Below are 72,089 nucleotides of genomic sequence, written 5' to 3'. Positions count from 1 at the left end.
AGAAATGGGGGTATCCATTTTGGGGTGTAAATTCTCATTTTCATGGGCTCTATAGGAAAAAAAATATGTCTTTAAAATGACATATTTGCAAAAATATGAAATTTTATTTTTTCTCCCCTAAATTGAACTAATTCCTGAAAAAACTGGTGGGGTCAAAATACTCATGACACCCCTCAGTGAATACATTAAAGGGTGTAGTTTTTAAAATGGGGTCATTTGTGGGAGTATCTATTATTTTGACACTTATGAGCCTTTGCAAACTTGGCTTGGTGCAGGAAAACAAAGTGCTCCTCAAAATGCTGAAAAGTAATGTTAAATTTGTACGTCCTCTAAATGGTTAAAAAAAACAAAAGTTTTTCAAGTGTGCATTCAGAATAAAGTAAACAGATGGAAATACATATCTTATCAAAAATTTGTACAGTATGTTTGGACATATTTGAGATATTACGGTTGAAAATGTGAAAAATGACAATTTTTTCAAAATTTTTCCAATATTGGTACTTTTAATAAGTATACACAAATTATATCGGTCTCTTTTTACAACCTAAATGAAGTACAACATGTGGCGAAAAAACAATGTCAGAATCACTAGGATATGTAAAGCCTTTACGGAGTTATACTACGTTGAACGACACATGTCAGATTTCCAAAATTTGGCTCCGTCACTAAGGCGCAAACAGGCTTCGTCACTAAGGGGTTAAAGCTGTGGGCGTTTGGAATTAACCTGGTTGTCTGGGGTGGCACATTCCACAGAACTGGTTCGGCTTAGGAAAAATCTTGGAGGCGGGAGTGGGAGTTCCGGATTCAAAAGGAATGTAGTCTGAGGTCATTAGCAGAACGTAAAGTAAGGGTAGACAGAGATAATGGAGGAGATCAGTGATTGGAGTCCTAGGAAGATAATTTACATACTCCCGATGCATTCTGGGAAGAGTGTAGAGTCACTCTGAGTAGGAGGATTGCTGGGTTAAGCCGGGCTAGCTGTTCAGAGGACATCAACTGATCAGGGATTGGAGTCGCAGGAAGATGATTCACATATTCCCAGGCAATTCTGCAAACAGTGAAGAATTGCTGTGAGTGGCATGATTGCTGTGTTAAGCTGGATTTAGCTGCGTGGAGGACATTGTCAGACTGTGCACCACTAATTTTAACACTTGGGCCTCATGTCCACGGGGAAAATCATTCTCCATGGAGAATCCGGAGCGGGTCCCTCCTGCCCCGCGGACATGAGGGCTGAAAATAAGAATTAACTCATCTCTCGCCCGCTCCGGATTGTCCCTTCGCCGCGGCTTCATCTTCTCTCCGTCGCGGCCGGATCTTCTTTCTTCGGCCCGGCGGATGCGCAGGGCACGTCGGTTGCGTGCCCCGCGCATGCGCCAGCCCGAAGAAAGAAGATCCGGCCGCGACGGAGGGAAAATGAAGCCGCAGCGAAGGGAAGATCCAGAGCAGGTGAGTAAATTCCGATTTTGGTCTCCCGCGGATCCGGACGGCTTCCATAGGCTTCAATAGAAGCCCGTGGGAGCCCCGCACGAAAATGGAGCATGGTGCAGATTTTTTCATGCTCCATTTTTAAAAAAAATCACTTTTATTGACCATCCGCGGGTATTTATCTACCCGCGGGTGGTCAATGCATCCCTATGGGATGCGGATCCGCGGGCGGGAGAAGAGTTAAAATCCGCTGCGGATTTTAATTCTTTTTTTACCCGTGGACATGAGGCCTTAGTAATGTGTTACAGGTTAAATATAATAATGAGAATTTGTAACTATTAAAAGTTTGAAAATGGACATTAACTGACTATGTGCAACACAGAAGGGAAGAGTAGCCATATGGTGATCTACAACGTATGCTAGATGTTTACAGACCTACCAGAGGAAAAGCCAGACTTCAGCTGCCAGAAATGCTGGTTTGTGTCTGTCTATTGGAGGAAAAAGTGCAGAGTCTTCAGGAGAGAATAGCTACATTGAAACTCATTAAGGAAAATGAGGATTTGCTTGACAGAGCACAAAAAGCTCTTCAGAATGTTGAAGAAAAATACATTTTCAGAATACTTGCAGAAATGAAGATATGGAAGTATGTGATCCAAAAAAGGACCTTGCAACTATCTCCAGAGACTTTGAAGACCTAGGTAGGAAAGTGAAGGAACTGCAAGCACAGGTGGTCTTCTCATCCAGCGGATGGCCATGGAATAAGGGGATGGAACAGGATTCAAGAGGCTAACACAAACTTACTTTTTTAACCATCCTGTAGCTCGGCACCTGAAACGTGCAGATCGTGTTTGAAAGAGGATTCTGGTTGCGCTTCCAGCCTAGAGCAGGAATCCGAGCCCGATTCGCGTCTAACACAAACTTACTTTTTTAACCATCCTGTAGCTCGGCACCTGAAACGTGCTCATATTCACTTTGGGTTGACGAGTGGCATGGTCATGGTGTAGGTCGAGCCTTTTTTGCCACTTCATCCGCCTCCGATCAAGCATAAAGCCTTGCCTATAAGCATTCCCCACCCTGGAATAACTGAACCTACCCATTCCCCTATGTGGAATAACTGTACCTACCTCAAAAGAAGTGATAAGCAGTGATCAATTTGACTGTTGTAGGCTGCCGTCTCCCGCTTAAGGGCGAATTTCAAACGTTGTCCATCACAGAGACAAATGATCTGGCTCCAGCAGCGTCTAAAGGAATACCTGTTTGCTCACTTCTAGCTCCAGTGGAGACTGACGGAAAAATGGCCGCTAACAACCTGTGGTCCTTGTTCCGGGAGCGCGTGTCACCATCGAGCCTTAATGACATCATAAAGCCGCTTCAAGTGCAAGACTTGCAGGCTTATATACAGTCTATCTATCTATCCATGTAATGTATCTTACTGCATAGATATATATCTAGCTCTATAAATAGATAGTTATATATCAATATAGATATTTCTACAAATATCTAGCTTTACGTATAAATTTAAACTTCTATAGTTATGGTTTTGTAAGGCTGAAAACAGACATCCAGAATTTGTATTATTATCAGCATTATTCTTATAATTGCCGTTGATGTTATTCCAGGGTCAGGTAATACACTGCATGAGGCTTTGACCAATTTTTACCATTTTAGGTAAAAAGCTGCATTGACTGCACTTCTGCATTTTCTGCGATATGGTAGGACTGCAAGCAAAGCCCGAGACAAGATATGTCAAATACACTCCATACAGTATGCTAGTTCATTTTCCAAGATAGAAACATTGGTCACACTGAACATTGTTGAACGTTTTCGCTGCAATGCATCCTGGGACGCTTGGATCCGGGTTCTATCATTCATGCTGCGCCATTTTAACCAACCTGTGTGGCTCATATTCACTTTGGGTTGACGAGTGGCATGGTCATGGTGTAGGCCGAGCCTTTTTTGCCACTTCATCCGCCTCTGATCAAGCATAAAGACTTGCCCATAAGCATTCCCCACCCTGGAATAACTTAACCTACCCATTCCCCTATCTGGAATAACTGTACCTACCTCAAAAGAAGTGATAAGCAGCGATCAATTTGACTGTTGTAGGCTGCCGTCTCCCGCTTAAGGGCGAATTTCAAACGTTGTCCATCACAGAGACAAATGATCTGGCTCCAGCAGCTTCTAAAGGAGTACCTGTTTGCTCACATCTAGCTCCAGTGGAGACTGATGGAAAAATGGCCGCTAACAACCTGTGGTCCTTGTTCCGGGTGCGCGTGTCACCATCGAGCCTTAATGACATCATAAAGCCGCTTCAAGTGCAAGACTTGCAGGTTTATATACAGTCTATCTATCTATCTATCTATCTATCTATCTATCTATGTAATTATCTTACTGCATAGATATATATCTAGCTATAAAAATAGATAGTTATATATCAATATAGATATTTCTACAAATATCTAGCTTTACGTATAAATTTAAACTTCTATAGTTATGGTTTTGTAAGGCTGAAAACAGACATCCATAATTTGTATTATTATCAGCATTATTCTTATAATTGCCGTTGATGTTATTCCAGGGTCAGGTAATACACTGCATGAGGCTTTGACCAATTTTTACCAATTTAGGTAAAAAGCTGCATTGACTGCACTTCTGCATTTGGTGCGATATGGTAGGACTGCAAGCAAAGCCTGAGACAAGATATGTCAAATACACTCAATACAGCATGCGATTTCATTTTCCATGATAGAAACATTGGTCACGCTGAACATTGTTGAACGTTTTTGCTGCAATGCATCCTGGGCCGCTTGGATCCGGGTTCTATCATTCATGCTGCACCATTTCAACCAACCTGTGTGGCTCATATTCACTTTGGGTTGAGGAGTGGCATGGTCATGGTGTAGGCCGAGCCTTTTTTGCCACTTCATCCGCCTCCGATCAAGCATAAAGCCTTGCCCATAAGCATTCCCCACCCTGGAATAACTGAACCTACCCATTCCCCTGTGAGGGAATATGTATATATTGCCATATGTTTTTTATGCTTTTATACCTGTATGCAAGTTCTCTTCAAAGTTAAAATGAGAAAAACTTATATGTCACCTTACATCAGATATTCCAAAGGTTTGCAAGGCCGAGAGAGATGTGTCCAGAAATTCAGAGATGATACAGAACCGAACATGAAGGCCATGTACTTGGCTGTTTTCCCAGAAGCGCCATATCTAGATAACGACTGTTCAACTACGTACATAACTTTCACTGTCTCAGCCGGAAATCCGGACTTCCCATATATGGTTATGCGGTGAATTTGAGCCAATGAGCCCATCACCCATTCCTAGTGATGAGACCAAAGGGTATAAGATCCCATGTAATCTGTAATAAAGTGCGCAGTCATGTCCCCGTGTGAGGAACTATACCAGACCTCCGTGTGTGGTGTCTCTTCTTTACCGCCGGCAGCGGGGCATTGGGGTGGGCCTGATTGGTGCTGTACGCAGAAATTACCCTGACAAATGGCGCCCAAAGGTGGGGCGGTAAAACCGGAGCCGTGCAGCGCAATCCACCCGGATCCACGCCACGGGGAAGCCGTCCTGCTGCAAACCGAGCCTGATCAACTCACAGAACTCCAGGTAAGACCGGCATATATTTATGTTGTGTTTTACGCTGAGAGTCTTGCAGCAGGAGGGACTATCTGTGTTTTGTGACCGGACGGGTTGGGTTAAGAGTTCTACACGGTAGCACGTGTGGGCTTCGGGTTTGCCGTCACGGACCACTGACCGTGATGTGCGCACCAATCGCTCACCCAGGGACTAGTCATTAGTCTATTTGTACTTTGAAGTCCGTAGCGTTTTAACGATAGTGGAGATTGTTTGTTGTATCTGCAGAATTTTTTTTTCTCTTTCTTTTCATTTAGTCTCATAAGAGAAGGGACCCTCAGTTTTAGTTTAGTTAGTTGTTAATGGTTTAGCAGAGAGGGATGCATTTTGTGAGACAGGCTTCATAGGAGAAGGGACGCTCGGTTGTTTTGCCTTATATATGGGGCTAACGATTTGATTTCAGAGAGATGCATTCTGTGAGGCTGGTTCCATAGGAGAAGGGGCCCTCGGTTGTTTTGCCAGTATATAAGGGGCTGACAATTTGGTTTAAGAGGGATGCATTCTATGGAGCGTGTTATTATTATTATTGTTGTTGATGTTCTAATATGCATAAGACCTTATTAAAGAAGATGGAGCCCCTCAAGGGCCGCCGCTGTGCGGATCAATTGATGGCGGAGAGACAGTAGGAGAGACAAGGGTCCCAATTTGTAAACTGTAAGAAAACTCTTATGAAAATGTGTGACATCGACCCGCACGGTAGATTACAATATAGGGACTGGGAGGAGGTCTTTAGGACCAAGAAGGGCGCCTTGAAAGACCAAGGGTTGCTAGAAAGTGCTGAAGTGAGGAAGAGAGACGGTCAGAGAAAGTTAAGTATGTACACATTATTTGTTTAAGAAAGTATCCGTAAGTGAAATGTTGGAAAGTACAGTAAGTGATCAAGAGGGTGTCGGGAGAGCGTCTATTGAAGGTTACATTGGCAGTTAGGTAGGGAGAGAAATATGGGGAACAAGCAAAGTCGAGAAGAAGGTTACAATGCATGTGATTTGTTGGCAAAGAGAGAGGAAAAGGTGTATAATATGTATAATCCATACTAGGTGGATATATATGTGTGTATATATGTATATATATGTGTGCAAATGGTTAACTGAGTTTGCTTTAAGTGGGAGAAGGATTGTTTACCTGAAGCTGCAGTCTGTGTAGCTTCTCAAGGCAGAGAGATAACAGTTATTTTGCAAAGGTGGGGGCTTTCAGACTTCACTTTTTGTTCAGGGTCACAGACAGAGAAGGAAAGAGAAGGAAAGACAAGGGGGGCTGAAAGATACCCACGCATTCTAAAATATATCAGCGTTTCATATAACATATAATAGCTTCAGTAGATAAGAAAGAGAGAATGTCTCAGCAAACTTTTTCACATAATTTGTCAAAAATAGCGCTCATTTACAATCTTATCTCAATAGAATCATGTACTTTATAACATTATAGCACTCACCTCAATGTTTTTCAACTGATGTATGTTTGTTTGTCAAACTTTTTTTGTCTGTGCATCTGTATGTACTGGTACACCTTCAATGGGGGGTGACGGGGCAAACTTGAGCACATGGATGGATGAGAGTTAGTGACCCATGTTCAGGCTGTGGTGAATGTAAAATGTGTGATGCAGGTATAGACTGGGGATAAAAGCCCCTCCATGCATAAGACTTTACTTGGTTGTGATGTGGATGCTTAGACTGTGGAGCGTAAATGAAGGTGTGAAAAAAGACGCAAGCGACCAGTATCGAAGGGGTAGAGCTAGATGACGTAATGTTTCATCCCTCTTGTCCACAAGGGAGGGGGTGAGGATCTTGAGCAGCTAGTAAAAGTTTTTGTTTTTTTTCCTCTCTCAAATTTGATAAGACATTGCAGGCAGGAACAGATTAATAATGAATTTGCTTAAAGGATATCACATTTCCAATATTAATAGGTGTTTGTAGATTATTCTGCCCTGATGTAACTTATGTCTCTGTTATTGGTGCTAACATTTTACAGGCCTTATCTGCATCCATCAAATCTTTTTACAATGTTGTACTACCTTAAACCCGGTTACTCTTCTTCCAATTGAGTACCATGGTTCAAAGGGGGGGAGGAGAAGGCATAGGTGATCTAGGTATTGCAAATCAGCCATTTTTAAAAATTTTTGCAACAAGATTCTGATCTTTTTGAAATAGAATATCAGCCGGATTGTCTAGCATTGATGCAACAAGAAAATTTAAGTTTTAAAAAGTTACTGAAAGCCCTTGTTAACAATGCATATTTTGAGTTGTTTTTTATAGATGGTCCCAGGGTGATTGACGACTCCACACTGGATATGCAGTGGTCACACAACAAGATGTCCTAAAAGCAGAATGCCTCCGCATGTCGCAGCACAAGAAGCGGAACTGAAGGCCCTCACTGAGGCGTGTAGAGTGGCAGAAGGTAAGACGGCAACCATTTACACTGACTCCCGGTATGCATTTGGCATAGCTCATGATTACGGCCCAACATGGAAGGCCAGACAGTTTTTTACCTCAGCAGGACAACCAATTAAGAATGGTGCAGCGGTGCAGAGTCTCACGGAGGCCCTATTTCTACCTGACAAAGTGGAGAGCTCACACCAATTCCCACACCAGAGAAACAAGAGGCAACGCCATCACAGACCGCACAGCAAAGGCAGCGGCCCTCAAGCCGTGGAAGAAAGAAAAAAAGAAGAATTTGATAAAAACTTTGGACTTTGATAAAAACTTTGGACTTTGATATGCTAAAGACTTTACAGTTACAAGCCAGCAAGGAAGAAAAATACAAATGGACTAAAAAGGGACGGCGTATGGCGAACAGTCAACAGAACTTGCCTACCATGATCCCTGTGCCCCATGATGGCCCAGCTGACGCACGGAAAGACGCACCTCTCAAAGCAGCAATGATGTCGACGCTTGAACAAGGACGGGTGGCTCCTGGGTTTTCTGTAGCTGCTGCATCATTTGTCCAATTTTGCATGATCTTTGCCGTAAGCAACAGGGCAGAAGTAAAATTTGCCACATAACACTTGCCTAGACCACTCTACCTATTTCAGGGATTGCAAATTGGCTACACTCAGCTCCCACTTGTTGGGAAGCATGAATATGTGCTTGTTGTTGTTGATGTTTTTCAGGTTGGAGACCTACTCTGTTACCAAAGTAAATAAGCAGGTAACCGCACAGAAGCTCATGAATGAGGTAATCTGCAGATACAGGGTACCGGAAGTGATTGAGTCAAACAAAGGTACACACTTCACAGGTGAAATAATGCAATACATCATGTCTGCTTTGGGTATATTCCAGGCTTTTCACACACCCTACCATCCGCGCAGTAGTGGGAAAGTAGATACAAAAGGCAATGAAGAAAGCGGGCAAATCTTGAATTGAGTGTCTTCCATTAGCTCTTTTTCTCCGGAGGGTACATGCCACAGTAGCTGAGTCTGGGGAATGATTTTCTTGTTAATTTTGCCATAGGCCTCTCCAAGAAATTGTCAATAATGCATTCTGCAGTCTCTGCTTTTCTCCCAGGTCCTACAGATGAGTGTCACAATCTGAAACCAGGTGACAGGGTCTATGTGAAAAAGTTTGAGAGAGAAACCCGGTTTGAATGTCCCTACCAGATGTTGCTCACCACCCCAACTGCAGTCAAGCTCGAAGGAAAGCCCACTTGGATCCACACTTCGCACTGAAAAAACTCATGATCCTGCATATCCTTTACATGCTATAATGTGGTACAATTCACTAGCTACTGTAAACTAGCCCTCTGTTTCAGGGATCAGAACAAATTAATACAATCAATATGTGCAATATGAAGACTACACTGAGGGTGAGAATCTAACACCGCATCGTGCTAAAAGAGAAGTTGATGCTCCAGGTGGTAACTTTTATCCACATGTATACATAGATGCAATAGGAGTGCCAAGGGGGGTGCCAGATGAATTTAATTCTAGAGATGAGGTTAAAGCAGGTTTTGAGTCCTTATTTGCTATTGTCACTGTTAATAATAATGTAGATTGGATGAATTATATCTATTACAATCAGCAGAGGTTTGTAAACTACACCAGAGATGCTTTACAAGGGTTAGCTGACCAGTAAGGGCCCACTGCATCCATGGCGTTCCAAAATAGAGTGGCCCTGGATATGATTTTAGCAGAAAGAGGTGGGGTATGTAACTTCCTGTATGTGTACTATCCCTTTGATCAAAAAGAGTATGAGTAAGGGACTGGATAATGTGACCAAAATTTCCCCTGTTTGAAAAAGATGAAGAGCCAGTTCCAATAGTGCCAACCACGTACGTTACCAGAAGAATGGAGAGATGGACTAGTACTGTGCCGCCTCAGTCTCATAAGATGGATTGTCAGTGGAATTCCTATTTGCCTAGGGATAGTCCAGAAGACCTTAGGTTCGAGCGAGGGCACAGCCTGTGGGGTGTTAACTTGTACAGATAGAGGGTATGGATGCCCGGAAATGAGCCCAGGGAATCCATGGCCTCCTTCTGAGGTGAGGTAGGGATCCCCCTTCCTAGGAGTAGGGACTTACGGGCAGTGGGGAAACCCTGACGCAAGGGAGAGGCGACCGAGGGCGAGCGCAAGGCCTGGTGCTTGATCTCCATATAAGTTTTTAGGGGGGTTTGTGAGGGAATATGTATATATTGCCATATGTTTTTTATGCTTTTATACCTGTATGCAAGTTCTATTCAAAGTTAAAATGAGAAAAACTTATATGTCGCCTTACATCAGATATTCCAAAGGTTTGCAAGGCCGAGAGAGATGTGTCCAGAAATTCAGAGATGATACAGAACCGAACATGAAGGCCGTGTACTTGGCTGTTTTCCCAGAAGCGCCATATCTAGATAACGACTGTTCAACTACGTACATAACTTTCACTGTCTCAGCCGGAAATCCGGACTTCCCATATATGGTTATGCGGTGAATTTGAGCCAATGAGCCCATCACCCATTCCTAGTGATGAGACCAAAAGGTATAAGATCCCATGTAATCTGTAATAAAGTGCGCAGTCATGTCCCCGTGTGAGGAACTATACCAGACCTCCGTGTGTGGTGTCTCTTCTTTACCGCCGGCAGCGGGGCATTGGGGTGGGCCTGATTGGTGCTGTACGCAGAAATTACCCTGACACCCCTATCTGGAATAACTGTACCTACCTCAAAAAAAGTGATAAGCAGCGATCAATTTGACTGTTGTGGGCTGCCGTCTCCCGCATAAGGGCGAATTTCAAACGTTGTCCATCACAGAGACAAATGATCTGGCTCCAGCAGCGTCTAAAAGAGTACCTGTTTGCTCACATCTAGCTCCAGTGGAGACTGACGGAAAAGTGGCCGCTAACAACCTGTGGTCTTGCTTCCGGGTGCGCGTGTCACCATCGAGCCTTAATGACATCATAAAGCCGCTTCAAGTGCAAGACTTGCAGGTTTATATACAGTCTATCTATCTATCTATGTAATGTATCTTACTGCATAGATATATATCTAGCTCTATAAATAGATAGTTATATATCAATATAGATATTTCTACAAATATCTAGCTTTACGTATAAATCTAAACTTCTATAGTTATGGTTTTGTAAGGCTGAAAACAGACATACAGAATTTGTATTATTATCAGCATTATTCTTATAATTGCCATTGATGTTATTCCAGGGTCAGGTAATACACTGCATGAGGCTTTGACCAATTTTTACTATTTTAGGTAAAAAGCTGCATTGACTGCACTTCTGCATTTGGTGCGATATGGTAGGACTGCAAAAAAAGCCTGAGACAAGATATGTCAAATACACTCCATACAGCATGCGAGTTCATTTTCCATGATAGAAACATTGGTCACCCTGAACATTGTTGAACGTTTTCGCTGCAATGCATCCTGGGACTTTTGGATCCAGGTTCTATCATTCATGCTGCGCCATTTCAACCAACCTGTGTGGCTCATATTCACTTTGGGTTATCGAGTGGCATGGTCATGGTGTAGGCCGAGCCTTTTGTGCCACTTCATCCGCCTCCGATCAAGCATAAAGCCTTGCCTATAAGCATTCCCCACCCTGGAATAACTTAACCTACCCATTCCCCTATCTGGAATAACTGTACCTACCTCAAAAAAAGTGATAAGCAGCGATCAATTTGACTGTTGTGGGCTGCCGTCTCCCGCTTAAGGGCGAATTTCAAACGTTGTCCATCACAGAGACAAATGATCTGGCTCCAGCAGCGTCTAAAGGAGTACCTGTTTGCTCACATCTAGCTCCAGTGGAGACTAATGGAAAAATGGCCGCTAACAACCTGTGGTCCTTGTTACGGGTGCGCGGGTCACCATCGAGCCTTAATGACATCATAAAGCCGCTTCAAGTGCAAGACTTGCAGGCTTATATACAGTCTATCTATCTATCTATCTATCTATGTAATGTATCTTACTGCATAGATATATATCTAGCTCTATAAATAGATAGTTATATATCAATATAGATATTTCTAAAAATATCTAGCTTTACGTATAAATTTAAACTTCTATAGTTATGGTTTTGTAAGGCTGAAAACAGACATACAGAATTTGTATTATTATCAGCATTATTCTTATAATTGCCATTGATGTTATTCCAGGGTCAGGTAATACACTGCATGAGGCTTTGACCAATTTTTACCATTTTAGGTAAAAAGCTGCATTGACTGCACTTCTGCATTTTCTGTGATATGGTAGGATTGCAAGCAAAGCCCGAGACAAGATATGCCAAATACACTCCATACAGCATGCGATTTCATTTTCCATGATAGAAACATTGGTCACGCTGAACATTGTTTTTTTTTAAACTCGTTTTATTGAAAATTAACAGCATGCCAAATCTTTCGTTCTACAAAATCACATATGGATATTAGAGACTCATAAAAACAAAGAAATAAAGGAGGAGAAGGGATAGGGGGAGGGAAGAGAAAGGGGAAAGGTTCCCCTTGTCGTTATAGTGTATAGCCCTTGCAGTGTACTCCAGGGGTGTGAGAGGGGGAGGAAGGATGGAGAGAGAGATGCAGGGAGAACTTATGTAAAGAATGGACATGTCATAACAGAGGCAGTACTAGACCATCCAGGTAATTGCCCACCCATCGCTGTGGTCTGACATGACAAGGTAGGTCCCGGATCCCCTCGCCCGTCTCCAGCATCTGTGGATTACTGAGGTCCCCTTCGCAGAGTTGATATAACCGAGGAGAGCAGTCGCGGAGGGAACAGGGTGAGCGAGGAATCACACCATCGACCCCATACCTTCTGGAATTTTTCTGGGCATTTGCGAGCCTTATAGACTAAGTTGTTGAAGGGAATGGTTGTGTTAGTGATCTTTCTCCACATCGCCAGGGTAGGGCCCCTTGGGTCCATCCACCTCAGTGCAATTACTTTCCTAGCCAGGAACAGGACCTCTCGGAGAAAAATTCTATCATGGTGCTGCCAATGCTCCTCGTCCAGAATGCCGAAGAGGCAGACCTCTGGGGTGGCGGGAATCGGAATATTAAGGATCTCAGCTAGCAAATTTATGACCTCACTCCAGTACGACTGGATCGTCAGGCAGTCCCAAATCATGTGCCAAAAATCGGCAAAGGTACATGTACAACGAATACAATGTGTTGTCGGGTTTCTGCCCATCCTTTGCAGCTGCGCCGGGGTGAGGTAGCACTGATGCACTATGTACATCTGGATGATTCTATTATTTACTGAGGGGGAGACGAATAAGGGAGATTCTAATAGATCTTGGAAAGTGTCATCAGTTAGCGCCGGGATCAGAGACCTCCATTTAGATAAGGAGGGGGGAACCACCCGGGTGGCCTTTGAGTTTGTTAAATGTGAGTATATTGCCGATATAAGTCCCTGGGTTCCCTGGGACCGCAGAATTCTTATTAGGGGATAGCGGGATATGTTGCTACTTGCCGGAGGGAATTGCGTCTGCAAGGCGTGTCTAATCTGGAGGTACTTATAAAAGTGCGATCTAGGTAATTGGAACTGATCTTGCAGTTGCTCAAAAGATAGGAATATATTCGAGTCGTAAAGGTCGCCCAGACACCTTACACCACCCTGTTCCCATGTCGCGAGGTCGGCCAGTGACACTAGCTCCCGCAGTCCAGGGGTTCTCCCCAGCGGGATCTCTGCTACTATGTCAGTGAACCCGCCAGCTACCTTGGCCAGACGCCAAACCTGCGTCGCCAGACTGTGGATGGGTAGCATCTTTCTTGATATTGTTGCAGAGAACTCCAACACTGACCAGAGACTCTGAATATCAAGGACCTGTGCCAGGTGGGCCTCAGAATTAGGTAGCGGGCTGTCTCCCAACCAACATTTTAAGTGGGTCAATTGACTGGCTATATAGTACAGGCATAGGTCTGGGAGTGCCGCCCGGCGGCTGTCTTTGGTCTCTGAAGGGTGGAAATCTTGAGTTTTGGGCGGGAACTCTCCCACATAAAAGAGGACATGAGAGAGTCCATGGTCCGAAAAAACTTTATCGGGACTGGCACTGAGGTATGTTGTAGGGTGTAGAGGCATTTGGGCAGGACAATCATTTTAATTAAGTTGACTCGACCTGCCACTGATAATGGTAGCGATCCCCAAACCCGGAATTTGGACCTAAACAAATCTACCAGGGGATATACATTCAGGTCCAGAGCCCGGCCTACGGAGTTAGTGATCTGAATACCTAGATATTTAAAATCCTTAACAATTTGGAGGCCGCAGTAGAGGTTCATGGGCTGCAAGGGGCTCCGCTCCGACACTGGCATTAGGGCCGATTTGGACCAATTGATGTGTAATCCTGAGTAGGACCCAAAGTTGTTGATGATATCCATGGCCCGGGGCAGGGAGTCTATCGGGTTGGACATGAATAACATTAGGTCATCTGCATACAGCGCCACGCGGTCCTCCCTGTCCCCTATCACAATCCCCCTGTACGTTGGGCGCGTTCGGAGCATGAGAGCCAATGGCTCCACTGCTAGGGCGAAGAGGAGTGGGGAGAGGGGGCACCCCTGCCTCGTGCCTCTACGTAAAGGGAAATATGTAGAGCAGGACCCGTTCACCGATACAGCGGCCAAGGGAGTTCTGTACATTAGAGAGACCCATCGAATAAATCCATCTCCGAACCCGAATCTCTTCAGGACCTGGAGAAGAAATGGCCACTCGATAGAGTCGAAGGCTTTGGTGGCATCTAGGGATGCCAGGGCCCACTCCATCTCCCCAGCTGAGCCGATCTGAGTTACTACCTGGACCCGCCGTAGATTGTCACTTGTAGATTTACCCGGCATAAACCCGGTTTGGTCGGGATGTATTAGGTCTAGGATGACGGTGTTAAGTCGTCTGGCCAACATCTTAGTTAGAAGCTTATAATCTGAGTTTAACAGGGAGATGGGCCTGTATGAGCCACAGTCTAGAGCGTCCTTTCCTGGTTTTAGAATCAGGACTATTGTGGCCTCATAAAAGGAGGGGGGCAGGGAACCGTTATTATATGCTGCGTTGTATGCGTCTAGTAGTGTGGGAAGAAGGGTCTCTTGGTATTTTGAATATACCTCAATCGGCAGGCCATCGGGTCCTGGGGCCTTGCCGCTGGACATTTCCGCGAGAGCCTCTGCCAATTCCGTCAGTGTAAAAGGGGCATCTATCAGAGTCTGCTGGTTGGGAGTAAGCACAGGAAAATTAATACCAGAAAGGTAGTCTACAAGTTCTTGTTGGGTGGCCTGTAATTTGGTTTCATACAGCTCGCTGTAATATCGCTGAAACCGCTCCCCTATTGCTTTCTTTTCATGCAGGATCTCTCCGGTTTCGGATCTGATACGAAGTATCGATGGGGATGCAGAATTTTGGTGCACCAGGTGTGCTAGCAGACTACTGGATTGGTTGCCCAGTTCATAGAAACGCTGCTTTGCAAAAAAGGATGCTCTACGGGCTTTCTCTTGCAGAAATATTAAATATTGCCTTCCCTGCCCCAGCCATCGTTCCCTATTTTCGTCCGACGGGTCTGCCACGTAAGCTGTCTCTAGTCGCACGTACTGGGATGCTATTTCTTGTTCAAGTAGGGAAGATTCCCTCTTGATGTATGAAATGGTGGATTTTAAGGCGCCCCGTAAAAAGGCTTTCATTGTCTCCCACACCATTACTAGGTCAGCCTCTGGTTGATTGAGCTCTAGGAAACTAGTAAGCTGATCAGGGATCCTATTGTTCGAACCAATCAGGCTTAGCCAGAATGGGTGCACACGCCAGCTATGCCTATGGTCTCGTACGTCCGGAGTTGTGATTTCAACCCGTAGGGGGGAGTGATCCGATACGCCCCTAGGGAGGTATTCAATGCGGGCAATGGCTGTACAGAGTCTAGTATTTCCCAGACAATGGTCTATCAGCGAGAGGGCGTTCCTTCCGGCGGAGTGACACGAGAACTCACGCGTTGATGGGTACCGGACTCTCCAGACATCTCTCCAGCCAACCTCTTGCATAAATTGGGCCAGGGGAGACGGAGGAGCCCGAGCCAGGGGAGCGTGTAGTGTACTGAACCTATCCAGCTGGGGGTCCAGGACCATATTTAGATCGCCCATACACAGGATGGAAGCGTTGGGATACTGAGTGGCAAATTGGGCCGCCTGGTGGAGAATTGCAATATTGGCTGGTGGGGGGAGATAAATTCCTATAAGTACATAAGGAAGGGATTCTATCCACGCCTGTATGAAGATGAATCTACCTTCTGGGTCTCTGACAGTGCGCCCTGGCTCCCATTTAAGTCGCTTATGGATCAAAATTGACACCCCTCTGGAGTAGGATGTGTGTGTAGAATGTAGGGCCCATTGGACCCATGCCTTCTGCAGTAGCCTCGTTTTTTCTGGGATCAGGTGTGTCTCTTGGAGACATACGATGTGTGGGTTGTGGCCTCTAATGTACGAAAAAACCATAGATCGCTTCCCAGGGGTTCCCATCCCGCGTACGTTCCAGGAAAATACGGTTATATTAGCCATTGACGTAAAAAGTGTTATCCGTGTATAGGAGGACTCCCCGTTTCGGGGTGGGTATGCCCTGCGTATGGCACTCTGTCAGGCTCCTCTGCATTTTAGTCTGCCTCTGTATCTCTCGATTGTAACTTATGGTAACTCTGTGCGATGTTCTGTAGAGACGTGTCCATATGTTTATATTTGTAATTGTGATAGTAATGGCTTGCATAAACACTAACTTAATAACCCTTAACTTAACCATGAACTTATATGTGGTAACGGGGTTGACTGTGCACCTAAGCTACGGTGACTAATGCGGGCACAGTCAGACAGATCAAGTCCGTCTCTTGAGCTCTAGGGCCCCATTCGTTCAATTATTTATAGCTTGTCTGCCCACCTGAGTAACTATATCTTCGTTCGGGGCGACAGGAATATTATAACCAAGGTTCAACTGCTCCCGACCACCCTCCCCCCACCGACCGATAGGACAGGTATGTAGAGAGGATGGGACGTGGAGTAGGGGGGGGGGGGGATTAGAGAAAGGGAGAGGAAGCGAGCAGCGAATAGCATAAATAGTTACGCAACATGAGATTCTCTGCCGCATGGAGCCACGGCTGGCAGTCGACATTGTTCTGGCGATTTACTGCTGCATAAGTGTTCGTTGGGGGATTACTGGTGTCTAGGCGATTTTGGTATACGGCTGAGCCATTCTTCGGCCTCTTCCGGGGTGGAAAAGAAGGAGGTGCGCTCATTATGGACCACACGTAGTCGGGCTGGATATACCATTGAATACGGTATGGATGCGTCCCTCAGTCTACGCTTGACAGCCACGAAGGTCGCTCTAGTTTTCTGGAGGGCGGCAGAAAAGTCCGGAAAAATAGAAATATTTGCGTTCTGGTACTGGAGGACTTGCTTGCGTCTTGCTGCTTGGAGGGCGATGTCCCTGTCTTTACTGCTGAGGAGTCTTGCTAGCATTGGTCTTGGAGGTGCGCCGGGAGGTGGGGGGCGGGCCGGAAGCCTGTGAGCTCTTTCTATTGCAAAGGCTGTGAAGACGTTGGCATCCGGCAGGAGCTCCTTCAGCCATTATTCCATAAACGAACATGGGTCGTGGCCCTCTGCTCGTTCTGGCAGGCCCAGGATTCGGAGGTTGTTTCTGCGTAGCCTATTCTCTAGGTCGTCCGCTCGTTGCGCCCAGGCGTTTGCTGCCTTGTCTAGTTCTGCGAGTTTACCCGGCACGGGAGCAGCGGCGTCCTCTAGTTGGGATATACACGTTCCCACCTCTCCGACTCGTCCTCTGAGATTATGCATGTCCTGCCTCAGTAGACCCACATCAATTTTGACCTCCTCTATCTTTCCCGTCAAGGATGTGGTGCTGGAGTGTATGGCCTCTAGGAGTTGGGCTGTAACTTGCCGCAGTGTGGGTTCCTGCTCCTCGGTAGGGGAAGAGACAGAGCTAGGGGTTTTAGCGGATTCTCTGTCTGGACTGGGAGTTCGTCGTGAGGTGCCAACCGTTGGCTCAAGTGCATAAGTTTTTAGACGTTCCGAGATTGGTAGGGAAGTCTTGCCGCTCATCTTTGAAAGCCTGCGGTTGCCCCGCTTACGGGAGGACGACGGCGGTGGTATGTTGGCGGCCTATTTGCGTTGAGGGGACTGCGGAAGGTGCGTAGGTAGTGAGTTAAGATAATGGACTCTATACAATATTGGAGGAGGAGGGAGTCCTAGATTGCAAAGGGTCAATAGTTCAGTCCAGCGGTTTAATATTCAGGATGGTGGCCGATGCCCTATCGCCGCACCAATGCCGTCCAATTTCCGTGTGACACTACATCTGGAGCTTAGCTGTGCGGGAGGCTTTATTTGCAAAGGGTCAGTAGCTCAGTCCAGCGGTTTAGTATTCAGGATGGTGGCCAATGCCCTGTCGCTGCGACAATAACGCCCAATTTCCGTTTGATAATGTATCTGGGGTTTAACTGTGCGGGAGGCTTTACTTGCAAAGGGTCAGTAACTCAGTCCAGCGGTTTAGTATTCAGGATGGTGGTCAACGCTCTGTCGCAGTGACAATACCGCTTAATTTCCGTTTGATAATATATCTGGGGTTTAACTGTACAGGAGATTTATATTGCAAAGGGTCAATAGCTCAGTCCAGTAGTTTGCACTTCCAGGGGCTAGTTGGTGTATATATAGCGCCTACAGGTCCGGTGGGGAGGCCACCTCCAGTGTCCACCCTAGGTTGTTTTAGATCTTGGTGTAGGAAAGTGTCCCTGGATGTAAAGGGTTAACCCTTCGGGCTTGCGTTTCTGTCTCCCGGGGCTTGGTTGCTATCAAGCGCAGTCGGTGATGCGGTCGTGTATATGGGAAGCAGCTCCTGGTGTTTGTCTGCTGGGAAGCTGGACTGTAGCGTTGGGAGCCTGGGACTGGAGGGGTTAATACCCTTTTCCCCCTTTCCTGGTTTCTCAGTTGGGTTGGTGGCCTTGGTTTAGTTCCTGCTATTGGGGGGCAGAGGGGGGAGGGAGTATCACCTACAAGGGGGTCAGCCCCGTCCTCCCCTGGAGCAGATCTGTTAATCTGTCGCCGTTGTGAAATGGCTGCTTCCTATCCGCCACGTGGCTGTCTGGAGGCGTTAAAGTGGGGGAATTGCCGTTATTGGCCACTGCGCTGCCTTTCACCCAGCTCCCGGGGCAGGGGGGGGTCTCCCTGATGGACTAAGCGGAGTGATATTGGGGGGGGGAGGGGGTCACACCGGGTGCACGGCGCCGGCCAGCGGGGCTGCGCTAAATATATCCCCTTTCCTGAGGTAGCCTCACCGCTCTTCTCTGGTCCTCCGCTCGAGCTCCTGAGGGGTTCAGCCGGGGGTGCTGGGTCTGCGACGTCTCGCCGATACGGTGGATCCTGGCGCAGGCTGTTCCTCCTCCGTGCGTCCCTCCTCTCCTCCGCTGTAGCAGGTCTCCCTGGGTGGTCGGGGTCCGGCCGCTGTACGCTCAGGAGCTCTCTGCCGCTCGCCGCTGCCTTCCTGTCAGGCTCTTCTTCCCAGCGCTTGCCGATGTCTCAGCGCTGCTGGCTCCGGAGCCGGTGGATCGTAGATGCCTTTCTCTCCTTCCCCCTACCCGGAAGTGGTGGCCGGTGTGTTCAGCGGAGCGGGCTCCAAGCCGGGAGCGGTGTATTCGCCAGTGCTTTCTGACCGGAGCCCTCGCAGAGTCCCCTCAGGGCAGCCAGATGTGTTCCCTGTCGGGTAGGTGCTTCTTTTCGCGCTGCTGGAGGGTTAGGCAGACAGGATGGTTGCAGGATATTCGGGGTCACCACGGAGCTCAAGTTCTATGCGTCTTCACAGCATCACTGCTGGACACGCCCCCCCCCCCCCCCCCCCCCCGCTGAACATTGTTGAACGTTTTCGCTGCAATACATCCTGGGACGCTTGGATCCGGGTTCTATCATACATGCTGCGCCATTTCAACCAACCTGTGTGGCTCATATTCACTTTGGGTTATCGAGTGGCATGGTCATGGTGTAGGCCGAGCCTTTTTTGCCACTTCATCCGCCTCCGATCAAGCATAAAGCCTTGCCCATAAGCATTCCCCACCCTGGAATAACTTAACCTACCCATTCCCCTATCTGGAATAACTGTACCTACTTCAAAAAAAGTGATAAGCAGCGATCAATTTGACTGTTGTGGGCTGCCGTCTCCCGCTTAAGGGCGAATTTCAAACGTTGTCCATCACAGAGACAAATGATCTGGCTCCAGCAGCGTCTAAAGGAGTACCTGTTTGCTCACATCTAGCTCCAGTGGAGACTGATGGAAAAATGGCTGCTAACAACCTGTGGTCCTTGTTCCGGGTGCGCGTGTCACCATCGAGCCTTAATGACATCATAAAGCCGCTACAAGTGCAAGACTTGCAGGCTTATATACAGTCTATCTATCTATCTATGTAATGTATCTTACTGCATAGATATATATCTAGCTCTAAAAAAAGATAGTTATATATCAATATAGATATTTCTACAAATATCTAGCTTTACGTATAAATCTAAACTTCTATAGTTATGGTTTTGTAAGGCTGAAAACAGACATCCAGAATTTGTATTATTATCAGCATTATTCTTATAATTGCCGTTGATGTTATTCCAGGGGCAGGTAATACACTGCATGAGGCTTTGACCAATTTTTACTATTTTAGGTAAAAAGCTGCATTGACTGCACTTCTGCATTTGGTGCGATATGGCAGGACTGCAAGCAAAGCCCGAGACAAGTTTAGCCAAATACACTCCATACAGTATGTGATTTCATTTTCCAAGATAGAAACATTGGTCACGCTGAACATTGTTGAACGTTTTCGCTGCAATGCATCCTGGGACGCTTGGATCCGGGTTCTATCATTCATGCTGCGCCATTTCAACCAACCTGTGTGGCTCATATTCACTTTGGGTTGACGAGTGGCATGGTCATGGTGTAGGCCGAGCCTTTTTTGCCACTTCATCCGCCTCTGATCAAGCATAAAGCCTTGCCCATAAGCATTTCCCACCCTGGAATAACCTAACCTACCCATTCCCCTATCTGAAATAACTGTACCTACCTCAAAAGAAGTGATAAGCAGCGATCAATTTAACAGTTGTGGGCTGCCGTCTCCCGCTTAAGGGCGAATTTCAAACGTTGTCCATCACAGAGACAAATGATCTGGCTCCAGCAGCGTCTAAAGGAGTACCTGTTTGTTCATATCTAGCTCCAGTGGAGACTGACGGAACAATTAAGAGCATTAAGCTTGCGCTCCCAGCCTAGAGCATGAATCCGAGCACGATTCGCGTCTAACACAAACTCACTGTTTTCACCGTCCTGTAGCTCGGCACCTGGGAGGTGCAGACCGTGTTTGAAAGAGCATTAAGCTTGCGCTCCCAGCCTAGAGCATGAATCCGAGCCCGATTCGCGTCTAACACAAACTCACTGTTTTCACCGTCCTGTAGCTCGGCACCTGAGAGGTGCAGACCGTGTTTGAAAGAGCATTAAGCTTGCGCTCCCAGCCTAGAGCATGAATCCGAGCCCGATTCGCGTCTAACACAAACTCACTGTTTTCACCGTCCTGTAGCTCGGCACCTGAGAGGTGCAGACCGTGTTTGAAAGAGCATTAAGCTTGCGCTCCCAGCCTAGAGCATGAATCCGAGCACGATTCGTGTCTAACACAAACTCACTGTTTTCACCGTCCTGTAGCTCGGCACCTGAGAGGTGCAGACCGTGTTTGAAAGAGCATTAAGCTTGCGCTCCCAGCCTAGAGCATGAATCCGAGCACGATTCGCGTCTAACACAAACTTACTGTTTTCGCCGTCCTGTAGCTCGGCACCTGAAACGTGCAGACCGTGTTTGAAAGAGCACTGTGCTTGCGCTTCTAGCCTAGAGCATGAATCTGAGCACGATTTGCGTCTAACACAAACTTACTGTTTTCGCCGTCCTGTAGCTCGGCACCTGAAACGTGCAGACCATGTTTGAAAGAGCATTGTGCTTGCGCTCCCAGCCTAGAGCATGAATCTGAGCACGATTCGCGTCTAACACAAACTCACTGTTTTCACCGTCCGGTAGCTCGGCACCTGAAACGTGCAGACCGTGTTTGAAAGAGCATTGTGCTTGCGCTCCCAGCCTAGAGCATGAATCCGAGCACGATTCGTGTCTAACACAAACTCACTGTTTTCACCGTCCTGTAGCTCGGCACCTGAGAGGTGCAGACCGTGTTTGAAAGAGCATTAAGCTTGCGCTCCCAGCCTAGAGCATGAATCCGAGCACGATTCGCGTCTAACACAAACTCACTGTTTTCACCGTCCTGTAGCTCGGCACCTGAGAGGTGCAGACCGTGTTTGAAAGAGCATTAAGCTGGCACTCCCAGCCTAGAGCATGAATCCGAGCACGATTCGCATCTAACACAAACTCGCTGTTTTCACCGTCCTGTAGCTCGGCACCTGAGAGGTGCAGACCGTGTTTGAAAGAGCATTAAGCCTGCGCTCCCAGCCTAGAGCATGAATCCGAGCACGATTCGCGTCTAACACAAACTCACTGTTTTCACCGTCCTGTAGCTCGGCACCTGAGAGGTGTAGACTGTGTTTGAAAGAGCATTAAGCTTGCACTCCCAGCCTAGAGCATGAATCCGAGCACGATTCGTGTCTAACACAAACTCACTGTTTTCACCGTCCTGTAGCTCGGCACCTGAGAGGTACAGACCGTGTTTGAAAGAGTATTAAGCTTGCGCTCCCAGCCTAGAGCATGAATCCGAGCACGATTCGCGTCTAAAACAAACACTGTTTTCACCGTCCTGTAGCTCGGCACCTGTGAGGTGCAGACCCTGTGTGAAAGAGCATTCAGCTTGCGCTCCCAGCCTAGAGCATGAATCCGAGCACGATTCGCGTCTAACACAAACTCACTGTTTTCACCGTCCTGTAGCTCTGCACCTGAGAGGTGCAGACCGCGTTTGAAAGGGCATTTTAAGCCTGCGCTCCCAGCCTAGAGCATGAATCCGAGCACGATTCGCGTCTAACACAAACACTGTTTTCACCGTCCGGTAGCTCGGCACCTGAGAGGTGCAGACCGCGTTTGAAAGAGCATTTTAAGCCTGCGCTCCCAGCCTAGAGCATGAATCCGAGCACGATTCGCGTCTAACACAAACTCACTGTTTTCACCGTCCTGTAGCTCGGCACCTGAAACGTGCAGACCGTGTTTGAAAGAGCATTAAGCTTGCGCTCCCAGCCTAGAGCATGAATCCGAGCACGATTCGCGTCTAACACAAACTTACTGTTTTCGCCGTCCTGTAGCTCGGCACCTGAAACGTGCAGACCGTGTTTGAAAGAGTATTGTGCTTGCGCTCCCAGCCTAGAGCATGAATCCGAGCACGATTCGCGTCTAACACAAACTTACTGTTTTCGCCGTCCTGTAGCTCGGCACCTGAAACGTGCAGACCGTGTTTGAAAGAGCACTGTGCTTGCGCTTCTAGCCTAGAGCATGAATCTGAGCACGATTTGCGTCTAACACAAACTTACTGTTTTCGCCGTCCTGTAGCTCGGCACCTGAAACGTGCAGACCATGTTTGAAAGAGCATTGTGCTTGCGCTCCCAGCCTAGAGCATGAATCTGAGCACGATTCGCGTCTAACACAAACTCACTGTTTTCACCGTCCGGTAGCTCGGCACCTGAAACGTGCAGACCGTGTTTGAAAGAGCATTGTGCTTGCGCTCCCAGCCTAGAGCATGAATCCGAGCACGATTTGCGTCTAACACAAACTTACTGTTTTCGCTGTCCTGTAGCTCGGCACCTGAAACGTGCAGACCGTGTTTGAAAGAGCATTGGGCTTGCGCTGCCAGCCTAGAGCATGAATCCGAGCACGATTCGCGTCTAACACAAACTTACTGTTTTCGCCGTCCTGTAGCTCGGCACCTGAAACGTGCAGACTGTGTTTGAAAGAGCATTGTGCTTGCGCTCCCAGCCTAGAGCATGAATCCGAGCACGATTCGCGTCTAACACAAACTTACTGTTTTCACCGTCCTGTAGCTCGGCACCTGAAACGCGCAGACCGTGTTTGAAAGAGCATTGTGCTTGCGCTCCCAGCCTAGAGCATGAATCCGAACACGATTCGCGTCTAACACAAACTTACTGTTTTCACCGTCCTGTAGCTCGGCACCTGTATTTAATCTGATGTTAGCTCAGCTGTGCAGGGCACTGCAATGGGATTTATTTATGTACCGCCGGTGGCTTCCTGGGACCCACCCATGCTGTGGGTGCACACGCTATTCACATAGGGGAGTTGTATCTGCCTGTGTCTATTTATAAAAAACCCCAGTCTGACTGGGGCATGCAGTGTGGGCTGAAGCCCACCTGTATTTAATCTGACGTTAGCTCTGCTGTGCAGGACACTGCAATGGGATTTATTTATGTACCGCTGGGAGGTTCCAGGGAACCACCCGTGCTGTGGGTGCACACAGATTTCCCATTGCGGAGTTGTACCTGCCTGTGACTATTGCTATGTTACAGGGCTACTGCTATGTTACAGGGTTGTGGAAATGGAGGCTTCCCAAAGCATGATGGTGACGAGGCCGCGCTACTAGGTCCCCAGGCGTGACAATTTTTCAGCAACGCGGTTACTGGGAAGGTGCATATAACCACGGACATGGGGACAGGACACGTACTGCCTCAAAAACATACCCCTCCTCCTCCTCCAACAATGAAAACATTCTTGGCAAATGCTTTCGCAGTGGTCCGTCTGGCGGCAGTCCAAGAATTTCACCTTAAACGACACAATAAGAAAGCCCCCCCCCCCCCCCCCGGCCCACTTAATCCTGGCCACATTCCGAAAACCAACTAAATAAAACTGCGCTACTATGTCCACACTCCACAACTTCATCCTGGCCACATTCCGAAAACCAACTAAATAAAACCACGCTACTATGTCTACACTCCACAATTTCATCCTGGCCACATTCCGAAAACCAACTAAACAAAACCGCGGTAGTAGTCCGTTATCCCTAGCTGAAGCTTTCAGCCGACTGGTAGAGCAATGGTGGCTTCCAACTTGTTGGTACTGCTAAGTCCAAAGATAGGCGTACAGCTGAGGTCGGAATACAGGTGACTATAGAACACAGCATCCCTGCAGGGCAAGGGACAGAGTAGCAGCAGGCACCGCTCCTTGGTGGAAGCAGGCCAGCTGAGAACCACATACTCCCTGAATGATTTTGGACTGACCGATGATGAGGCCTTTACTTGTGATCATTTTTGGTAATTCCTAAGAAAGATCCGTGGTAGTAGCCGGAAACTTGGAGTGCTATTTGCTAACACTTTGAAATGGACAACGGAAACCATAGGAATGAAGCCTTTCCATTTTTCAGCTTGAGATGAGAAGGAGTGCAGACTTTCAGTGCCTTGAATATCCTTTTCATTGCAATCAAATGCCCCTCTCTTGTCTCAGAAAATACTAGCTTTTCCACATAGGTGTTGTCTATCTGTCTATACTCTTACTACTGAAATCCCACTAATACTTGGCTCTGCCTATACTGCTGTAACAGAAATGTTACAGGGGTCTGTCGGTACAGTTACTACTGAAATGTAACTGATACTGGGCTCTGCCTATACTGCAGCTACTGAAATGTTACTGGGGTCCGTCTATACTATTACTACAGAAGTGTTAATAGGGTCTCCCTAGACTTCTGCAACATAACTGTTAGTGGAGTCAGCTTATACCTTTGCTACAGGAGTATTACAGGGGTCTGTGCATACTATGTGTTGCACTAAGGCCTCATGTCCACGGGGAAAATCGGGCCCGCTACGGATTCTACATGTAGAATCTGCAGCGGGTCCCTCCTGCCCCGCGGACATGAGGGCTGAAAATACAAATAAATGACAATAAACTCACCTCCCATCCGCTCCGTTTCTTCTCTTTGCGGCGGCGTCATCTTCTCTCGTCGCGGCCGGATCTTCATTCTTCGGCTCGGCGGATGTGCACGATGACGTCGGTGACGTGCCCCGCGCATGCGCCGGGCCGAAGCAAAATGATCCGGCCGCGGCTGAGAGAGGATGGCGCGGCGCCGAAGAGAAGAACCGGAGCGGGTAAGTAAAATGTGATTTTTGTGTCCCACGGATCCGGACGGCTTCCATAGGCTTCAATAGAAGCCCGCGGGAGCCGTCCCCGCGGGAGACCCGCATGAAAATGGAGCATGGTCCAGATTTTTTCATACTCCATTTTTTTTTAAATCACTTTTATTGACGATCCGCGGGTATTTATCTACCCGCGGGTGGTCAATGCATCCCTATGGGGTGCGGATCCGCGCGCGGGAGAAGAGTTAAAATCCGCTGCGGATTTTAATTCTTCTTTTCCCCGTGGACATGAGCCCTAAGTGTTCCCATAGCGGTGTTCAACGTACATGGCCCCAAAAAAAACTAACCCAGACTGACTAGGGCATGCAGTGTGGGCCGAAGCCCACCTGTATTTAATCTGACGTTAGCTCAGCTGTGCAGGGCACTGCAATGGGATTTAGTTATGTACCGCTGGTGGGTTCCAGGGAGCCATCCGTGCTGTGGGTGCACACAGACTTCCCATAGGGGAGTTGTACCTGCCTGTGTCTATTTATAAAAAAAACCCAGTCTGACTGGAGTATGCAGTGTGGGCCAAAGGCCACCTGTATTTAATCTGACGTTAGCTCAGCTGTGCAGGGCACTGCAATGGGATTTATTTATGTACCGCCGGTGGCCTCCTGGGACCCACCCATGCTGTGGGTGCACACGCAATTCACATAGGGGAGTTGTACCTGCCTGTGTCTATTTATAAAAAAACCCAGTCTGACTGGGACATGCAGTGTGTGCCAAAGCCCAACTGTATTTTATCTGACATTAGCTCTGCTGTCCGGGGCACTGCAATAGGATTTATTTATGTACCGCCGGTAGGTTCCAGGGAGCCACCCGTGCTGTGGTTGCACACGGAATTCCCATTGCGGAGTTGTACCTTCCTGTGACTATTTATAAAAAAAAAAACCCGTCTGACTGGGGCATGCAGTGTGGGCCAAAGGCCACCTGTATTTGATCTGACGTTAGCTCTACTATCCGGGGCACTGTATTGGGACAAACTACAGGAGCAATACAGCGCTAATGAGACGTTCGCAGCTACGCTAGCTTTGGAGTCTGCCCTAGGCCCACGATTGCTAAGGGTTTGTGCAGAGGCCTATGTCCTGGGTGCAGTGAAAGTCCGCTTCCTGCCTACGATTGCTGAAGCTGTGGGCTGAGGCCTATGTCGTGGGCGCGGTGCAAGTCTGTCATGTTTGGCCGCTGAGATTTATTAATTGTTCATGTGTTGGGTTGCCTAGGACCCACCTATGCTGTTGGTGCCCACTTAGTTCCCATCGCGGTGTTTGACCTGTCTGGCACAAAGACACTGACTGACTTGGGTAGGGGGCAGAGTGCAGATGGCTTTTCCCTTGCGGTGTTTATTGAGCTATGCGACACCTTGACAAAATGAATACTGTGTGGGCGCATGGATTCCCCATTGCTATGCCGTTTGCAGCTCCTGACAGAGGTGGCACAGGATTGGATTTCTCATTGCTTCTGTACAGCATTGTGGGCTATCGCCCCGCCCCTTTTAAACAGGGTCGCTGCATGGCCCTGCCAACCCTCTGCAGTGTGTGCCTCCGGTTCCTCCTCATGGCAGACGCACTTATAAATAGACATGAGGATGGTGTGGCTATGCAGCCAGCGTGTGGCATGAGGGCAGCTGAAGGCTGTGCAGGGACACTTTTGTGTGCGCTGCGGATCAGGGTCGTGTGGGGGGGTTGGGCAGCATGTAACAGAGGAGAAGAGGCAGCGGTGTGTCCCGCAAGCAGTGATTGTGCTTAGTTGGAGGTAGTGTGGTACTTAGTAGAGATGAGCGAACGTACTCGTCAGAGCTTGATACTCGTTCGAGTATTAGCGTGTTCGAGATGCTCGTTACTCGTGACGAGTACCACGCGATGTTCGAGTTACTTTCACTTTCATCTCTGAGACGTTAGCGCGCTTTTCTGGCCAATAGAAAGACAGGGAAGGCATTACAACTTCCCCCTGCGACGTTCAAGCCCTATACCACCCCCCTGCAGTGAGTGGCTGGCGAGATCAGGTGTCACCCGAGTATAAAAATCGGCCCCTCCCGCGGCTCGCCACAGATTTATTCTGACATAGAGGAGGGAAAGTGCTGTTGGTGCCGGAGCTGCTATAGGGAGAGTGTTAGGAGTATGTTAGGCTTCAAGAACCCCAACGGTCCTTCTTAGGGCCACATCTAACCGTGTGCAGTAGTGTGGAGGCTGCTTTTTGCAGTGTTGCACTTTTTTTTTTTTTTGTATATCGGCCATGCAGAGCATTGCGCCCTGCAGTAATTATTAGAGATGAGCGAACGTACTCGGATAAGCACTACTCGTCCGAGTAATGTGCCTTATCCGAGTACCGCTGTACTCGTGCTGAAAGATTCGGGAGCTGCCGCTGCTGACAGGTGAGTCGCAGCGGGGAGCGGGGCAGAGCGGGCGGGAGAGAAGGAGAGAAAGATCTCCCCTCCGTTCTTTCCCGCTCTCCCCTGCAGCTCCCCGCTCCGCAGCGCGTCCCGAATCTTTCAGCACGAGTACAGCGGTACTCGGATAAGGCACATTATTCGGACGAGTAGTGCTTATCCGAGTACGTTCGCTCATCTCTAGTAATTATACATACTGCAGGGCCAGTAGTGGTGGTGAGGCAGGGACAGAAGACATATATTTATTGAATATAGGCAGTGGCCCTTTCCAAAAACATTTGGGGAAAAAAATCTATTTGGGCTGCCTGTGACTGTCCTCAGTGTACTGCGTCTGTGCTGGGTGTAGTTGTCCTCCTAATTCATACGCAGCCAGCTAAGTGTTACAGCAGGCTTGCGCAAAATTATTTCCTGGCTCTGTGTTGGCTGTTAAATCACCGCTGTATTCCAGTCCACAGTGCAACAGTCTGCAGTTATTTTACATACTCCAGGGCCAGTAGTGGTGACGCAGGGACAGAAGACATATTTATTGAATATAGGCAGTGGGCCTTTCCAAAAACACTTGGGGAAAAAAATCTATTTGGGCTGCCTGTGACTGTCCTCAGTGTACTGGGTCTGTGCTGGGTGTAGTTGTCCTCCTAATTCATACGCAGCCAGCTAAGTGTTACAGCAGGCTTGCGCAAAATTATTTCCTGGCTCTGTGTTGGCTGTTAAATCACCGCTGTATTCCAGTCCACATTGCAACAGTCTGCAGTTATTTTACATACTCCAGGGCCAGTAGTGGTGACGCAGGGACAGAAGACATATTTATTGAATATAGGCAGTGGGCCTTTCCAAAAACACTTGGGGAAAAAAATCTATTTGGGCTGCCTGTGACTGTCCTCAGTGTACTGGGTCTGTGCTGGGTGTAGTTGTCCTCCTAATTCATACGCAGCCAGCTAAGTGTTACAGCAGGCTTGCGCAAAATTATTTCCTGGCTCTGTGTTGGCTGTTAAATCACCGCTGTATTCCAGTCCACAGTGCAACAGTCTGCAGTTATTTTACATACTCCAGGGCCAGTAGTGGTGACGCAGGGACAGAAGACATATTTATTGAATATAGGCAGTGGGCCTTTCCAAAAACACTTGGGGAAAAAAATCTATTTGGGCTGCCTGTGACTGTCCTCAGTGTACTGGGTCTGTGCTGGGTGTAGTTGTCCTCCTAATTCATACGCAGCCAGCTAAGTGTTACAGCAGGCTTGCGCAAAATTATTTCCTGGCGTTCCATAAGCAAAGTCAGCCTCCAACCACAGGCCAATAAGCGGCACATTTAATTACAGCGTTCTGTTTCTGCACTACTGGTAATACGCCATGCTGAGGGGTAGGGGTAGGCCTAGAGGACGTGGACGCGGGCGAGGACGCGGAGGCCCAAGTCAGGGTGTGGGCACAGGCCGAGCTCATGATCCAGGTGTATCGCAGCCGACTGCTGCGGGATTAGGAGACAGGCACGTTTCTGGCGTCCCCACATTCATCTCACAATTAATGGGTCTACGCGGTAGACCTTTATTAGAAAATGAGCAGTGTGAGCAGGTCCTGTCGTGGATGGCAGAAAGTGCATCCAGCAATCTATCGAACACCCAGAGTTCTGCGCCGTCCACTGCTGCAACTCTGAATCCTCTGGCTGCTGCTCCTCCTTCCTCCCAGCCTCCTCACTCCATTACAATGACACATTCTGAGGAGCAGGCAGACTCCCAGGAACTGTTCCCGGGCCCCTGCCCAGAATGGGCAGCAAGGGTTCCGAATCCTCTCCCACTGGAGGAGTTTGTCGTGACCGATGCCCAACCTTTGGAAAGTTCCCGGGGTCCGGGGGATGAGGCTGGGGACTTCCGGCAACTGTCTCAAGACCTTTCAGTGGGTGAGGAGGACGATGACGATGAGACACAGTTGTCTATCAGTGAGGTAGTGGTAAGGGCAGTAAGTCCGAGGGAGGAGCGCACAGAGGATTCGTAGGAAGAGCAGCAGGACGATGAGGTGACTGACCCCACCTGATTTGCTACGCCTACTGAGGACAGGTCTTCAGAGGGAGAGGCAAGGGCAGCAGCAGGGCAGGTTGCAAGAGGCAGTGCGGTGTCCAGGGGTAGAGGCAGGGCCAGACCGAATAATCCACCAACTGTTTCCCAAAGCGCCCCCTCGCGCCATGCCACCCTGCAGAGGCCGAGGTGCTCAAACGTCTGGCAGTTTTTCACTGAGAATGCAGACGACCGACGAACAGTGGTGTGCAACCTTTGTCGCGCCAAGATCAGCCGGGGAGCCACCACCACCAGCCTCACCACAACCAGCATGCGCAGACATATGATGGCCAAGCACCCCACAAGGTGGGACGAAGGCCGTTCACCGCCTCAGGTTTGCACCGCTGCCTCTCCCCCTGTGCCCCAACCTGCCACTGAGATCCAACCCCCCTCTCAGGGCACAGGCACTACCGTCTCCTGGCCTGCACCCACACCCTCACCTCCGCTGTCCTCGGCCCCATCCACCAATGTCTGTCAGCGCTCCGTCCAGCCGTCGCTAGCGCAAGTGTTGGAGCGCAAGTGCAAGTACGCCGCCACGCACCCGCACGCGCAAGCGTTAAACGTGCACATAGCCAAATTTATCAGCCTGGAGATGCTGCCGTATAGGGTTGTGGAAACGGAGGCTTTCAAAAGTATGATGGCGGCGGCGGCCCCGCGCTACTCAGTTCCCAGTCGCCACTACTTTTCCCAATGTGCCGTCCCAGCCCTGCACGACCACGTCTCCCGCAACATTGTACGCGCCCTCACCAACGCGGTTACTGCCAAGGTCCACTTAACAACGGAGACGTGGACAAGCACAGGCGGGCAGGGCCACTATATCTCCCTGACGGCACATTGGGTGAATTTAGTGGAGGCTGGGACAGAGTCAGAGCCTGGGACCGCTCACGTCCTACCCACCCCCAGAATTGCGGGCCCCAGCTCGGTGGTGGTATCTGCGGCGGTGTATGCTTCCTCCACTAAACCACCCTCCTCCTCCTCCTACGCAACCTCTGTCTCGCAATCAAGATGTGTCAGCAGCAGCACGTCGCCAGCAGTCGGTGTCGCGCGGCACGGCAGCACAGCGGTGGGCAAGCGTCAGCAGGCCGTGCTGAAACTACTCAGCTTAGGAGATAAGAGGCACACGGCCCACGAACTGCTGCAGGGTCTGACAGAGCAGACTGACCGCTGGCTTGCGCCACTGAGCCTCCAACCGGGCATGGTCGTGTGTGACAACAGCCGTAACCTGGTTGCGGCTCGGCAGCTCGGCAGCCTCACGCACGTGCCATGCCTGGCCCACGTCTTTAATTTGGTGGTTCAGCGCTTTCTGAAAAGCTACCCACGCTTGTCAGACCTGCTCGGAAAGGTGCGTCGGCTCTGCGCACATTTCCGCAAGTCCCACACGGACGCTGCCACCCTGCGCACCCTGCAACATCGGTTTCATCTGCCAGTGCACCGACTGCTGTGCGACGTGCCCACACGGTGGAACTCTACGCTCCACATGTTGGCCAGGCTCTATGAGCAGCGTAGAGCTATAGTGGAATACCAACTCCAACATGGGCGGCGCAGTGGGAGTCAGCCTCCTCAATTCTTTACAGAAGAGTGGGCCTGGTTGGCAGCCATCTGCCAGGTCCTTGGAAACTTTGAGGAGTCTACCCAGATGGTGAGCGGCGATGCTGCAATCATTAGCGTCACCATTCCTCTGCTATGCCTCTTGAGAAGTTCCCTGCAAAGCATGAAGGCAGACGCTTTGCGCTCGGAAACAGAGGCGGGGGAAGACAGTATGTCGCTGGATAGTCAGAGCACCCTCCTGTCTATATCTCAGCGCGTTGAGGAGGAGGAGGAGCATGAGGAGGATGAGGAGGAGGGGGAAGAGACAGCTTGGCCCACTGCTGAGGGTACCCATGCTGCTTGCCTGTCATCCTTTCAGCGTGTATGGCCTGAGGAGGAGGAGGAGGAGGAGGAGGATCCTGAAAGTGATCTTCCTAGTGAGGACAGCCATGTGTTGCATACAGGTACCCTGGCACACATGGCTGACTTCATGTTAGGATGCCTTTCTCGTGACCCTCGCGTTACACGCATTCTGGCCACTACGGATTACTGGGTGTACACACTGCTCGACGCACGGTATAAGGAGAACCTTTCCACTCTCATACCCGAAGAGGAAAGGGGTTCGAGAGTGATGCTATACCACAGGACCCTGGCGGACAAACTGATGGTAAAATTCCCATCCGACAGCGCTAGTGGCCGAAGGCGCAGTTCCGAGGGCCAGGTAGCAGGGGAGGCGCAGAGATCAGGCAGCATGTACAGCACAGGCAGGGGAACACTCTCTAAGGCTTTTGACAGCTTTCTGGCTCCCCAGCAAGACTGTGTCACCGCTCCCCAGTGAAGGCTGAGTCGGCGGAAGCACTGTAAAAGGATGGTGAGGGAGTACGTAGCTGATCGCACGACCGTCCTCCGTGACACCTCTGCCCCCTACAACTACTGGGTGTCGAAGCTGGACACGTGGCCTGAACTCGCGCTGTATGCCCTGGAGGTGCTTGCTTGTCCTGCGGCTAGCGGTTTGTCAGAGAGGGTGTTTAGTGCGGCTGGGGGAATCATCACAGATAAGCGTACCCGCCTGTCAACCGACAGTGCCGACAGGCTTACACTCATCAAGATGAACAAAGCCTGGATTTCCCCAGACTTCTCTTCTCCACCAGCGGACAGCAGCGATACCTAAACAATACGTAGGCTGCACCCGCGGATGGAAGCATCGTTCTCTATCACCATCCAAAACGGGGACCTTTTAGCTTCATCAATCTGTGTATAATATTCATCCTCCTCCTCCTTTTGCAAACAATGTTTATACGTTTCAATGCTCATTATAGCGTTGAAACTTTCACCTGAACCAATTTTTATTTTAACTGGGCTGCCTCCAGGCCAAGTTACCAATTAAGCCACATTAACCAAAGTGATTAATGGGTTTCACCTGCCCTCTTGGTTGGGCATGGGGAATTTTTCTGAGGTACATTAGTACTGTTGGTACACCAATTTTTTGGGGCCCTCGCCTACAGTGTAATCCAATTAATTTTTTGCCCACCTGCATTAAAGCTGACATTACATTAGCTGTGATGGGCAATGCAATGGGATATATTTATGTACCGCCGGTGGCTTCCAGGGAGCCAACCATGCTGTGGGTCCACAGGGAGTTGTAACTGCATGTGTCTACTTCTAAAGAACCCCAGTCTGACTGGGGCATGCAGTGTGGGCCGAAGCCCACCTGCATTTAATCGGACGTTACCTCAGCTGTGATGGGCACTGCAATGGGATACATTTATGTACAGCCGGTGGGTTCCAGGGAGCCACCCATGCTGTGGGTGCACACGGAATTCCCATTGCGGAGTTGTACCTGCCTGTGACTATTTATAAAAAACTGCGGTCTGACTGGGGCATGCAGACCCCTTGACAGAATGAATAGTGTGTGGCACATAGGTTCCCCATTGCTATGCCCACGTGTGCAGCTCCTGATGGTGGTGGCACAGGATTATATTTCTCATTGCTTCTGTACAGCATTGTGGGCTATTGACCTGCCCCTTTTAAAGAGGGTCGCTGCCTAGCCGTGCCAACCCTCTGCAGTGTGTGCCTGCGGTTCCTCTGGCAGACGCACTTATAAATAGACATGAGGGTGGTGTGGCATGAGTGCAGCTTAAGGCTGCGCAGGGACACTTTGGTGTGCGCTGTGGACACTGCGTCGTGCGCGGGGGGGGGGGGGGGGGTGGGGTTTGGGCAGCATGTAACCCAGGAGAAGTGGCAGCGGAGTGTCATGCAGGCAGTGATTGTGCTTTGTTGGAGGTAGTGTGGTGCTTAGCTAAGGTATGCCATGCTAATGAGGGCTTTTCAGAAGTAAAAGTTGTTGAGAGGGGGGGGGGGGCACTCTTGCCGCTATTGTGGCTTAATAGTGGAACCTGGGAACTTGAGATGCAGCCCAACATGTAGCCCCTCGCTTGCCCTATCCGTTGCTGTGTCGTTCCCATCACTTTCTTGAAGTGCCCCGATTTTCACAAATGGAAACCTTAGCGAGCATCGGCGATATACAAAAATGCTCGAGTCGCCCATTGACTTCAATGGGGTTCGTTACTCGAAACGAACCCTCGAGCACCGTGATAATTTCGTCCCGAGTAACGAGCACCCGAGCATTTTGGTGCTCGCTCATCTCTAGTACTCAGCTAAAGTGTGCCTTGCTAATGAGGGTTTGTCCGAAGTAAAAATTGTTGGGGGGGGGGGGGGCACTCTTGCCGCTATTGCAGCTTAATAGTGGGACCTGGGAACCTGAGATGCAGCCCAGCATGTTTCCCCTCGTCTGCCCTATCGGTTTCTGTGTCGTTTCCATCACTTTCTTGGGTTTTCCAGATTTTCACAAATGAAAACCTTAGCGGAGCATGGGTCATATACAAAAATGCTTGAGTCGCCCATTGACTACAATGGGGTTAGTTACTCGAAACGAACTCTTGAGCATCGCGGAAAGTTCGACTCGAGCAAAGAGCACCTGAGCATTTTGGTGCTCGCTTATCTCTAATAGCTAATTATCATGGACAATTATTTTTCAAAAACACCTGCTTAGTACGCCTTGAAGACCTGAAGGTAGTGTGTGTGCAATAAATCATTTCCTTATGGTTTCTGAGAAAATAAACTCTCTCTAGTATCATGCTTTGAATTGAATAAACAAGTTGCGATACCTTTACTTTTCCTATTTAGGACTAAGGCTAGTGCCCAGTCATCTTGCCCTGCCAGCGGTGCCGAGTGTTGCTGGAGAGGGTGGTCTAGCTCTCTTTGTAGCTCTCCAACATCTTGCTCACAATGACCTATAAAACTGCTGCTGTGATCCGATCACATCCCCCTAAGGGGCCGACAGGAAAGGCATGATGGGGTACACAGAAAGCAAGTTGCACGTGGCCTGAGAGAAAATGTTAGTGTGGGCTCGGTGAATGGTGCAGCAGTAAGTGAAAGGAAAACCTCTCATAACTTATGAGCCCCATCTACTACGTAACAGGGCTCAAACATCAGGAAACGGGAAGTCCAGGGAGCGGTGTTTCCCGTGTTCCTGTGCTGTATAGTTGGCATGCCCAGAGTGACTCTCTTCAGCCTGCTCTGTTGGTGCCCTCTGTCATGAGATGAATGGGAAAGCGTATACACAGAGTCAAGTGAAAAGGAGTCCCACTGTATCCGCACATTAATTTTGTAGAGACACAGCACAGAGACAGGGCATCCAGTGAATAGGAAACATCACTCACTGGACTTTCCATTCCCTAACTTTTGAGACCCATAATGTTGTTGATGGGGCTCAGAGGTCATGAGAGGTTGTCTTTAATGTGTCCATTGGCGTTCCTCTTGATTAATCTCATTTGCAGGTAATTTCATACAACAACATATGAAGTGGGTCATATTCCAGCAGACATGATTTGAGTTCCAAGGATTTATGTGAGGCTAAAAATTATAGCAGTCCTCACCAGCCTATTCTTTGGCTCTGCCCTATACACATATGGGCAGGAGGTGCCGCTTGGGATGTCGAATCTGCTATAACTCATTCAATGACTCTGCACTCAGTACACTGGCAGCACAGTACAAAATAATGGAGAGAAGTCATCCATTAGCATGCTTGTCATTCCATGTAGATTCCCTTAGCAATGTTTATTGCCCAGTGTTGACATTTTGGACTTTGACTTACTTTAGCTTGTGGCTTCTAATCTTGCCAGCTGTCACATCAGTGTATTTTATATATGTTTATAAAAAATGTATTTGCATTTTTCCTGTTCACCCATACCACAATACCCCCCCTCCCCAAGCATCTGCTGCATTACCACTATATTATTACCTACTATACTGTCAATTCTCAACAACAACACCCCCAAGAGTCACAGAGGCATTGTTTTTGGCTGCACTGAGCATCACAGCCTGCACTTTATTAGGGGTGGGATGAGGGGTTGTCATGGATCATATGGTTCTACTGAACCAAATTCCTAGCACATAAGATCTCTATGATGCTGTAAAATTACTGCAGTAGAACAGTGGGATTTGGGTGTTACATGTGCAATAGTTAAACACATGTACTCTTGTCGACATGAGGTCTACTGCTGAGCAGGCTGAAGGTTATGAGCAGCCCCTTCTTTCTGGAAATTGCTGGTCCGGGGGCGCAGACTACATTAATATTATCTCACTCAATATTTGTGGCACGTCTGACTATCAATTATAGAATGATTTCCCTTTTAAGTACGATACACCCCAAGGTTTGTATTTATACCTCAAATAAGATACCTGCACTGCAGCCACCAATTTCACATTGCTTTTAATTATGTAGCAAAGTAACAATTAAGGACAATCTCCATAGAAAAAAAAACAGGGTTCATTACCTAGGACTTTCTTACAGGTCACTCATCTGTACATAAATTCAGCGGGAGAAAACGTATGATTCGTAATCCAACTCTCCTCTAAAAGTATATCTCTGTACAGCATACAAAGTCCTACAGCCATTTATCCAATGAGATCTGCTCCTACAGCTTGTGCTACTGGGGCGATTCTATTTCTTGGGTCTACATATCTACCATGCTCTAGCAATTTCCCTTCAGTCAGCTTTTTGAGCACCCATGTTTTATGCCAAGCCACTTGCATTCACAATGTCCCTATTATGGACATAGTTTAGGACTTCAAATACATTTTTCTTCACATAAAACTAATCAAATAAAATATTGGTATCAGTCCCAAAATTTGAACACCAATGAATTTTAGAAGAATGAAGTAGGAGTAGAAACAGCTCTAACTGTCTGAATGTTGAGTATGTCCCTTAGGCTGGGCTCACACAAGTGTGTGATAAAATGTTGCATAAAAAATGCAGCATTTTACTGCTGCATGGGTAGGCGTATCAGCGATTTTTGACTGCGCATGGCAGCATATCTCATGTGCGCTGCCATGTCCAGTCTTTCTAGTTTCCTAAAGTTTTTAAATTTCCTGCTGTCACGTATAAACGCCACGTATACACAATGTAATTGCATATCTACAGCGTTTAGTATGCATCCATAGAGAACAATAGCGTTGTATCACACACAATACGTGGTAAAATAGAACATGCTGCATTCTTTTTTTACTCGTATATTATACACAATGAATATTGTGTGAGTGTGAGTGTAACAGCAAAAAATCAATGTATTTGAATTTCTTGAATGTACCGGATAATATACGCTCATGAAAGCTTTGCCTTAGGCCTCGGTCACACGGGCGTTTTTCCCGCGATTTGCAGATCGCATACCGGATGCGCATCCGCAAATCGCGTGACCGGGGCCGACGATTCGCTGAAAAAGTGGCATCTAGCAGCGTTTTCAGTGAAACCGCCCCACACTGCCCGCTATCCTCTGCCACAGCTGTGCCACGGCTGTGGCAGAGGAGAACGATGTTCGCCCATTGAATTCAATGGAGCAGGCAATACAGCCGGCTTCATTGAAAGCAATGGGGTGCCGGCGAGCGCGGGATGAATTTTCAGGAAGGGCTTAAAAATAGAAGCCCTTCCCTGAAAATCATCCTAAAATGTGTAAAAATTTAAAAAAAATGTATACTCACCTTTTCCCAGTAGCCGGAGTTCAGCCACGTCCGGCCGGCAGTTCTCCTGAACTGCTCTGTGTAGTATTCAGCAGGCGGGGATTTAAAATCCCCCCCTGCTGAATGGGCTGCCTCTGATTGGTCACAGCCCTCACCACTCAGAGGCAGCTCTCACTCACCCTTTCATGAATTCATGAATGGGTGAGTGAGTGCTGCCTCTGATTGGTCCCTGCGCTCAGCCAATCAGAGGCGGCAGCACTCACTCATTCATGAATGGGTGAGTGAGAGCTGCCTCTGATTGGTGAGGGCTGTGACCAATCAGAGGCAGCCCATTCAGCAGGTGGGGGGGGGGGATTTTAAATCCCCACCTGCTGAATACTACACAGAGCAGTTCAGGAGAACTGCCGGCTGAACTGCGTCTGCAGGGAAAAGGTGAGTATACTTTTTTTTTTTTTTTACACATTTTAGGATGATTTTCAGGGAAGGGCTTATATTTTTAAGCCCTTCCCGAAAATTCATCCCACGCTCGCCGGCAGCCCATTGCTTTCAATGGAACCGGCTGTATTGCCAGCTCCATTGAATTCAATGGGCGAACATCGTTCTTCTCTGCCACAGCTGTTACAGCTGTGGCAGAGGAGAACGATCTTTAAGTATATGTTCTCATTGAGTGCATATATAGAACACAGCGATGCGCAGAACGCAGATAGGCACGTTCTGCGAATCGTTGTGTCCTATAATTGATCGCACATCCGTATAAAAAGCAGACATGTGACCGATCCCATTGGGATGCATTTGGTCTATAGATCTGCAGATCGGACCAAAAAACGGTCGTGTGACCGAGGCCTTAGAGCTTAGTTTCAGGCTGCAGGAAGGCACCTCGTTCTGTAGAAAGACACGAACGTTGGGTGCTACATTGGAAGACAGACACTAACATGTTGGACTGCACACTTGCTTGAACTTCTATTCTCTACATCTGAACCAGAAATATGTAGATCCCCTTTAACCTTCAACATATTTACCATAACCACCTCAATAGGGCTGCCTGTAGTAAAACAACAGAGCAGTACTTACCCCTCTGCTTACGCTGAGATCCATCACTGCAGCCCCACTGTGGTCACAGCGTGTACAATGAGAGCTGACATTACCGTTAGTCAGGTGACATCTGTAGCCAATGAGAGGCTGCTGCATCACATTCCCGAATTCCTCGTAGCTTGGCACTCAGGATGTGAGCACAAATGCCAGGAAAACAAGCAGTGACACTGCAGCGATCACCACAAATGCCGGGATCACAGTGGGGCCAAGCCACTAACTAATTTGCATACTTTTTTTTTCCATGGAGCACTGCATGAAAATAAGTCTCCATCCCCAAGTATGCTCATTACTGATACCTCTGCCTTCCCTTCGTACACATCAGTGATGGTGTTTCTCTTACATGTCTTTATTCTTCTAGATTATACTGCCCATGCTCATGTGACCTTTAAACTGGTGCAAATTTAAACTTTTCATGCCACCTCAAGAACTTAACTGTATTATCAATTACTTTCATCTACAAGCTCTCTACATGTAATTTCACCATACAGTATAAAAACTTCTCATGCACTGGTTGCTACAGTGGACTGCTAAAGCTTGATAGATGAAGTTAAGTAAACTTCTCAGAATTCCAATAGGTCAAACGTGTTTTAGTTCTTTCTTAAAGCTGCCACCGTGGCTAAAGCCTAACAAATTATTATTAAAATAGTGGTTTAAAAAGGTACACAGTGCCCACAGCTCTTCATAAGTGGTCCTTGACAACTGTGGATGCCGTACAGCTCCAGGAGATACTATGCCATATTGGGGAGGGGGGGGGGGGCATGCCAAATTCCTACAGGGTTTCTGGACCACTAAGCTTTAAGTCATTAGGGTCTCTCAGCAGACAGAATTTTTTGTGTTTCCTATGCCTGAAGCTGTTCCCTTGTGGTACCTGTTCCACTTTGTTGTTTTTTTCTAGTATCACGGTTTTAGCAGAGATTCAGTATACCATCCTTTGCTGGAGGACTGGTTTGGGAAAATAGCACACGTTTCTGAGAATAGAAGTGCTTACTGCCCCACATGGGAAATTACCACAAGGTACACCAATACGTACTGGTATTGGATCTCTTTTCAATCCTAATATTTTCACACCCTCCCAGCACAGGTATATTGCCATCCCATCTTTCTGGAGTAACTCTTCCTTTTATTTATTGCTAGCCCCTGTGGTCATCCTACAACACGATGGACAACATATGCCCTATATACATGGAACGAGTCTTTCAAACAAATGAAACAATGATTAAACTGGTCACCATGATTTTTTTCACAAGAATATTTAATGTTGATTCTAGTAGTAATTCACCACCTGAATTAGAAATAGAAATTTCCCATCAGGCAGGTATTTTTGTGACATTTTTTCTTTTTAATTTAGGTGTTCTTTATAGTTTACCTTTATATGTAGTGTCCTAAATGTTCTTATATGAAAGCAATGGCCTAAACATCCATTGCCTTCACAACATATAAAACTGGAACTAAAGAAAGCATTTGTAAAAGCAATTGATAGAAATTCGGCAGCATTTCTGCATTTGAAATCTAAATTTAATCTTTAAAGTTAATGATGCAAAACTGAAAGGAGTTTTCATAGGGTCACGCAATAAGAACAGTAATGGATGATGGAAAACTTCAGGAACTGTTAATTTCATTTCAAGTAGCAGCCTGGTTATCATTCAAAAGCACCTCTTCTTTTCTTGTGATCTAGTGATGATCTTATGAAATCCCACCAAGCTATGGGAGGCAATATGTTCTTAACACTTTATTACTTAGACTACCACCTGGACCTTTTCCTAATAGATCTTGGGGCTGTCAGTGACCACCATGGTGAGTGTCTCCATCAGCAGTGATCTACGATGTAGCAGAGGTACCAAGACAAATGGAGTCCCAGTACACCGGACAACTATTGCTGGATCATGAAGAGACAGCCCAGAAGCAAAATATTCCAGTCATATCCTCATCAAAAACTTTGGAGGTAAACTGTATTTCACATAATGTTGACTTCCATAAGTACTAATTTTATAAAACGTGAAATGTGTGACAAAAAACTGTGATGGAAAAATTCTAACAAAAGATTTGAATTCAGGAGGTGAAATACTACTCATCATGAAATAGTCTTGTGAAAGAAAAAAAAAAGGTTTGCTTTGTAGGCCAGTTATCGTTCAGTGTAAAAACAAGCCAACAATTGAACGAGGAGCAAGAAGATTGTGGTTCTCGCTTGTCATTCAGTTTCAGCCGGCAAAGAACTCATCGCTGGCTCATACACTTATAGCATTTAAACACAGCACATTCAGGGTTTCACATAGGAATGTGTAACAGTGAACAATAAGGGCCCGAGGACTGTCTGAGCGCCAACGGATCATAAAAAATTGGAACATAACCAAAACACCCCACTTCCGCACTGCTTGTGCTTAATAGCAGATTTTTTTTTCCTCTTTTTACATTGACAATATAAGGTTAAAAACAAACAGAAGGTGGAATCAAATCTGTAGTTTAAAAGGATCATGCACATTCCAGGAACATATAAGAAATAGTGAAAAAAAACCCTAAATAAATAATACACTTCTTAAACTTAGTAGCGGATCCAGGGAGTTTTTTTTAACTCAGTTTTAGCTTATGGGTTGGTGTGTAGTCGCTGGTGTCTGGCCAGATGTGAATCTCGTGTGAACCGCTTTCCACACTCTGGACACTCGAAAGGCTTTTCTCCTGTGTGTGTGGTCTGATGCCTCATGAAATGAGAATAGAAAGTGAAACTTTTACCACATTCTGCACAGATGAAAGATTTTTCCTTTGAATGGATTTTCTGATGTTTAAGGAGAGCCACTTCTGAAGTGAAGGTCTTCATACAGCACGGACACGTATAGTCAGTTTTCCCAGTATGAAGTTTCATGTGTTGATTCAAGAGGGCTGGATACTGGAAACTTTCTCCACATCTGGGACATGTGTGTGTGCTTTGTCTAGTGTGTATCCTCTGGTGTCTGGCTAGATGAGAATTTTTGGTGTAACTTTTACCACATTGAGCACAAATGTACGGTCTTCTCTTTTTGTGCATCTTTGTGTGTCGCTCAAGAAACTCTTGATTCTCAAAGCATTTTCCACACTCCAGGCAGGAAAACGGTTTATTGCCCTTGTGGATTTTGCGATGCCTAACAACATGAGCTTTCCTACGAAAATACTTTCCACAATCAGGGCACATATATGGTTTCTCTCCTGTATGCGTTCTGTAGTGGTCAACCAGCTGGGACCGACTGGGAAATCCCTTGCCGCATTCAGAACATATGCAATCATTTGCTCCTGCATGAACCTTCAGGTGATGGTTAAGAAGACTCTGACTTGCAAAGCTCTTTCCACATTCAGGGCATGAAACTGCAGTAATGTGGCTACCCCAATGCAACTCCAGAAGGGCTTCAAAACGGAATGATTTGCCACATTCTGCACAAGAGAATGGTTTCTCCCCTGCATGAACCCCCTGGTGTTCCTCAAGTTGTGAACCATCATCAAAGCTTTCCCCACATTCAGAGCATGGAAAGCTTTCAATCTTGTCATAAGTTGCATAGAGGTTTTGTGGCAGAGTGTGTTTGGTGGAAGTGTAGGTCTCCACTTGGTTCGTTTTGTGTATTTTCCGATGCTGGTTTAGGACATCCTGACGATGAAAAGACTTGCCACATTCTGGGCAAGGATATATCTCCTTGTCTCCATGAATTCGCTTGTGTCGGAGCATGTGAGATTTCCTCCGGAAGCCTTTCCCACAGTCGGAACAAATAAAAGGCTTTTCACCTGTGTGAATCCTCTGATGTATATCAAACTCTGTCTTGCAAGAATACTGTTTTCCACATTCACAACATATGAGTGGCTTCTTCTGATGGGATTTAGAGTGGTGGAGAAGAAGACTATTGTATTTAAAACACTTTCCACACTCTGAGCAGGAAAAGGGTTTGTCCCGATTGTCCTTTTTCTGGTGCAAGTTGCTAGAATGAGCAGAATAATATTCATATGTAATCTCCTCCATATACGGTTCCTGGTATAACGGAGTAGTTGACAAATCCTCAGCACCTGGTTGCATGTCGTTATCATCATAGTATTGCCCCTTTATAAAAGTGGAGCCATAATCCATCTGGGAATTATCAGAGCCTCTATGGATGTCTGTCTCTCTGAAACTCCCATCAGAACTTTTGGCTAGTATGAAGTGCCTTTGTGATTGTTCTACTGACACAGATATTCCAGTCTCTATGAGAGATTCCTCTTCGTCCGAGGGTTGTTCTTGCTTTATTTGCATGGTTGTATATGGTGTTGGTGCTTGGACCATTAAACCTTCTGGATATAAAGAAATGCTGCTCTTAGGTCTAGTCTGTGTACACCCAATTTGTATAGGCAGCTCATCTGATCTGGAATAGTCTTCCTCCCACTCAACAGGTTCCTCCTTAATTTTAACAACTGTATATTCAGTTGTTGTGGGTTTAGGATCAGCAGATCTATATTCTTTACTGGTCATTAAATTTTCCTCAGTAGGGCTATGTACCACTGTGTGTAGCAAGGGTTTACATATATTACTAGCCATGAACGCTGAGTCGCCAGAAGCTAGGCCACCCTTCTTACAGACAGATAAATATTCAGTCTGGTCAATGGGAACGTGGATGTAGATTTCAGGTAGAGAGTCACTTTCACTGAGGTTAGGTGCCTCAGTTTGTGTTGCGCTATCTTGGCACAAGGTCATGGAGGTTTTTGGGAAGACTCCGGCATCAGGTCTATCTATCTTGACACACACGGGATCAGATGTGGACTTAACTTCAGGCTTGACAGCAGATGACGCTACTGGAAAGAAAGTGTATAAAAGATTTTAAAAAAGAGCTAAAAGTATTAAAAATTTACAATAAAGCAAAAGATTATTGGCAAGAGCACAACTAAACTAGCGGAGGACAGCTGTCAGATTTCAGGAAATAATTGAGAAGGGTGATTACAGTAAAGTCTATAAACATTGGTGTTTCAGCTATGAAGTATCAAGGTTTTGTATCACTAATCATTACTTAGGCTGTATTCACAAAGATGACTGTGATTGTTCATGCATTTCTCTCTGCTCTGTACAGCCTGGTTCTTTTTTTTTTCTGTGTAACCTACATTGCACTTGCATGAAAGCAGCATACACATAGCATGGTATATGATGAGCTTTTTTTTATGCACCCATAGAAAATAATAGCCAATTCTTGAGCAAAAATCAGCCAAAAATATGACAGTGTTTTTTCTACCTCGGACCATGAGTCTGAGAAAAAGAAAAAAAAAAACAACACTTTTTTTTTTTAATTAACCCATTTTTTCCCCCGTGTAAATTCTATCCCTCTCAGAATCAGACTGAACGTATGTGGGAAAAAATTGCCTGTGTAAATACAGCCTTATTCTTTCAGTAGAAATGAGACAGATATAATGGTGGCCTATAGATAAATACTTTAGTACGGCTAATAGATTTGGATACACATTACATTTTTTCACGCGAGAGGCAAATACATGCTGGACGAATCTTGTTCTTACTCTTAATGCCAGACTGATAAACACCCATATTTCTCTTCTCTTTGTCCTTCTTATGTGTTTCTTCACACTCGTCACTATTGAGGTCGCTGTTTGACTGCAAGTACAATATCGCAGAATACATACATTAAATAACTAGATCCAATTAACTCTTTAGTGATGAAGCTTGTTTGTCCCTGAATGACCAACAATTTTTTTGTTTTTTTTCAAGCATGGCCATATGAGGGAGAAAAGTTGTATTTTCTAATGGCGTCATTTTTGGGTGTATATAATGTACTGTATAACATTTGTTCATTTTTCTTTTTAGGGAGCTTGGGGAAAATAAGAAACGCTGCCATTTGGTTTTTTTGGATTTCACGGCGTTCAGTCTGCAAAATAAATACTGTGATAACATTATTCTCTTGTCGGCACGATTCCGGCGACATCAAGCTTATACAAGGTTTTCAGGTCTTTATTTTTTTATACTTTAACTTTTATTTTTGTCCCAGACTGGATTGTCAGCATATTTGATTATTCTTCTAATGCATTACTGTACTGATGTATGGTAGTGTATTAGAAACACCTATAAGTTCAGCCAGTGGCTGAGCCTCATATGCCACCGTAGCGGGCAGACCCAAAGACTATATTCAAGTGTCCAGGTGCCATAGCAACTTATCGGGACCCTGTGAATACATGAGGGGTGACAGAGCAAGCAGTTGTACTGACCACGGCATGTAAAGGTTAAAAACCAGGGATCAGAGGATCTTTCGGTCCCCGCTGTTAGAGCAAGTGCCCAGCTATCATCCAACATCCGAGCAACCGCTCTCCCTGGCACGGGAGACTCGCGCCAGACTTCTCATGCAGATGCCATCAAAACACATATGGTCGGTTGTTAAGTGGTTAGATCAGAGATAACTTTTTTTCACAGAAGTATCCAAACCCTAAGAAATTATTATGTATGGGGTAGGAAGAATGTAGAATTGAAACAGTGACACTGTTGTCCATGGGTCGTTTCTGGCATTGCAACTCAAGCCTTTTTTTACTTCAGTAGTGCTGAGTGAAATACAAAAATACTGTCCATGGCGAGGGCATCGTTTCTAGAAAGAAAATTCCTACAATCGATTTAAATAATTCACAATTTTCAAAGAAAGATTTTTTCAAGCCTTAAAGACAAGATGCCCCTTGTGGTGACGCTTGCAGGCCTGCATGTGAGTCACATTTGTGTACCGACTTTGTATATTTTAGATCACTCTCTAACCAAGGCTTACCTCTCCAGTAAGGAGCTCCAGGACCTTGTTGACAAGATCTACTACCTTGTTTTTCTCTAAGGGTTCTTCATTCTCCACATCGGGGCTCAGGGCGTGGCTTTTGTACACCAAATTGTCACCAGACTTTTTCACAATTATATAATCCTATATGAGAAAAAAGTTTAAAAAAAAAAAAAGAAATCAACAGAGAAATATTGCCGCAGGGAATTTGGGGTAATAAGATGGAAGCGAGCTGGAGATGCAGTTGCTCATTGTTTAGAGGAAGACGCATGTTGCACACATACCCAACTTTGATACTGCCATCTTGACACAGGCAGCTTATTATAGCGCTTCTTTTTTACCATACGTTGATTTAAGTGGAAAGAAAAATCTATTCCTGCCTACAGTCATATGAGGTATACTTTTTATTGGGGAAATGTTTTAGACTTTGTCATTTAATGTTCTTTTTATTATTTAATCCCCCCATTGATTACCCCAAACTCTGTTCCATCAACAGGAGAAGGACGTCAGAGTCTTGGACAACAGAGCTTATTCTACTGTAGTTTTGCTTCTATTGGCTTTTAAACTGGCTACAGCTACGACTGAACTGGAGCAACAGCTGTTTGAAATGAGAACAGGAATACTGAATTTTCAGCTGTCTTGTCAGCCTATTTGCAGAGCAGTGAAGAGGCAGCAGAGAATGATCTGTGATTCTAGCTGTCCCAGGGGAGGGGTAATATGGACTTTTGTTCATGTATCACATAACATATTTGCTCCGATTGCCACATATGTAACATGCATAGTATGTAAGGCCAAATGAAGACAATGTCCCTCTAGTTCAGCCTATTAATCCTCCCATGTTGTTGATCGAGAGGAAGGAGCCAATTAGCCCTTTTGGGGGAAAATTCCTTCCCGACTCACTAATGGCAATCAGACTAATCCCTGGATCAACCCCTAATAGTTCCTACCTGCCTGTATACCTGGATTAACAATTAACCTAAGATTTATATCCTGTAATATCCTTCCCCCTAGAAAGACATCAAGTCCCCTTTTAAACTCCTCTATGGATTTTGCCATCACCACATCCTCAGGCAGAGTTCCACAGTCCCACTGCTCTTACAGTAAAGAACCCTTTTCTGTGTTGGCGATGAAACTTGCTTTCTTCTAGACGTAGCGGATGCCCTCGTTACCGTCGCAGTCCTGCGTATGAACAGATCATGGGAGAGATCCTTGTATTGTCCCCTCATGTATTTATACATAGTTATTTGATCACCCCTAGCAGTCTTTGGGGTAAATAATCCCAATTTTGATAGCCTCTCTGGGTATTCCAGTCCTCCCATTCCATGTATTAGTTTAGTTGCCCTTCCTTGAACCCCGTCAAGCACTGCAACATCTTTCCTGAGCACTGGTGACCAGAACTGTATGCAGTATTCCATGTGGGGCCTAACAAGTGCCTTATATAGCGGTAGAATAATGTTCTCGTCCCTCACCCCTTTACCTCTTTTAATGCACCCCAAGACTTTATTAGCTTTTGCAGCAGCTGACTGGCATTGGGTACTCCAGTTTAATCTACAATCCACTAGTACCCCCAGGTCTTTTTCCATATCACTTTTCCCTAGCAGTACCCCATTTAGTGCATATTGGTGACATCCGTTTCTCCTGCCCATGCCTTACATTTATCCACATTGAACTTCATTTGCCATTTTTCTGCCCAAGCCCCCAGCTTATCTAGGTCTGTTTGTAGCAGTACATTGTCCTCCGTTGCATTGATTATCTTGTATAATTTTGTGTCATCTGCAAATATTGATATTTTACTGTGCAGCCCCTTTATCAGGTCGCTGATAAATATATTGAACAGAATGGGGCCTAATACTGAGCCCTGTGGCCCCCACTAGCGACGGTGGCCCAATCAGAGTACGAACCATTTATTACCACCCTCTGCTTTCTATCTCTGAGCCAGTTCTTTACCCAGCTACACACATTTTCGCCCAGACCAAGCTGTCTCATTTTATATATTAGCCTATTATGCGGCACGGTGTCAAATGCTTTAGAGAAGTCCAGATATACGAGATCAATAGACTCTCCCAGGTACAGCCTAGAGCTTACTTCATGGGGGTCTTTTTTTCACAAAAAAGGAGTGAGAAGACGAGCACTTGCTCATCTGATCACTTTTTCTGCCATTTAACCCAGCAGACATAAAAAACAACCGTAACGGATCCAACAAATTCTTATCGGCTCTTGCTGACAACTTTATCTTCCAAAAGGTAGAGGAGAAAACAAGGGGATCTGCTATCTTGCACCTAATTCTTACCAACAGGGAGGGAATGGTTGAGGAAGTAAGGGTGGCTGGGGCCTTAGGAGGCCGTGATCATGCGATTCTTGAATTTTGGATAAAAAGGGGAGGAAGACCTGAGAAAACTCAGACCTCAAGGTTTGATTTCAGAAAGGCAGATTTTAATGAACTCTTAGAAAGTGGCACCACAAAAAAATTCTTTTCATAAAATAAAAGAAAAAAATGGCCTATATATTGTTGAAAAGCAGCAAAACATATATGAAACTTATATGAATTTGGTGTAGTCATAATCGTAATGACACGTAGAATACAGTTAACATATTTCTACCAAACTGTAAATGCCATAAAAATAAATGATGAAATAGGTTTTTTTCCATTGCCCCAGCTGCAAAAAAAATTACTTAACACTTTTCAATATGTGAATTAAATTGTTTCCTATAAAAACTAGAAACTGCTCCACTGGTGAAAAAGCATAACAGTTGTGACTGCTGGAACACAAAAGGGTAAATGATTTACTAGTTCATTTAACTAGAGAATAACTTTGTATAGAAATGATCTCACCTCATATGTCCACGGAAGCCCATTCATTAGTAGATCCTGATAAGAAGATACTCACGTCCGAGACCACTCGATCGGGTGGTTGAATATACAAATAGCAGAGAGTTGGGAACACAGACATATAGTGAAACATCTTCTTCTTTATTAAATTCAGTGCTTTACATAATCACGTGCACCTGATTATGTAAAGCAATTAATTTAATAAAGACGAAGATTTTTCACTATATGTCCGTGTTCCCAACTCTCTGCCATTTAACTAGTGGTTAAAAATGGATTTAACACGACTGTTTCTGCGCTAAATATTTTTACATGAGACAAATTCAAAATGTATAATAAAAAAGTGGCATTTTGAAGAGGCTTTGCCCAATTTTAATGTGACTATTAGAGGGCTGATATTTCAGCTTAATTAGGCCTTTAATGTTCAGATGTACACTTCATTTAACTTACCGTATTTTTTTGCTTTATAAGACACTCTTTTTGCCCCCGAAGTGGTCCTATATGACTGGTGTATTTCAGAACAACTAGGTACAGCCTAGTTGTGTTGAAATGTATTCCCCATAAATCATCATAATGAGACAAGCCGTGTCTGAAAAGTTGGGTGACAACTAACGGAATTATCATTACATTGTGGCTCAAGTATTCCAGGATCCTGAATGCCAACTGAAGAGTTATGCAAGCATTTATACCACAAACATCGCTATAACCAGTCAAATATGGCAATCAGGGCTCCTGGATAACAAGTGATAAGATCATCTTTTCCCTGGATACTAAATAGCAGGTTGATGAATGGTATACTTCATTCCGAGGTGGTACTACTCCTGTAATACCTCCCTTAGGCCTCATGTCCATGGGGGAAATCAGGCCCACGCGGATTTATGCTGCGGATGCACTATAATTTTCTTTTTTTTTCCATGCAGGAGGTCAATTGAGATATAAGCTCTATGAGCTCCCGCACGCGTGATCCGCACTAAATTGGAGCATGTCGCATTTTTTTCATGCCCATGAAATACGCAAATCACTTAAAATACCATCCGCAGCTATTTATATAGCCGCAGGTGGTCAATGATATCCTATGGCCAATTTTACATGCGGATCACGCGTGCGGGTGATCTGCTGTGGATTTGATAATAGAATTTCCCCATGGATAGGAGGCCTTACGGCCTGCTCTGGGGAAAGTTTCAAGTATTTGTTTTTCCTATTTTCCTCCTTTAAAACCTTGATGTTTCTTATCATCCGCTGCGTCTTATAAAGCGAAAAATACGGCAATTTTTTTTTTTTTTTTTTGAGAACTGCAATCACTGTCGGCTGAACACTCGGGCATTCTTGGCCCTTGGGTCTTCTGGGGGAGAGAGTAAGCTTCTGCCAGACATCTTTGGCAGTGACTTTTCTCTTATAATTGCCTGATCCTTCCTTCCATAGTTAGGAGAGCCCAGACGCAGACACTTTTCATCCTTACCTTCTCACAGCCATAACTTACTTTATTTATGTCAGAGTGGCTATAGATTGGATTTTAATAGGGTTTTGGTAGTGCTGACTTACTAATTTCCACATAGGCTTTTGGAAGTTAGACATCGAGGCCTGTGTTTTAGCGTGTATATGCACGATTACACACACGTTACTGTTTGATGACTGCTGGTCACATTTCATTGCCACCACCATTTGCCCCTTAAATGTAAATATCTTTCTATGTTATCTTTGTCTCTTTTGAATAATAAAGTATTTAGTTGATATTTTAGGGGATATTACCTGCAGGTATTTTTTGTCTTTGGCAATTAGAGTTGTGTTTATAACCCTGAGTATTCCTAAGTAGAGATGAGCGAACGTGTTCTTAACGAACACTTACGCACCCGGACACCGGCTTTACCGAGGACTTCAGTGTCCGCGCGTAAAGATTCGGGGGGCGCCGGGGGGCGGGGAGAGGCGCGGCGGCGCGGGCGGCAGCAGCGGGGAACAGGGGGAAGCCCTCTCTCTCTCCCTCTCCCCCCCACTCCCCGCCGCACCCCCCCACGCTGCCACGGCGACCCCCGAACTTTTTTCGCCCGAGCACGGAATTGCTCGCAAAGTTCGGTGTTCGGGCGAAAAGGGGCGGAGCCGAACACGTTCGCTCATCTCTATTCCTAAGGCAATTTCATAATATATTTGTACAATTTCGGCAATATCACATTTATAGTTTTTTTTAAATTAGGATTTACTACTTGAAAAAATATTTTCTTTTTGTCACCACATTCTGACCCCCATAACTTTTTTAATCAAATAGAGCTTTGGTTCTTAGAGTTATTTTAGGGTGTATAGTACTTTTGGTCAATTTGGAACTCCAGTATTTTAGGAGCAGGGGTAACAAAAAAAGAAATTAAGGCATGGTGCTTTTTTTTTTTTTTTTTTTAAAGTATGCTGTGTGAACATTATACTTTACTAGCTGATATACCCGGCTTCGCCCGAGTTAATTTGGTACTGGTGTTTATCTGGTGTTCACACGGAAAATCTTATGAAGTCATGGTTACTTTAGAGAAACCAAGGAAAAAACATATGTTCACCATTTTGCATGGTTCTTTGCGTTACCCAGGAAACACCACGTGGAGGTAACCATGCGACGTTTCCTTTATGTAAAATTACATGTGGAAGTGAGAGAATTAGATTACGTACGTAAAATTTGGACGCTAATTCTTTTGCGCTTAGAATTGAATAATCGAGTTGGAACCCATTAACTTTTCCTATTTATGACATAATCTATGCTCATGCCATATTTCAAGTTTCTATGACACCAGGAAGTAAGAGAATTAGACTACGTACGTAAAATTTGGACACTAATTCTTTGCGCTTAGAATTGAATCAAGTTGGGACCAATTAGCTTTTCCTATTTATGACAATCAATGCTCGCGTCAAATTTCAAGTGAGAGAATTGGATTACGTACGTAAAATTTGGACGCAAATTCTTTTGCGCTTAGAATTGAATAATCGAGTTGGGACCCATTAACTTTTCCTATTTATGACATAATCAATGCTTGTGCCAAATTTCATGTTTCTACGACATCGGAAAGTTGGAGAATTAGATAACGTACGTAAAATTTGGACGCTAATTTTTTTGAGCTAGAATTGTTTAATCGAGTTGAGACCACTTTACTTTTGCTATTTTGGACATAATCTATGCTTGTGCCATATTTCATGTTTCTACGCCATCGGAAAGTTGGAGAATTAGATAACGTACGTAAAATTTGGACGCTAATTTTTTTGAGCTAGAATTGTTTAATCGAGTTGAGACCACTTTACTTTTGCTATTTTGGACATAATCTATGCTTGTGCCATATTTCATGTTTCTACGACATCGGGAAAGTTGGAGAATTAGTGGCGAGTCAGTCAGTCAGGGCTTTCGTCATATATATTATATATATATAATTAGATAGATAGATAGATAGATAGATAGATAGATAGATAGATAGATAGATAGATAAGAGATTTTTGTCAGACTGTATGTAAACATGTCCACCCCTCATACGCTGTTTATTACACACAGCCAAATTAGATTTTTCTCAGTGTATAGGTAGATAAAAGAGAGATTTATCTCAGACTGTATGTGATAATGTCACCCCACAGAATGTGCCACCTCACACACTCTCCTCATTTTTACCCTGAAAGGTAACGCCCCTTTTTATTCAAATTTTCTACCCAGACTGAAGGTTGCAGCCCCTTGTTATACTTGAAGGCATACTCTATCCCAGCAGTCCATGCCCACTTCCTTTTGCACTTTACAGCCTTTCAATACATACGACAGTCAGTTTTATTCCTGTCAGTATATACTCATATTTCTAAATGCGTTTTGTTTTGCTGAGAAGATAACTGTCTCATATATTGCGTGGTACAGATATGTTATTAGTTACATAACATAGGAATGGTCATGCCAAATTTCAAGTTTGTGCAGTACAGTGTTATTAGTGACATTACATAGGGGGTCACTTACTTTTATGCATAGGATTGAATAATCAATTTGCAACCCTTTAAATTTCCAATATTTAGTACGCAAAGAATGGTCATGGCAAATTTCCCATTTGTGCAGTAAAAATTTGTGTAGTAATTATTTGTTGCATCGGGAAGTGAGAGAATTAGATTATGTGCATAAAATTTGGACGCTAATTCTTTTGCGCTAGAATTGAATAATCAAGTTGGGACCCATTAGCTTTTCCAATTTATGACAATCTATGCTTGTGCCAAATTTCAAGTTTATATGACATCGGGAAGTGAGAGAATTAGATTACGTACATAAAATTTGGACGCTAATTCTTTCGCGCTAGAATAGAATAATCGAGTTGGTACCTCTTTACTTCTCCTATTTTGGACATAATCAATGCTCGTGCTAAATTTCATGTTTCTACGAAATCGGGAAGTTGAAGAATTAGTGGCGAGTCAGTCAGTCAGTCAGTCAGTGCTTTCGTCTTTATATATATATAGATTACTTTGGACCGATAACGTTTATTTTTTGCGTTGAAATAAAAGAGGTTTTTTCTTTCAATCTCTCTCTCCGGCTGCCTACGACCCACGCTCCTGCAGTGACCAGTGCGGCTCACCTGCTTCCGCGTCTGTTCTGCTCTGTGATGTGTCAGCTGCCGCCCAGCCGACGCATGCTCAGAGCAGAGTCGGCGCATCGGTAGTGACATTTCTGCGCGGGCCTCTGCGAGAAACAGAAATAGAACATGCTGTGATTTGTTTTCCACGGGTGTTTTCACACAGACAAATCGAGGCTGTGTGCATAGGATTGCGTTTTGTAATGCAATCCTATGTAGGCAGGCATGAACGGAATTTCTGCGGGAAATCCCGCCGCGGAATTTCCGCCCGTGTGCAGGGGGCCTCTATTTACATTTTTCTTTTAGTTTCCTAGTTTTAAACATATGACCTTTTGTACAATACAATACACTGCAATACTTCTGGTATGGCTTAAAGCGAACAACCGGTCCTAGACTAACCAAGATGGCCGCTTCTCTGACTACTTAATACACACTGTGCATTGGTAGTCTAAGACACTGCTAAGATTGTATTACTTAAAGGGGTTTTGTCATTAAAAAAAAAAATAATAATAACTATACTTGCCTATTCCTTCCCCCAAGTCTCCTTACCACATCTTCTCCTGGCTGATCTTCTGCAGTGCCCCAGGTCACCTCACTGCACCGCAGGCTGTCTTGTTATGAAACTGGCATTCCTCACATTCCTTCCAGCCGGGTCAGTGAAGGGCAGGTCCCTGAACTGTAGCAGTCACTGCCTAGGAAGGAATTCTAGCCTATTTCAGAGTCAGCTCGCATGAGCAATCTCTGAAGAAGATCGGCACTCCCTCTGCTGGCCTGTGAGCTGTGACGTAATGTACATTGGTTGGCAGGCAGAAGACTGCCAACCAAACGTACGTAACCTCAGGAAGGAGAAGAATCAGGCAGCTAAAGGTGAAGTGACCCCCCCCCCCCCTGGACTGTAGAAGATAGGAGAAGATGGGGGAGGTGAAGATCTGGTAAGTAGACTGACAGGGGAGGAATAGGTCAGTATAGTATGTTTTATTTTTAATGACAGAACCCCTTTAATGATCAAGGGTATAGAAGAGGACTAGTCGGCTCTCCCAACATAGCTGTTATAGTGAATACTTGAATTCCCAATAAAATAACAATTTTGAAGTATCTTGGGCAACTGGGTGTTATCAATGCCCTACCCTAACCTACCCTAATTCCTATAACTATATAGATCAATGATACATACACCATACAAATATATATACTCAGACACATATACTCAAACACAATGTAATAGAATAAATCAAAACTGAAAAAAAAAATAATTATATATCGCTAAAATTATTATGTGTATAGTGTTGTCTCAGGATAACGTATTAGCGTCCTGATGGAACGCATCATAGCCAAGAGGAGGGGCTCTGTGTTCCAGATAGACGTAATGACGCATATGTACCGACCAATGAGCATCTAGAATGGAGTGACGTATTATGGCCCACGTGGTCACGTGACGAACCCGGAAGTAGTTACCGGCAAGAAGGATCACACAGGCATGCAAGGGATGTGAGTGTTTATTTGATTACTATATAAAGTGAGTGTTGCAATGTGATTATGTGCTTGATAAAGTCGCAAGTTAGCGACGAAATGCGCTGCACTGGATTAAAGGAACTAAACTTGTAACAGAGGCTATCCCCAAGTCTGTCTTTGTGAGCGCGGGGCGGATTTTTCTTCTTGGCATATTGCTTACATCGTGGGTCCTGCCTTACAATTGGACACAAGAACCCGACAGCTTTCCCGAGTTTACATCGGGATTTAAGGAGTGACTGGAATACCTCTATGGCATTTACTATAGGCGAACCAGGACGTGGAGGGCCTTTCAGGGGCCCCACTAAACACCTGTTTCATACATCTGCATTTCCATGATTTGTTTTTTTTACCTAGTAGAGCGCTGTCCTAACATACATTTATTAGTAAAATAGAGACCACAGTTGCAAGGTTAGGTCTCTGTTTTTGCAGGATTTTGTTACATTCTGCCATTCTGGTCAGACTGAATGGTGTAGTTAACTACGCTTTTATGTTTGGCCAAAATACCAGAGACCTGCTAAAGTGGAGAACAAAGCTTGTGGCAATTGTCTCCATTTTACTGGTAGCTGTCTATGGAGCAGTCCAGGGTCCATCTAAACACCATTCTCGAACATCCTGACAGCATTCTGGAATCCCAAATAGTATGTGAGTAGCCTTTGTATTGACACAGAATCCCCTAAGCCCTCACCTCTTCGATAAGCAAATAGACAATCTCCAGGACAAGGCTCAGGATCCTCTCCATCATATGATTCTGTTCATTCTCCATGTTCCATTAATCACATAGGGCTTTGAAGTCTGGCCTTACTCACTGCTCTCTGTGGTTTGCCGACAATCTGCCTGATTAAAAACAAGCAAACAAAATTATGTGGGAGATGACAATATATTTCGGCCTACTCCATGATGTTCTCCCAACCCATCCCAGTATTTATGATTTACTGCACCAGGTTTTCTCTTGTGCAGCTCCTATTCCCTGGAATTTACCTCCAAATGGATAAAGAGCAGAGTATTTAAAGGGGTTGTCTCGCGGCAGCAAGTGGGGTTATACACTTCTGTATGGCCATATTAATGCACTTGGTAATATACATCGTGCATTAAATATGAGCCATACAGAAGTTATTCACTTACCTACTCCGTTGCTGGCGTCCCCGTCGCCATGGTGCCGTCTAATTCTGATGTCTTCTGGCGTTTTTAGACGCGCTTGCGCAGTCCGTGCTTCTGCCTGGTGAATGGGGCCGCTCGTGCTGGAGAGCTGGTGACCGCATCGTAGCTCCGCCCCATCACGTGTGCCGATTCCAGCCAATCAGGAGGCTGGAATCGGCAATGGACTGCACAGAGCCCATGGTGCACCATGGGAGAAGACCCACGGTGCACCATGGGAGAAAACCGCAGTGTATCCCTGGGAAAGGACCGGTGGCCATCTTAGGGAGAAGATTTTTATAACTTCATATTTCGTCGGATCGGTGAGTAGCAAGCGGTTTAAAAACCGCTTGCTACTATAAACAGTCCTATAAACAGACAATGGGGAATTACTGCTCTGCGCTCAAACCAAACGATCCTGGAAAGACCAGCATTTTTGGGCGACATTTATGTAATGTGTATATCAGCTTTAGTCCATTTGTTATTTCATCAACACCTCATATCATACCTTCAAGAAGCACGTCGTAGAGTGGCATGTCAAGAGCTGTAGTTATATAAAAGGTATTACGAGAAAAAGGTTTAGTACCCTGTTAACCAGTAGAGCAATGTGGGATTGTTCTCAGTGAGAGAAACCAAGTAATCTTGTAGATATGATGCCTTTTATTGGCTAACAAAAATATATGACATTATAGCGAGCTTACGGGGATCTCTCGCCCCCTTCGTCAGGCTAATAAATGAAAGTAGTTTGGATGGCACATAATTATAACATATAGACGCAGATGGGAGGTGAAAACACATTCCTCTTGATCTAAATAAATGTTCACACACAGAAATTCAAGACCGTTTTGCACTCAAAACAACAGACAAACAGAGCTGAGACATAAATCGTAAATCAGTTCACTGAGCTCAGGACAATTTTATGATGTGTCTTATCTCTCCTTCAACCTGCACATGGAAGGAGATGCAGCACCATCTATTGGATTCCAACATTATTACAAGTCAAGTTCTGAATTTTTAAGAAGTTTTAAAGAGAAAATATATATATATGATTGGGAAGAGGACATCCCTCTTGACCTCCTTCAGACCTTTCATATTTTCCACTTAAGCAAGACTCCCGGGCTGAGGTTCATTCCATTCTTGAGGGTATCAAACATGACCATAAATTTGTACTCCCAAATTCTTCTGTGACACTGCAACTTGAAATTGCTCTTGAGTATAGTAACTCTCATCTGCTTTATGCTGTGTGCTTAAGTGGCGATCAGATCTCATCCTGGCTCTCAGTTTTCGTCCTGCTTCCCCGATATAAAGGCCCCCCAACAGGACAGTCTGAAGGAGGTACACATCCCTCTTGACCTCCTTCACACTACATGAAAGAAGCAGAAAGACAGCTGACGGACACCAGATACTACACCAAACTGGATCAGGACCTGACTCAGAAATATGTAAGGGAACTGAGAAAGGCCTGTCTGTGGGCTCCACAAAATTTCTGGACTTGATACTGGAGAACCCCAGGGTTGGAGTATTCTATATGCTTCCCAAACTACACAAAGCTGGCAACCCAGGGAGGCCAATGATCTCCAGTGTGGGAATCCTCACCTTTCTAAATAGTCTTCAGTAAGGATTTCCTAGCAAGTTGCTGCTGTAGTGTGCACAACACCTGCAATGGCGGGCTGTACGGCAGCACACCGCAATATAGAGGGAGCAGACTGCGCAGGGGGAAGAGGTTACACAGAGAGCATCAGTATAGAGGGAGCAGACTGCTCTGAAGGAGAGATCACACAGCGATAGCATTACTACAGGTGGAGCAGACAGCACAGGGAGAGAGGTCACACAGAGATAGCATCAGTATAGAGGAAGCAGACTGTGTAGGGGAAGAGGTTACACAGACACCACCAAAATAGAGGGAGCAGACTGCACAGAAGGAGAGGTCACAGGGATAGCAACAGTATAGAGGGAGCACACTGCACATGGTGGGGAACATCACACAGAGATAAGAGAAGCAGACTGCGTGGGGGGGGGGGGGGTGGGAGGGGGAGAGGTCACACAGACACAGCATTACAATAGAGGGAGCAGATTGTGCAGGGGGAAGAGGTCACAAGGATAGAATCAGTATAGAGAGAGCAGATTGCGGGTACTGTTGTATTATGTCGCCACCATAAGTAAGTAAATTTAGTAACGCACTGTCCCCAGCTTCAGCAGAGGCGCCCGCTGACGGCAACTCCATTCCCCTACCTCTAGCAGCTGTCACGGGCGCCACTGCTGAAAGGACCATAATTAGCGCAGTAGCCATCAGTGGTTGCATTACCCACCCCCACCCTCGTGCTCCAGGGTCGCCAATTCGCACTTCGTTGGTGGTCACAAGATACAATAATACCAACGGAATTTAGTCCCGTAGTAAAAATGTGAAATGGTATGAAAGTAAAATAAAATCCAACTTCTTTATGGATTCAAAATTAAAATATGTATATGTCTACAGATTGAAGTTCAAAAAGTCCTTCCTACGAGTTTCAAACAGCAAGGTTCTAAGGCTCAATGTCGACGGGCAGATTTTAAATATAAAATCCACGGATGTCTCCCGCGCGGTAGATCCGCACCTCTTGCCACCCATAGGAATGCATTAGCATTCGCACAGCAATTTAAAGCATGCAGATGTGATTTTTTTTTTCCCGGCGTGCAGATCTCACACATGGTAAAATCGCAGCATGCTGTATTTTCCTGCAGATCCCGCAAGGACTGCTTCCATTGAAGTCAATGGAAGCAGTCTGATGCGCGGCACCCCTGCAGCTGTCACTGTGGCTGTGCCACGAATCTGCAGAAAAGCAGGAGATTTAAAAAAAAGCACTGCGCATCCGCCATGCTAAAGAAAGAAGATCCAGACAGCTCAGAAGAGACCCGTGCTGCATCCGGAGAGGTAACAAACTGTCTTTTCCTGTCTGTGCGTGCAAGTGGACATCAGGCCTTACTCTTGGACTGTCTGATCCTTCGCGTGAACTTGGTATTTAAAATAAATGAAACAAAACTAACCCCCTGCCTTGTAGAATTTCTCAAGAGGATAGGAAAAAGACATTGAAGGGATTCTGCTACCAGATCTATGCTGCCTGTACACGAACAGCATGAACCTGGGATAGGGATGCCTGCTGTCCCGAAGGGGTTGTATTCCGATATGCGATAGCATCTCAGAGTAAATACACCTTGACGTTTGACTCAGAGCCGAACTCCGAGTCATGGGGACTTTTTAATGGACAGTGAAATGGCACCGTGATATGCCAACCTTTTCATGGCAAAACTGGAGAATGACTTTCTGTCCTCCTGCTCCAGCAAACAATTGGCCTACTTCCACTACATTGATGTCATCATCTGGACCAACACCGAACAAGAATTAATAAAATTCCACAAGAGATTCAATGGATTTCACCCAACCATAAACCGGACATTAACCTTCTCCTCTAATGAAATTTCAAACAACAGTAGAGACATCCCTATACCGGAAACCAATTGATCGTCCCAGATACCCGAGATGGGACAGTTCCCATCCTAAACACATTACAAAGTCCATCGTGTATAGCCAGGCCATCAGATACTCCAACCCAGCAGACAGGGTGGAATATCTATACCATCTTAATAGGACATTTCTAAATCAGGCATACCACCACACCTCTTTTGATGACCAAATCACCAGAGCCAGCAGGATACTCAGAAATTAACTACTCCAATACACAAAGACAGAGGGAAACGATCCTGTACCTCTAGTAGTGAGCAACAATTCACAGCTAGAGGTACTAAGGAAAACCGCAAAGAAATTCCATCATACACTACACAAGGATGACCGTCTGAAAACTATATTCCTGGATCCTCCCCTTCTGTGTTACAGGCAACCTCCAAATTTGAGGAACTTTATAATCAGGAGTGCATTGCCATCTGACACTCCTCTACTGATCCTGGTCTGGCATTGTTTTAAGTGCAAATTAATGAGCGCTGTTTTTAGACAGTATAGTGCAAAAAAAAAAAAAAAAAAAAATCACATGAACAGGCAATGTTTCATGCGCAGAAGACCCGAGCTTCATGCACGTGAAAATCGCCCATTATATGGAGTAGCTGTGCTTAAAAAAGCGCAGCTGCTCCAGGGGGAGAGAGAGAGAAGAAGCCCAGCAGGGCTTCGGGATTTCCCCATAGCAGGGAGAGAAAGAGTAAGGCTATGGGTGTAACCCATAGCCCCGCTTAGTCTTGTCTTGCCACGGGGGATTAACCCATAGCCCCGTTTAGTCTTTTCTTGCCATGGGGAATTAACTCATAGCCCCACTCTGTCTCTTACTGCCATGGGGGATTAACCTGTCTCCTCCTACTATGGGGGATTAACCCATAGCCCTGTTCTGTCTCTTCCTGCTATGGGTTAATCCCACATAGCTCCACTCTCTCTGTCTGCTATGGGGGATTAACCCATAGCCCGTTCTCTATTTCCCTGCTCTGGGGATCCCCGAGGAATATCCCCATAGCGCAGAGACAGTGGGCGAGGCTAGAGAGAGGAGGTGGGGCTATAGGGCTTCTCACAGAGATTTCCCATAGCAAAAGTAGAGGGGTGGGACAAAAGGGTGGATCCCTCTATCCCTACTGCCCCCCTCCTCGCTGCTGGAGGGCTGGAGGATTACTCCACTGCTTACAACAGAGCATTTAAAACATGCTGCCAAAAAGCACATTTTAAATGTCCCATTGTAAATTCCTATTAGTTCCCGTGGGGATTAAGAGAACCCTCCGGGAGTCCCCTTATCCCTGCGGGGACAAGCAGGAGTTTACAGTGGGATATTTAAAATGTACTTCTAGACTGCAAGTTTTAAATGTCCCGCTATAAGAAGCGGGGTATTCCCTCGGTTGGCAGAAATCTTCTTTTCCTGCACAGGAGTTTTCATAAACTCCTGCTCCCATAGGAGTCTATTGAAACTCCTGCACAGTTCACACAAAAGATAGGTCAGGTCCTATATCTTCACGCAGTACGGACCTTAGATGCGGGCGTTGTAGCCACCGGCAGTGAGTAAGGGCCATAGGAGCGAGCAGGACAGTGGCTATGATCCACCGTGGCTGCAGGGAGGCAGCTGGTAGCGCAGAGGGAAGGCCGCCGGAGGACCATTGGCTGTGAGAAAGGGGCAAAGGAGGGACCAGGACACATCAGCAGTGATGTGGCGTGCCTGCAGGAAGGCAGCCGGCACCGGAGAGGGGAGGTCAGCAGAGGAGCATCAGCTGTGAGTAAGGGCCAGGGGAGCGAGCAACACACTGCGGCTGTGATCCATCGTGGCTGCAGGGAGCCAGCTGGGAGTGCAGAGAAGACGCCACCGGTGGCATGGGAAGGGGGGGGGGGGGGGGAGAACAGTGCGGTGCCAGTAGCAGACACGCGACGCCGACGGCAAGGGAGTACTTTGACAGCTGCTTACAGGAGTGGTGTCGGCAGCTCCCACACTCAACACGACACCTGGAACACGGCGGAAGCCAAGGGCGATGCTGGCCGACAGAGCACAGGGCAGAGCATGAGGGAGTGTAGGCAGTTCAATATAATACAGCACCCTGTCCCCGTTGCCGCAGTCACTGTTCGGATGGCTGCTGTCCTGCTGTATCTTGAGAGCCAATGCGAAGCTAGGGGCGTGACAGGGGCGTTCGCTCCTGGCGACAGCTGCCATACCCTTAGTTTCCGGTGGCGTCAAGATACACCAGTACCCACCATACACACACATACCTGTGGACCTACTCCATTATGCCTGAGGAAGAACCCTGAAAGGTTCTAAAGCTCGCTATAACATGATGTAGGTATGAGACCTTTTAATAGCTAACAAAAATACAAGATTACTTGGTTTCTCTTGCTGGGAACAATCACACTCTGAGCTCCAGAAACTACGCTATGGGTAGCTGTGTCTTATACTTACCAGGTGCCCTGCTTCAGCGCTGTGTCTCCATGAAGAGAAGTACTAGGAGGCTCTAAGGTGATCAGGTTCCCTTTAATAAATATCACATTCAGACGATGAATCAGACACGTGGAAGAACCTTGCGGTTTGACATGCGTAGGTAGACTTTTTGCACTTTGCTCTGTAGTCGGATATATGCATATTTAAATTGTTAGTTAGTAAGGAAGTTGAATTTTATGCTGAGGTTGTGAATGGTCTTTAGAAGAAAGAAGCAATACAGGAATGAAGCTGCGGCAGTTCATGAGAAATGGTGAAGACAGCAGCATCCTGGACTCACATTCACTATTATACACTCTGTCATATACAATCCCAGCACTAGATGTTGTCCTGCTGCTGCAGTACTCTGCATGGAGTTCCATCTCAGGCAGATCTGTAAATGATGGGAGTTGTGGTGATTAGATTAGCAGTCTCGTCACCGAAGGCCCTGAAATTGGTTTCCCCCCTGGCCTACAAAAGGCTCTCGTAGATTCCTTGTGTTTAGTGACCTCTTCTTCCGCTGGTATGCAGTTTGTTGACCACTAGACACCTTTACGACGCAGAGAAGAGATTTCACCTCTTGGGGGCGTCCAAGAGGAGTTTTCCATCAGGATAATGCTCGGCCGCACACACAAGGGGGTCACAGGAAGCCCTCACAACTGCCCGGTTGACAGATCTATCACCAATAGAACATGTATGGGACCATCTGGTATACCAACATCCACAGCCAACGAGTTTGGACAATCTAGAGTCTCAGTCACAGCGAGTCTGGACTCCTATTGATCAGGGTACCATATAGAGCCTGTATTCCTCCATGCCCATCTGTATCACATCTCGTATCCAAGCTAGAGGCGGTACAGCAGGGTAAGAGAGCCTCTACGCCATCCCATATTGTATCCAAGCTAGAGGCAGTACAACAGGGTATTAGAGCCTCTATGCCAACTCATCTCCCATATTGTATCTAAGCTAGAGGTGCCCCAACAGGGTACTAGAGCCTCCCCTACAACAGGTCAAATCTTCTCAATAAATGATCCATTTGCTCTGATCTTGAAGTTACTGATATATATCCTCCTTCTAGGTGAGGGATGTTACTGATAATTAGTGTGGAGTATATATTTTTTTTTTATGCCCCATATAGACAAGCTGATTTTCTTGTGTGCAAGCGGATGACATCATCACCAGCTTGTTTGCGCACAAGCTTAGATAGTCCGGTCATCATTGAGAATAGTTCTGTTCGCGCTCAGCGTAGAATCCTAGAATGGAAGAGTTGGAAGGGACCTCCAGGGTCATCGGGTCCAACCCCCTGCTCAGTGCAGGATTTACTAAATCATCCCAGACAGATATGTATCCAGCCTTTGTTTGAACACTTCCATTGAAGGAGAACTCACCACCTCCCGTAGTAGCCTGTTCCACTCATTGATCCCCCTCACTGTCTAATATCTAATCTGGGTCTCCTCCCTTTCAGTTTCATCTCATTGCTTCATAGCGTCTACACTGCTATGCAGGTTAACAAGGGGATGTTTCCCCTTACATTCTGTGAACATGAGACGTCAACAATCCAACAATGACTTATGCCGGTTGAAACTGAATGACACAAAAAGTTTGCGATTCTCGTTTGTCGTTATGTAAAAAAAAAGCAGAGGTGGCAGTGTCCGTGGTGGAATAAGTAATTTTATTTATTTCCATCCAGGCATGAAATGTTTCGGCCGGATGGTCTTCTCAAACGTTGCCTGTCTATGGATGGAAATTTAAAAAAAACTCCTTTTTAATTCCACCACGGACGCTGCCACCTCTACTTTTTTTTTTTACATGAAAGTCTATTGGCATTGTGGTTCAGATCCCTAAATTGGTGGCTTTGCAGTTACTACTGCCCTGCTGGATGCAGTTGGATAGGAGTGCTGTTTGCGATTCTTTCCTTCTTGTCCGTCGTTCTGTCCCTGGCTGCATTTAAGCCAAATGATCAGGAGGTTATCTGCCCATCAGGGGTCTGAAGAAAGAGAGGGAAGGCGAACGATCGGCAACTCCGACAAGCTGCTAACATTTGCACCCATCGCGCTGTCATGTGAGAGACTGCCGTAGGCTTCCGTGACTGGCGAGGAGACATATGGCGCTCACTCAGGTGCTTTAGGCCGCTCTCACACTGGCTGCTTTTTAACCGTGTGATTTCAATGGGGCCTCGCAGACCTGTGCCTGAACACGGCATTTCCAATGCTGCGATTTTCGAGCGCTGTCCTATATTTCTGCATCTTTTAACACACCCGATCGCCGATCACAATGATAGGGTGCATTAAAAAAAACACTGTCAAACGCTGTATGGCTTGAAATTATGGTAAAATATGGTTATGATCAGCATCTATCTGAATGCATGTGTGAGAGAGACCTTACTCTATAAGCTGTGTGCCGCTGCCAGGGAGGAAGGAGCTTGATACTGCAAGCAACAGCCGTCTGCCATGTATGACAGGCTTGTGAGCTGCCCATCGCCACCGGATGTGTGGAAGAACTCGGGGATTCCTGCAGTCAAGCCCCAATAATCCTAGAATGGAAAAGCCTTTACTACTTACTCTTCAGCCGCTGGTGTGACGTTGTGATGACGCCATGGCAGCAAAGAACAAAGGTCCAGCACTTAATAGGTTAAACAGATGGACCCTCCTAATTGGTACCACAATAGCATATTGAGCACTGCAAGGGTCAAAGATCCAACGTCAAAGAAGTTCTGCGGCGGCTGCGTATAACAATATAACGGAGACAGCCCGCCCCGGCAGCCCTGCTCACCGTCCTCTCCGCTCCGGACAAAGGCCCGACGTTGGCTCCGGTGATCGCGGAGCATCATGGTAAATGTAGTTCCATGGGTTATACTGACCTTGACGTCAGATCCTCGTTGCTGCAGTAACAGGACGCCGAGGTGTCAAAAGAGCATGCGCAGAAAGAATGCGGCCGTACGTACACAGTAGCGGTTTGACGCTGCTGCCTGTGCGCAGTTGCTGTGGTAACGGCTCACCACTGCTTGTTAACCGCTTCCTGGCCAGCCCATTTTGTGTCTAAAGGACTAAACGACATTGTTGCATTGCAACAGCCATAACGTGGCTTCTGCGTATCAAGGCTTGTTTTTGTTTTCTTGGGGGACAAGTTCTATATTTTAATGGCTGCACCTCGGGCTCCGTATCATGTTGAAGAACTTTTATTCCATTTTTTTTAAGAGAAGGTGGCGGGGGGGGGGGGGGGGGGGAGGTGTGTGTGTGTGTGTGTGTGTGTGTGTGTGTGTATGTGTGTGTGTGTGTGTTAGTGCGTGCGTGCGTGCTTAAAGAACGGCCAGAAATTTTGCTCGGTTTCGCTTTTACAGCGCTCACCCTTTTGTAAAAGTGACACAATAACTCATCTGCTCGGCACAATTACTGCGACACCAGGGTTATAGGGATTTGCTGCTTTTGTACAATAAAACCCCTTTTTTAAGTAAAACCCACTGATTCTGCATTACGGCATTCTAAGACCCAGAACATTGTCACTCTCCCGGCGGCGGAGCTCTGGCGGGGCTTGTAAGTTGTGGGAAGAGCTGTAGTTTTTGTTGCTACTGTTTTAGGGTACATGTGGCTTTAGGATTGCTTTTATTACGTTTTTGAGCACACCATGGTGTTAGGGAGTTGTGACAAAACTGGTAGCATTTGGGTCTTATTTTTTTTCTGCATGTGAAAAATGCAAAAACTGTACGGAATGAAAATGGGTCATTTTTCACTGATTAAAAGTGCATTCGTCGTGGAGAACAAAAAATAGCGCGTTCCTGTGTCATCCAGAAAAATCCTTTTATACTCATGTATGAAAAGACAGAAGTAATCCAGCGGCGAGACATTCATGAGCAGAACTCCATACAGGTTCATCAGCCCCGTCTGCTGTACGCTTTCTGTGACCATATCTTTCACATCTGTTGTGGAAACGCCATCGCAGATCCAGCTCAAAATACCAGAAGATAAAGTGCTGCACAAAGGGCGGTCTTACATCTCCAGGCAGCCCTTTTTCTTCGGTCCAAAAGCCAGGCAGCTGGGCGGAAAGCAGACGGACCCCATTAACCCTTTCCAATCAAATGTCGGGCCTGCCCCAACATCATCATTTCCCTCCACAGCTCCGATGTCGGGACAGGCCTGACACTGCAGTGCAGGAGTGCATCTGCACCCGATCATCAGACACATGGGGTGCAGATGCACTCCTGCACTGATCCTCATCAAGCACCCCCGAGGAGAAGGCAGAAAGGCTTAAAAACCCTTTCTGCCTTCTCCTTTACACATTACATAGCACTCAATTAGCGCTATGTAATGCACAGAGATTCCGGCCGGCGATCATGTGACCGCCGGCGTTACCTGACCCCCAGCGGTCACATGAACGCCGAGACGGGAGCCTGCACCGTGAGGGGAATGCGGAAGTAATACTTCCGCATTCTCCTTCTGCCTCCCGGCCCGGCGATCATGTGACCACCGGGTGCCAGCTGACCCCAGCGGTCACATGATCGCCGAGCCGGGAGGCAGAAGGGAGAATGCGGAAGGCGCGGGACAGGTAAACAGGTCCCCATACGGTGCAGTGAGCAGCTGCACCCTCCTGAACTCTGTCAGTTCAGGAGGGTGAAAGGAAAATGTATTTTTTCTGATCCATTCTCCCCAGCTCCCACCCAGATGTGAAACCACCCTAAAGGCTGCCTGTCCACGGCCTTATTTTCATTTTGTTCCCCGCGAGGATGATCCGGCCGCGGAGAACTCAGTGAATGCTCTCCATAGCGTTGCTATGGAAAGCGCTTCCCCCCCTGTCCACGGGTGGAGAATCATAGCGATTCTCCGCTCGCGGGCGGCATTTCACAGCATGCTGTGAATTGCCCCGATTCTTCACGATCAGCCTATTTGTCAGACAGGCTGACAGCAGAGATCCATCTGCCGTCTCCTGCTCCCTGGCGGCGGAGATCCGCCGCGGAATACCGCAACGCTCGTGGACAGGCAGCCTAAGGGATCCTTCACGCTGGCGAGGGTGACTCACGGCCCAATATCGCACTCGCCATCCATGTGAAACCCATGGTTGTGAGACATTTTTATCTGAATATAGCCTTGCATCACTGCGGGGCTGAAGGAATCCAGCGCTGTCACAGTCCCGGCAGAGAATCGCAAAGTACTCCCATTGCTGTCAACAGGACCAGCACTGCTGCCGCCAGCTCCAGTGAGAACAATGGGTGATAGGACATGCTGCGGTGTGTTTCATATTTGTGTGTCTCGCAACGCACAAATCTCGCATATTTTTCTCACTAGTGTGAAGGCCCCCTAACTGGTAGGACTGTCACACTATTTTTTTTGCGCCGAATCTGAACCCAGATTGGAATCTACGGCCCAATAGCTCTTCATTGATGTCAGTATCATTGATACAATATCGGCTTTCAAACTGCTCTACAGAAGGAAAAAAAAAACTGGCATGTCGCTTATTGGCGCTGTTTCTGGGTAGCCACACACCCTGCCAGGTCGAAATCTGTGTACAGGCCCACAGGCAAAGCTGCGGCACAATTCAAAGTCACTTTTTTCCCGCAACACGCATTAAAAATCTGCACCATGCGGATCGTGGCAGAAAGTCCCATTAAAAGAAATGGTAGAATTTTAGACACAGATGCCGCCGCACATGCAATGTTGAAATTGAGCATATTCCACATCAAATCTGTGGCCCGATTCACCTTGCGAACATTGCCTTAGGGTACACCACAGAAAATCCGCACACCATGGCACAGATCTCAACACCTTATTTAACCCCTTAATGACGCGACCCTTTTTCTTTTTCCATTTTCGTTTTTTCCTCCCCCCTTTAAAAAAAATCGTAACTCCTTTATTTATCCATCGACGTCGCTGTATGAGGGCTTGTTTTTTGCAAGACGAGTTGTATTTTTCAATGGTGCTATTTAAAGTACCATATAATGTACCAAAAAACTATTAAAAAATTCTAAGGAGTAAAATGAAAAACAAAAACGACATTTTGCCATCTTTTAGTGCGTCTTGTTTCTACGGCGCACAAACGGCAACAGTAACGACATAACTTTATTCTGTGGGTCGGTACGATTACTACGATACCAAACTTGTTTAGTTTATTTTTTACTATACTCTTTTTTTTTTCAAAGACATTACATTTTTTTCAATTCTTTTCTGCCATCATTTTGTGCGCGTGCTAACTTTTTTATTTTTCCGTCGACGTAGTTGAGCAAGGTCTCATTTTTTGCGTAATGTCCTGTAGTTTCTTTTAGTATGGAATACATACGACTTTTTGATCGCTTTTTATTGCGTTTTTTCTGGGAGACAGGGTAACTAAAAAAGTGCATTTCTGGCGTTCTTTATTTTTTTTTTTCGGACGACGATCACCGTGCGGGAAAAATAATGCACTACTTTGATAGATCGGACTTTTACGGACGCGGCGATACCAAATACATATTTTTAATTTATTATTTAGATTTTTTAATAATAGATATGGCAAAAGGGGGGTGATTTAAACTTTTACAACTTTTATTTTTTTTTCAATTAAAAAAAAACAAAAAAAAAACCTTTGATTATTTTTTTTTACATTACTTTGAAGTCCCCCTGGGGGACTTCAAGATGCGATGCTTTGATCGCTCCTGCAGTATGACGTAATGCTTGACAGGCAGTCTATCAAGCCACCCCACGGGGATGCTTCATAGGCAGTCTGTTAAGGCAGCCCTGGACGGCTCCCCCGATCTCACCGCGAATTGACAGCGGCATTTAAATAGTTAATAGCCGCGATCGGCCGCGTGGCCGCTTGCGGCTATTGCCCGCGGGTGTCAGCTGTTATAAACAGCTGACGCCCGCACTGTATGAAGAGAGGTTGCCACGCAACCTCTCTTCATACATACCCCGCGGCTCCATGACGTACCGGTACGTCATTGGTCGTGAAGGGGTTAAAGAAGTCCATGGCGAAAATCCACTGTGCAGGTTCAGTGTCGTTGCATATTTTCACTGCAGCGTGTGGCATTGAGCATTTTAAATACCCTCCGCATCGCTCTACTGTAAACTCCGTGGGATTTGCCACCCGTGTGAACATTCCTTTAGGGTTTGTTCACACACTGCACATCTGCTGAAGAAGATTATCTGAACGGGTTTTGGTGCAGAAATGCTGTGGATTTGCCTCAGATTTCACCCTGTACATTGCAAAGGGTGAAATCCACACCGAACATGTGCAGCATAAATTGACATGCAGCAGATTTGAAATCCGCAACACAGATCAATTTACATTTTTTTCTACCACAAAGGAGTCTGAAAATCTCATCCACTATGCTGCTACTGTAATCCGCAGCATGTCTGCCTTGTGAGCAACCACAGTCTGCAAGTGCCTACATGACAGTTACCTGCACTACTTTGGGGGCCGCTGCTCCCATATACAGGACTTTCAGGAGGTAAGCCTGCACCACATTTGACTCAAATAGTAGGTTTAAAGAGGAAACAAAAACAGTGCATCTTATAGGACATCCGTCTAAAGCACCATAATCTAAGTGATGGTGCTGTGAGGGGACAGGGACCCCATTTTATACTCGCTTGCTACCTGGTGCCCATCGCTCAAGTCTGTGTGCTGCCCAAAAACTAACTCTTTTCAGAGTCCCGTGCGCCACACTTCTCCCACAGACTTGTATGCAAGGGACTCTAAGACCCAATGTCCACAGGCAGATTTGATTTGCAGAATCCACACAGAAGACCCAATTCAAGGCGCCCACAGGGATGTATGGGCATCCGCACCTGAATTAAAGCATGCAGATTTGTTTTACAGATCTTTGGGTCCGGAAAATAAATCTCAGCATGCTCCATTTTAGTGCGGATTCCGTGCAGATGGCTTCCATTGAAGTCAATAGAAGCCGTCCGATCCGCGGCTTGTCCACAGTTGACAATGCGGATGAGTCGTGGAAAATCAGGAGTTTAAAAAAAAACAAAAAAAAAAACAAGAACTGTACTACGCATGTGCGCCGGACAGTACTTCTGCACACATCCGCAGTATAGAAAAAAGCCCCAGACATGTACGTAGGGTCACCGGCCACAGGCTGGGTCGGACTCTGCTGTGGGCTCCCGCATGCGGAATCCGACCTGCCTATGGACCCGAGCCCTAAAAAGAGTCAGATTTTCGGTCAGCACACAGACTTAGGCGGTGGGCACTGCTAGAATCAGGAAGCGGGCTAGTCTAAAAAATATACCTGCCCAGATCCCTTTAATGTGAGTGGCCATGTGTAGTTAGGAGGGGGGGGGGGGGATGGAAGGCAGTCAGTGGTGCTGAGCGTGATGCTCTGGTGGTGTAGTCTACCATAATGGGAGAGAGTTATGTGCCATTGCAGAAAATAGACATCAAATTACTACCTAATAAACCTAAATCACAGCAATCACAAGTTGCTAACCAAGCCTACAGGCTCTGTAATTAGCAGGCAAGTGTCAAGCATACTGTTGGCAGCGAAAAAAGGAATGGGAAAAGTCTAGTTCAAGTGGCATATTCTATCAAAAGAGCCAGCGTAGTCACCTAAAGCATTGGCTGGTCTTAGATCATGTATTACAATTCTACCTCTTTCCCTGAAAGTCCTACAGGTACGGAAGCAAAATTGGACCTTGATCCTTGTGTGGGCAACTAGTGCATACAGACATTTCTGAGAGTAAAGCTTTCACCCAGGTTATGAGAACAGACAACTTCTCATGAAGTGTGAGAGGAGGAGAACGAGCAGGAACACCAATAGAAAAGAAATGTAGTAGAGCATTATTGAAGTGTTGGCTGATTAACACTTATTACGGTAGAACCTGAGACAGGAAACTGTAGCTATCAGAGAAACTATTTTGTGAACACTTCAGATTGAGTTTATTTGTTCAGAAAGATACAAGATACAAACCTTTCCATCCTGAGAAACAGAACAATTACTCTGGTAAGACATTGCTGCTTGATCTATTTTCAGTACATGTAAAGGGTTGCATATTACATGCGAAAAATGGGAATGAATCCCATTTGAGTAAAGCAAGCAAGGGTTTCCATGAGTTGTTTTGGATATATACACGAAGGACTTAAATATGGCAATATGAATTCAGCCTGTGATATTCTTCCATCTCAAAAAAATGGTCTACTTTGAAGCTCTATCAGGTATGGTATATAGAACCTCTCATCTTCCTCAACGCCTACTGATGCACTCTTCGATTACTTCCTATAATACTGACCAAAATCCTCAGGCTTCCACTTTGGTTGGTTTTTAATGCTACTCAAGCTCCATCCTGGCATTGAGTTTAGAGCCAGAAACTTGACATCAAAGCCATGGACCATCACCACAACATAAGAAAACAGAGAACACCTTGAATTACCCAACTGACGCTCTATTAAATCTTTTCTGGATGGGAAATGGTGCCATGACCTAGACATATATAGCCATTAGGGTGAGCCATAAGGGTGTACGTCTGGACCAACTGCAGAGGGCACATCCCTCTCCCCGATTCCACGCTGCAATATCAGTGCAGCACCCCAACTAGCAGCTGATGTGCATATTAGCAGAGAGCAGAGGGAAGCACCAGATTCACTTTGACAGCCGCCCTTAAGGTGGTTTTCCAACAACAAACATTAAAATATCCGATGATGACTTAAAGTGGGCCAACAATCAAGATACCACCAATATATACCATTTTTAGAACAAGAAAATTCTGCACATGGTGTCATCTAACTTAAGACTGGCCCCAAAATCCATAATTGCCATTAACTGAAGTTATACCATCTTCTCTCGAAAAAGTGCACATAGTACCCCCTTTCTACACTGTGCAGAATTGGGGGCATTTAGTTTAACTAACACCACTCAAAATCTGAAAGCTCAAGTGTGATTACAATGAACCACAATGTCAACCTTCCCTCAGGACATATTAATGTGGAGCAGGCAGGATACAGGGGGGTGGACAAAAATATGGAAACACCATACTAAATGCATGCCTTAAATTACATGGAATTATAAGTCCTATTTCATTAAGACATGTAGAGACTGATTTTAGGTGGAGGTAGTGCTACACAGATGCTGCCGGGCAGAAGTGAACATCTGATCGAGTAAGATGGTTACATTTGGCTCCCCAAACCACCTAGAGCAGGGCAAGGGGTGAAGTAAACACAAATTTGGCAGATAAGATGTCAACCAAACAGGGGTCAAAAGGGCACCTCAGTGCAAATGATTAAAATCCTATGTATTTCATATGGTGTCTCCATATTTTTGTCCCCATCCTGTAAATTTGGTGGATCCTTCAAACTGCAGAGCCACTTTAGCTGCCCCTCTGCCTGTGACATAGAGGGATAATGTGTGCATGGATGAGGATGCCCACAAAATAAACATTACCTCTTTATACCCATGACTGTGAGAGAGTTGGTTAAATTGTAGTCATAGCTGAAGTTTTAGATTTTGAGACTTTCCCCAAAGTCAAATCGGCCTACGGATAAAATTCTCCCTTAAACAAAGACTTGCGTTGGGTTTCTCCACTGGTACTAGGAAACTTCATAAAATGTTCTATCTTTCATGAATTTTTACATGTCTCTCCAGAAAACCCTTAAATTTAAAGCATTTTCCACACTTATCACAAGAATAAGTCGACGCTCTGCGGTGAGTCTTGGTATGCACGGCTAGATGGGACTTCCGGGTGAAGCACTTGTCACATTCTGTGCACTGGAATGGCTTCTCCCCTGTGTGAATCTTGACATGTTTAACAAGGTTTGGTTTACTGGAGAATTTTGCCTCACAGAAGGTAC

General features: G+C 46.1%; 2 protein-coding genes across 8 annotated transcripts in view; both read right to left on the bottom strand.

Annotated features, from left to right (window-relative positions):
• Window positions 1–38,067: 38,067 nt before the first annotated feature.
• On the bottom strand, window positions 38,068–64,151 carry LOC136588214 (oocyte zinc finger protein XlCOF6-like). Of its 7 annotated transcripts, XM_066587269.1 has the most exons (6): window positions 63,899–64,095; window positions 61,323–61,392; window positions 54,965–55,113; window positions 45,382–45,525; window positions 44,138–44,231; window positions 38,068–43,426 (listed from the first exon to the last, which is right to left on the bottom strand). In XM_066587269.1, exons 3-6 carry the CDS (start codon window positions 55,040–55,042, stop codon window positions 41,229–41,231), a joined length of 2,514 nt encoding a protein of 837 aa, XP_066443366.1. In that variant the 5' UTR covers window positions 55,043–55,113; window positions 61,323–61,392; window positions 63,899–64,095; the 3' UTR covers window positions 38,068–41,228. The 7 variants fall into 7 exon arrangements, with proteins under 7 accessions (XP_066443366.1, XP_066443367.1, XP_066443365.1 ...); XM_066587270.1 differs by lacking the exons at window positions 61,323–61,392; window positions 63,899–64,095 and adding an exon at window positions 64,110–64,151; XM_066587268.1 differs by lacking the exon at window positions 61,323–61,392.
• Window positions 64,152–71,850: 7,699 nt separating this feature from the next.
• The window catches only part of LOC136587434 (zinc finger protein 665-like), a 112,607-nt gene continuing 112,368 nt past the window's right edge, over window positions 71,851–72,089 (bottom strand). Inside the window, exon 6 of the mRNA XM_066586001.1 lies at window positions 71,851–72,089. This exon is cut by the window's right edge and continues 694 nt beyond it. Within this exon, the coding sequence (XP_066442098.1) occupies window positions 71,851–72,089 (239 nt within the window).

The sequence above is a fragment of the Eleutherodactylus coqui genome, chromosome 13 (genome assembly GCF_035609145.1).
Source record: "Eleutherodactylus coqui strain aEleCoq1 chromosome 13, aEleCoq1.hap1, whole genome shotgun sequence".
In the NCBI taxonomy this organism is placed as follows: domain Eukaryota; kingdom Metazoa; phylum Chordata; class Amphibia; order Anura; family Eleutherodactylidae; genus Eleutherodactylus; species Eleutherodactylus coqui.
The sequence above is the reverse complement of the archived record's forward strand: the minus strand, read 5'-3'. Positions and strand labels throughout refer to the sequence as shown.

Coding starts and splice junctions, on each gene's coding strand:
- LOC136588214 (XM_066587270.1), bottom strand. CDS start 55,042: ATGGAGAATGAACAGAATCATATGATGGAGAGGATCCTGAGCCTTGTC. Junction 44,232..45,381: donor TGGAGCTCCTTACTGGAGAG/GTAAGCCTTGGT, acceptor TTGTACTTGCAG/TCAAACAGCGACCTCAATAG. Junction 43,427..44,137: donor TTATCAGTCTGGCATTAAGA/GTAAGAACAAGA, acceptor CTTTCTTTCCAG/TAGCGTCATCTGCTGTCAAG.